Source organism: Euprymna scolopes, chromosome 29 (genome assembly GCF_053919585.1).
Source record: "Euprymna scolopes isolate OS-2025 chromosome 29, ASM5391958v1, whole genome shotgun sequence".
NCBI lineage: Eukaryota > Metazoa > Mollusca > Cephalopoda > Sepiida > Sepiolidae > Euprymna > Euprymna scolopes.
In genome coordinates, this window is record NC_136510.1 from 47,950,793 (window position 1) to 48,022,881 (window position 72,089).

Below are 72,089 nucleotides of genomic sequence, written 5' to 3' on the forward strand. Positions count from 1 at the left end.
TTATCTTTACACTACTGTCGTTTTATGCATTAGTCAGTCATCAACAAATACTTAAATATATCGTTGCACGTTTTTATGCATTACATAGCTAGTTTGAAGTTGTATTCAAAAGTATGAAATTATTCAGGTGTTTGGCATTTCCATGAAACTACAGTAAAGTTAAAATAATGTACATTTATTATTTTTATTACAAACTCCATCGCAAAGGATAGTTAGTCACTTGTGGGTAAAGGATTTGTTATCTAGATTCTGCTACAAATTTAATGCGTGACTATATATATATATATATATATATATATATATATATATATATATATATATATATATATATATATATATATATACTAGCAGGGAAACCCGACAATGGCTGAGGATTTAATGATAATAACGAATGTTTCACACTCACATATTTTTATTGACATAAAGTCGGCGAAATCGCTCATTTTTCAAGCAAATCAATTGATTGCTAGCTCTAATTAGGGGACCAATCACGGTGCATTTGGAGGAAGTTTCACGTGCCTCTCGCAGTGATTTAGTCCACAATACATTGTGATCTACATTACCCTATAGAGAGAGTACTGTTGATTTTATAAAATTATTTTATATATAAGAGTTTGCATTAAAGATCAAAATGTAAAAGTACGGTATCATGGTTCAGTTGTGCTCTAAGCAGAAATATTTATTTCGAACGGGTCCCTGTCATATCAAAGTACATACTGTTGATTTTATATGTCGGGCCTTTCGGCTTGTGTTGTAAACTTCTCAAATGCACTTGCGATGTTAGGCTGTGTAAGGTGTTAACTTTAGTCAAAATCGTCTGTTCTTTTTCATCGGATTATCTATTATCGATTCTTATCGAAGACATTCCAATACATAACTTAGAATAAAATCTAAGAACACTGCCAGGCACAGAAAGGACCTTTGTGTGAAATTTCATGAAAAACTAACCCAACCGTTTTCGTGTCCACAGAGAACGAACACACCCACACACAAAGTTTCTTTTATATAATAATAGAATATATATATATATATATATATATATATATATATATATATATATATATATATATTTAAATCACCGAAACAGTGTTCCATGGTAAGCAACTGATGATCTCTTAAAAAATAAATTATTAGGACTATAGTAAATTCGAGAGCGAGTTGATGCAATGATTGTGGGTGATTAAATGACTTACTGACTGGATGGTTTTCTAATGAATGTTAAACAATATTTTTTATTTTTTTGTATAGTTAAAACTATACAAAAAAATAAAAAAATATTTAAAGGTTAAAAACTTCAAAGACTATATATATATATATATATATATATATATATATATATATATATATATATATATATATATATATACTCCACTTTACTTCAGTCTAAAATCTCAGAATCTAGGGAGTCTCTTTTCTGGGGCTAATACTTAACCTCTATACGAAACACATAGATACTCGAATATTCCATTAAAGTTCTCCTTACATCTCAAACACTCAGTTAATAAAGAAGTTGAAGATGTAACCCCCAATTGACCATTTAAATATGGTACATCTTTCTTGTAATATCTTGGTCTTACTGAAGTCTAGGACAAGGATTCATATAGTCTGATGAAGTATCCAGCTTTATGCTGTTCCTTGACGTAACACTATTTGGAGAAGGTGAACCATTTCTCGTAAAACTGGTGTGGTTTAGCTATAATGAGATCTTCTTTTGACCGTGTATTGTTATTACAATATATATATGCAATTCTGATTAAAAAAAATTTGATCACTTGAGAATCTTTAAAAAGAAACCTTTTTTAAATATAGATTTTAAACTCCTCCCACTTAAGGTTACCAACTTAAAAGGTTATGGAAAAAAAGTTACATTTCAAACATTTAATTCAGAAATTTACATTTTTATAAAATTAGCAGAATTATAAGACCAGGGGTAAAAATTCTACGTAATTGTACGAAAAGTTAATGAAAGCATTCAGCAACTAAATTTAATAAGAAATTCTACCTCCACTGGCTTTGATGACTTCAAAAATTATTTGGGGTATGCTAGAAATAAGCGTTTCCATTAAAGTCGAGCTTCAGAAGATGGCTTCACGAAGTTCATTTTTTATTGAATACTGTTTACCATTTCGATAAACATCTCTTGTAATCCATCCCCAAACATTTTCAATTGGGTTCAAGTCTGGTGAGCATGCAGGATGTCCCAAGAGATGTACTCCATTTTCTTGCAAAAAGGTCAAGGTCTGTCGTGTAGAGTGAATCGCAGTGTTATCCTGTTTAAATAATTATCCATTCCCACACAAACGATAGACCTCCGTCATCAACGGTGCTTTTTATAGCATGCTAACATAACCAGCCGCTGCCTGATGACCCTGCATCATGTGGAGCTCCATCGTCCCTCTGTAAGAAAAGGCACGCCATACCATTAGGTGCCCTTCACCACTATGACGTGTGGAGAAAATTCTAGGGGGCATGTTTTTGTTATGTTAATATCGTTGGAGGCCATCAGGCTAATCTACATTGATTTTTTTTCTCATTAGAAAATAGGACTTTTCCACTTCTCAATGTCCTATGTTTGTACGACCAAACCTTAAGCAACCCACCTTGTGACGTGGAAGTAGGCGAACAATTTGTTTACACTTTTTATTTACTATGCCTTTTTGTCCTAAGTGTCCACTGGTGGTTATTGGACTGCAATCAGCATCTGTGGCTGCTTTAATTTGACTAGAAGAAAGTCCCCTGTCTTTCACAACAACCCATCCTTATTCTGCTATTCAGTACAGAAGAAATTGTTGGGGGGTCTACTAGAGGGTTTTGCTTTTCCATAATTCTCAGTGTTCTTTAGAAAGTTGCAAATCACAGTTTTACTACGATTTACCTTAGCTGCGATCACCCACTGTGACAAACCTTGCTTATGGAAATCCAGACTTTAAGCACGCTCAACTTCGACAACTTTGCTTGGTTTATGCATGATGACACCTTTACGTAGTGATTGCTAATCTGTAACTAAACTAAAAAAACAATTTATACCCCTGCTCTTACAATTTTGATCCAGTGTAAAATGTCTCATTTTATAAAAAATATAAATGTCTGAATTGAATGTTTGGAATGTAACTCCGCCCCTTACCTTTTAGGTTGTAGTATTGGTAACCTTAAGAGGGAGAGGTAAAATATCTATCTTCAAAAATCTATCTTTAAAAATTATTTCTTTTTAAAGATTTTCAATTCGTCTTAAATTTTTGATCATCGGTATATATACAAGAATAAAAAAGCATTGGAAATGCAAAAGGATATAGGGATGGTATGCCAAAAAGTATACAAACAAGATAGCTATGAATGGCTAGGCACATGGAAATAGAATTGCATCCAAAGTATAGCCCTATAGCTTTTCTCCAATCTTCATTCCGTGCCATCATTACAGTTGTAAAAAGCTATAGGGCTATACTTTGGATGCAATTCTATTTCCATGTGCCTAGCCATTCATAGCTATCTTGTTTGTATACTTTTTGGCATACCATCCCTATATCCTTTTGCATTTCCAATGCTTTTTTATTCTTGTTAATTAGTATTTTTACTTACAGTCTTATTTTTAAACTTACATTCATGATAGTATTGTCTTTTTTAGGAGGCGGCTCATTGCCGCCTCCATTAGTAGCAGGTCGCTTCCTGCTGGGTTTTAGGTCTTTGGGTTTTGGGCCTTAGGAGTTGCCTCTTGGTCCTCCATCGGTTCTATATTACATAGAGAGCGCTACCGCCTCTCTGATAAAACAGTTAGAGTATTATAAAGTTCTAAAATGTTCATACCTTCACTATTAAATTTTTCTTGACTTTCTTGCAGTTTCTTTTGCGGTTAATTTAACTTATTTCCTTTGGCGTTTGGTGAGTTCTTAGAAGAACTGGCCTGATCTACTTTTCTTAGCGAGCGAAGAGATTCAGCTGCATTTAACAATGGTTGCTATAGTGTATTTTTGCGCATGCGTGAGAATTTCAAGTTTCCTCCTTATTTTTCAATAGTTTGACAGTAGTCATGTGTCTTTCTGCCAAGAGCGACAGACGTCAGTGTTAGCCGTGATCGTCTATAGGTTAGGACCCCACGTTGTGGCCGTGCTAACTTAGGTTCGAATCCTGGTCACAGCATTGACATTTTGTTCATATTTTACAGTCCAAAATCTGAAGAATTATTTGTTTTTATAACATTGTTTTTTGACGTCGTACTTGCTGATAGGTTACTCTTATAACAATTTTGATCAACTGAGATAAAGATTTCGTGGTTTCATTAACGCTGGTGGGTTACTGTTTAAAGAAAAAACCTTAACGTTCACCTCAAATATTCAGCGTCAAAGAAATATAGGCCACTGGCAAACTGGAACGTCTGTGAGCATCCGGTGTATTATTTGGAGCTGTCCCTTTTGAGAGAAGTTCCGTGTTCGAAGTGGTCTGTCTACATTGGGTATATAGTGTTTAAAACTTGTTATTACACGTAATCTTATTTAATTATGGAGTTAGCTAAAAAGCGATGGGTCACTGCACTTCTCCGTGTAAAGAGCAGTCGATTGATGCTTGAACTGTTGTCAGAGACCGTTCGTACACCGAGATACATCGTCTCAAAAGAAAGAAGAAAGAAGAAGAAAGAAGAAAGAAGAAAGAAGAACAATTGGCCATTTTTGTACCCTTTTTTTTTTTTTTGCTCTCTTTTGACATTTTAACCGACGTTCTGACACTCGCTGGATTCGTAAGACACTTCTCTGTAAGAATATGGGCTTTTTGAAACTTATAAGTTGATTTTAGTTGAGATTTCGATAGTTTTGTTTTGTAGGCGTATATAGGCGTGTACGGGCCATCCCTATATAGAGAGTGCTACCGCCTCTCTGATATATATATATATATATATATATATATATATATATATATATATATATATATATATATATATATATATATATATATGGACTCTCAGTATAAAATAATTTATTTTTCTATGGGAATAGAAAAGCAAATGGATCCAGACAAGCCGTAAAGCCACTTGATGTAAGAGGTTAAAAATTACTTCATCAAAGTCAAAAACTAGGTAGTGAAAAGTGGTAGGTCAAACTAGGTAATGAAACGTGGTAAGTCAGTAGATTTCCACCCAGAAAACAGCAATTCTTTCTCCTTTATATAAAACTTGAGGACTAGAGGATAAAATAAGGAAAGTGAAGTTTACGAAGGTCCTAAAAGTAAACCCGAAAGTCTACTCCAGAATGTCCAGTATTTACTTCAGCAATTCTGAACGCGTGAGTAGAGTTTACTACTACTACTACTACTACTACTAGTAGTAGTAGTAGTAGTAGTAGTAGTAGTAGTAGTAGTAGTAGTAGTAGTATAAGCATATACTTATAGAGCATGTTACCTAGAAAGGTTTATATTTCATTCCTAATGGAAATCATCAGGCGAATTTTTCTCCCGGAAGTGAAACACAAATGATCTGTGTATCTTACTTCCATAAGTATATTTTTGCACTATATATGTGTGTGTATGTGTATGTATGTGTATGTGTGCATCTGTGTGTGTGAGAGAGAGAGAGAGAGAGAGAGAGAGAGGAAGAGAGCTAAAACCCTAAAGGATAACAAAAACAAACGCGTACCGAATGGCCGGATTCATTCTATGAATCCGTTATGCATGACTTAACTGGCCTAACTTCCAAATCTAGGAGGGCGAAAGGGGAATATATATATATATATATATATATATATATATATATATATGAGGGAAAAATAGGCAGGTGGGTAGGTAGGCAGATAGATAGCTAGGTAGGTAGAGGTGTTGTCCCCAAATCAGCCAGGCATACAAATAACTATGCCATATTTTAGGATAGGTATTTTTGGTTGGGAAGGGGGTTATGGGCAAAAGTGAATAATTGCTATGTTAGCCTTTATGACAACCAAATATGCCCAACGGTTAAAAAAAAGAGGGAGATTTAAACAGCGTGTGCACCGCGGGGACAAAATATAAAGTGGAATATAGTTGTAATATTTTTCGTCCGATGGGTCGTTAATCCCTTAGTTTTATATATATATATATATATATATATATATATATATATATATATATATATATATATATATATATATATATATGGCAATTATATCATATACAGGACGTTTATAAGCAATAAATATAGCATTAGTTTAAATTTCATTACCTATTCTTTCTTTGGATAGTGTACAGTACGATCTTTGTGACCCCACCTACCATATTAAATTGGAAAGTCTACATAATATCAATAATATACCCATGCTATTGACACTGTTGCCTAGAACACGTATTTCATAATTCATGATAATAATTTAATGTTACTACGCACCTGAATATTTTTTGACGCTCATCTGCGCCAGCAACCTTTTTTTTAAATGTATTACTGTTATAGCTCAAAATTCGATGTAGGCATTTCTTTTCTTTCTGGAGTTTTTGCACGTAACGTATTTAAAGTTTTTTTAATGAATGAATGGTGCGACTTTAGGTGGGCGTATCCACTTGCAATAACATTATATGCGCATGTTAGTCAACGTTGTTACCAGAATATATATTCCAAAATTCATAATGATTTTGAATGTTATCCAGTGCAATGATATATATGTAAACATATACAAATGCCTAACTTTTATATATATGTGTGTGTGTGTGTGTGTGTGTGTGTGTGTGTGTGTGTGTGTGTGAAGAATAAAATAAAATACGTATTGAAGCCCAAACTACAACGCGAAATTTAATTTTAAAAAAAACGAGCGTTTTTTTTTAAATAAACGAGCGTTTATTTTATAAAAAAATTCGCGTTGCAGTTTTGGCTTCAATTGTATTCAATACGAATTTTATTTTATTCTTCAAATTTCACTCAACGTTTCTAACGGATATATATATATATATATATATATATATATATATATATATATATATATATATATATATATATATTAGCAGGCCGCCCTGCTTTACCCGGTCGTAAAATACGCATAATAATTATATTTTACTTAATGCTGAATTTATATTTATTAAAAACAGAAACACCGTAGGTATTAAACGTAATGTAAAATTCCTTTAAGAAAAATGAAGCAAAAAAGCAGAAAGAAATTGAAAACGTGTGCATGTGAGTATTACGTTTTTTTTTTCTAAACATTTCAATTTTTGTAAGTAATAAAAAAAATAGTCGCGCTGAGATCGAATAAATCCAATATACAAAGTAGTTAATCTTGCAACTGATATCATATATGAATAAAGAGTATATTGTGTAAAGTTTCATTTACCTGACATAGACTGTTTGTTACCTTACCGCTAGTGCGAGAAATGTGCCTAAATTTCGAATTTATTCATCTAACAGACGAAATTGTTTTTCCATTTACCCTATTTTAACATGTAATTATATCATAAACTTTGTATTTTTCTTAGCTATAATATATATATATATATATATATATATATATATATATATATATATATATAACGTGTATGTATTGAGCTTTCTAGTATATGAAATGTTATTTTCTTCTTAGCGTAAAGTATTATCTTCGTAAATAAATAGAATAGCGCTTTCTTCGTAATCAGTGCATAATTACGTGGAGAATTCCTTGATACCAACGACTGACAGTTACGTTTTATTTTGTTAATGCGCATGTATCATCTCAGTAAGTAGTAAGCTCAATCGGTTGTGACGTCTCTCTCTCTCTCTCTCTCTCGCCATACTCTTCTAATATACGATCTACGAAATGATTTCTACATGTAAATATATGATCTACTCATTAATTATCGAAAACTTCCGTAATAATGTTGATTTTCTTAAAAATAACAGAATAAATACATATCTAAAATATTTATTTAAATATATTGGGAGGAAGTTAAGGTTAGAATTAGTGTTAGTGTTAGAGTTAGGATTAGGGTTAAACTTTGGAGCTAGAGTTTGGTTTAGGGTTAAAAGTAGGGTTTAATGTCAGGTTTGGGGTTAAAAGTAGGGTTTAATGTCAGGTTTGGGGTTAGGTTTTAAATCTTTATATTAAAACATGATTAAATCCTATTTTAATTAATTAATTTTTTTTTAAATGTAATTAATTAAGCTTCACTTATGAATGTAATTAATTAAGCTCCACTTTTGAATGTAATTAATGAGGCTTCATTTTTGAATGCCATTAATTAAGCTTCACTTTTGAGTGTAATTAATTAAGCTTAACTTTTGAACATTTTTGAAAATCATTATTTTGGTACTTGATGGTTAACTCACATATTGGCATCGAAAAAGATCACATACGGATGAGAAACCATTCGGTATATTACACAAGGTCGGAAAGTGATATGTCTTTAACTGGCATTCAAAAGGTGGTGAATTTTTGGCCCACAAAAAATAACACCTAGGCAGCCCCGTCTGAATTCTCTGGTTTAACCGTCACAGACATTTGGCAATAAACTAAAGATATAAAGCAATGCCTGGGAAGAGGACCTCTATTACCAGAGCCATACATCAGCCCCGAGAGAAGAATTTGAAAGACTATATATAGATGTGGTGAAGTTGATATTTCTTTCGTGCTATCATAAAGTCAGTAATACGAAGGGCGTGCAATAAGTAATGCCCCTGACCCACTTCCCGTTGTCTGATCTAGCTGCAATTTTGCATGTGAAATGATTTATATATCTACGGGTTATGTAGCAAATTACAGCTCTGAACTAATTGTTGTTTCTGTTTTACAGGCGTTTGTACTGAGTCAGGTGTAAAATGGAGTCTGTTGAATGTCGAGCAGTGATCCGGTTTTTGTATTTGAAAGGACGCTCACCACAGGAGACTTTTGATGAAATGAAAGAAACTTATGGTGATAATGCCCCATCATATGACCTAGTGAAACGCTGGCATCGTGAATTCAAACATGGCCGGAAGTCTGTGGAAACAGCCCCCAGACCTGGTCGCCCCCCCCCCTTCTGCCATTGATGAGGCATTTGTCCGTCAAGTTGAGGATGCCAGCGGTCTCCAGAGTTGCATCAAACGATGGGAGAAATGCATAACTCTGGTTGGTTCTTATGTAGAGAAAGACTAATAACTATGCCAAGTTTCGTTGCTCTACTACTATGAGAAGTGGGTCAGGGGCATTACTTATTGCACGCCCCTCGTAATCTAGTGCTGCTTTTAGTGGTTAAAGTTTTTAACAACGAATTCAATCTTGGCTTTTATATACTTTTTCGTTTTATCTCCTCAATCTCATTTGCAGAGGATTACACATTTGTGACGCTTTCGCTTGAGCGGAGACTCCATTGCCTCATCTGTCTAGCTAGCTCCGGAAGATTCAACTTCTAGGCCAAGCGATGTGGGATTAGAGCCGTCAGCTCCGGTTGATGTAATCAACTATACGTCGACTAATAGATATCAGGATGAATGGATGTGCGTGTTGGCCAATTGATAGATTCGTCGGAAAAACTAGCGAAAGAGGAAAACATTAATTGTTTTGATTAAAAGTTAGTTTTCAAGTTTTCTCATAAAATAAAAAAAATTGCTATTATTCTCGATTGTTGACGAGAAGTGTCAGACCAGATATTGACCTCACCTTGCTCCGGCTAAGAAGCGGGACATGAGAATAAATTTTGTCCTTGGAGGTGCGGTTGATGTGCAGCCAGTCTGGTATAGACGGTTGACCAATCATCTTCCATCGAGAGTCAGTATGGCTAGCGTTGATTAATAGGTGGAGGAAGGGAGTGTCTCCGACCTGACCACCACTCTTAGTATAAAGAGAGCTGCACATCGTGTTTTTTTGTTAGAAGTTAAGAAAAGTTGAGAGTTAAGCTAGGTTAAAGCTTCTGAGCTAAGTGGAGTTACAGAGTAGCGGGCCAGGTAAAGCTTTCTAGCGTAAAGCATATCAGTTCATCAAAGAACTGCTATAATTAACTCGTGATCAGCAAAGATATTTCCCAAATAAAGGAAACTATCAATTAATCCGAGAAAGACTTGGGTGCGTTTAATGGGCCTAATAGATAGAATTTAGACGCAGCCTCATCATTTCATTGATAACGCTCGGGAGGCGAACAACCCACTCACTATCTCTCAACCTTTAGTAATCGCTATGATACATGGATAGGATTCACAGACCAGCCGTAGTTTATTGAAATACAGCGCGTTTGCGTATTCATTTTAGTTTTTTATTTATTTTTCCATTGTTATTCTATCACCGACCTGAACTGTGTGCTGTTAACATTGTTTTCAGATCTATATTTCGGAAAACAGACAAAAGCTCGTGTCATTGACTGTTGTCGCCTCTATTTCACCGGAAGCGAGGAGATACAACTTTCGTTTGTTCTTTTTTTCTCTTGTACTCTCGCTAAGAACAATGACACATAAACCTGTTGAGCGAAAATCGTTTATTGATAACGGTAAAATTGCCAGTGCAGAAAGACGGATCACTCGGAGTTGTCTGGGTATGTACAACAATCCTATTGCATTTCACATCGTAGAGTCTCAAAATCACCTGGACTTTTGTAACCGACGTGTTATAACTTTGTAACATAAACGTAGTTGACTTTCCGTTTGTTTTGCACAGCTCCGTTACTCGTGTAAGTAGCACATCAGAAATTAAGAAATGAGGCGGTTTCGTTCGTGTTATACGTTGTTAATAATTAATAACGCACCCCCCATACTGTTACATTACATGCCCTACGAGGAGGGTCTAAATGTCTAAGACGGGCTTCAAAATAAAATATGCGAACGTTCAAGCACATACTTCCTGTCTCCCGCATTCAACTGCAGCAATCCTCCTTGATTTAGAAGGAAATTCTCCCTGGGATTAAAGCTGAATATGCAATACGTCGACAAACATTTGTTAGTTCATAAGCAATTTATTCAACAGCAGCACATAACTTGCGCCCGTAAGGAAAGGGAGAGAAGGAAGGAATGAGACGCTTACGAATAGTGTTCACTCTATCGACGTCGTAACGTGCTGAACTCGATTTGGAGGGCAGCGCTCTCAAAAACACGTCTTCGCTCGTTTGAGTCTCGCAAGCTAAGAGAACATGAGACATTTCGTCGGAAGTCATATGATTTGTCGTTGTCACTCTTTGACTCTTTTTGTGTCTACAGTTTTCAATTTAACTTTAACACGGATACTAATATGAAATAGTACAAGGATTCCAAAAATATGTTTTATCATGTCGTAGACCCAAAGCTAAAACAAATGATATCACTCCTTACATGTAACTCCAGATTCTTTCTTCATGGAGTCATATACTGTCACATCTATTCTAACTGTTAATTGAAACTTTTTCTTTACAATGTTACAAAATGCAATTTCCTTTCCTGCTTTATTCTAATTCGCCTACGTCCACATATTGTTACAACTAGTAGCACGAATATAAACAAAAACGTAAGCTCTATAATTCACTTGTTGTTGGGGAAATGTAATAGCGTAAGCGTTGTGCCATTCAACCTTTAAGTAGTCTGGCGATCAGGTTTCGAATCAGGGTGAAAATACTCGTAGATGCAACTACATTGAAGACCTTGAAATGTGGCGAAACAGTTTCATGTAGATGACTATATGTAAACCCATTTAAAACGCAAATTTCTCTGTCTCAAAACAATTGTCATGTTCTTCTCTCGTATCTCTCTCTTTCGCTCTCTCTCTCTCTCTCTCTCACACACACACACACACACACAAACACGCGCGCGCATACACACACGCACACATACAAACACAAATACTTACACCCTTTCTGGTGGCTTTTAATATCTCCCTATTTCTTTGTCTTGGCCTCTCTTCTCGCTTCCTTTTCCTCATTTTCTCAATATATACAATAAAACTGCTTTAATTTGAACTTCCTCTAAAGTTGGACTTCCTCTCATTTGGACTTCTTCTAAACCTGAACTTTCTCTAAACTTGAACTGTCTCGTCATTGAAATTGTATTGGCATATTTGATGCGGAGTTGCAGTAAAACTGTTTACATGGTTTAGTCAGATATTGCGCAGAAATGTTAATATTGGTACTATGTAATTAATATAGATTAGCTATTGATAATTAATTTACGCTAACTGAAATGTTTTCAGATTTCTATATTTAAAATAGTGTAAAACAACCCATCACAATGGGTCTAGAAAAAATTCTACCGACCAACCACACTGTTCTTAAATCACTTAATGCAAATGATGTTGAAATGTGGGTGCAGTAAGATGAGAAAACTACTGATCAATATCCTGAAGGCAGCAATGGTGATGAAAATAGCGACAGCTCCCATTCTCTTGACCCTAATGTAAATAACCAAGAACTCTCTGATGAAGAAATATCATGGGATGATGCAGAAAATTTATAGAAAAAATTCCTTACTTTAGTGACAACTATGTCTTGCAAGCAATATCAGTCCGAGGAGATATAATCATAAAGAAGCTACAGAACCAAGAAATTGTAGATTTCCGTGATCGCTTACGGAATACAATGGCAGTTCCCGAGAGCTCAATCGATGAAAATGGAAACTGCAATGAGACTCATTCAAGGAATAACTAAAAAAAACTGCATTTTACATAAATGTATGATTTCTGTGGATGATAACTTAGGTAATAAATACCTAACAAATAACAGTAGATTTAATTTATTTTCAATGTTTTTGTTCCTGGTAATAATATTTAACTATTCTTACTTGCAATATATCGTAAAATCAACTTAATATATACCTGAAGTATCATATAGCAATGAATTCCATTTACTATTTCTTAATTCTTAGAAAATTAAAGTTAACTGCAGCACATTTTTTTATCACGAAACTTGAACAGCATCCTCTAATTTGAACGAAGCGGATGTTATAATTATAGGAGTTATACTGTATATATATATATATATATATATATATATATATATATATATATATATATAGTAATTTATAAAATATATATGGCGATTAAGCTACACTGAATATTCTGCGTTTCATCGTAGTAGAAAGTAGTATAGTAGTTGGGCTATAGTTGGATGAAACGTAGAATATGCAGTGTAGCTTAATCGCCATATATATTTTATAAATTACTAACTAGCTCTACCTACGTATTGAGCACTTTTGAAGTAAATACTTAAAGTTTACGCATAAATCTATACTTTCATATATTAAATTTATGCGAATAAATGAAGTAGTTATATATATATATATATATATATATATATATATATATATATATGTATGTATGTATATATATATAGTTCTCTTGTTATCTTCTATAACACTCTCTTTGGTGGAAGTGCACTATAATAGCGAAATTCGAAAAACGAAAATATCGATTTAAGAAAAAACAATAGTATCTACTGGCTTTGTGTGTAAATTTCAACGAAAAGCAATATCTTCTTAATTGGCATGACAATTTCAACGAAAAGCAATATCTTCTTAATTGGCATGACAATTACTTTATTAAATATTACTGCATTATTTAAAAAGCACGAGTTTTTTTTTATCTTTATCGTTAAAAAACTCCTCGCTATATTTCTTTGAGAACACGTGACATAATAACCACTACATGGCAATCATTCGCCTGTGCATTGAGTATTTTTGCCAAATCTGGGCTGGTGCATCTACTACTAATCTCTCCCTCTTGGATAGGGTGCAAAAACAATCTTTAATCTAATAGGTCCTACTTTGTCAACTAAGCTCCAACCCCTGTTCTGTCGTCGCAATGTTGCATCTCTGTGCCTGTTTTACAAGTATTTTAATGGAATGTATTCTGATGAACTAGTTGCACTTGTGGAACCTCCACGTATATATCCCCGACAAACCAGCTTAGTAACAAAATCACACCCCTTCACTGTTGAGGTCCCTAAATTCCAGATAGTTTTCAACTATAATAGTTTCTTCTCTCGAACAGCTAGACTTTGGAATTCCCTTTCTGACTGTACTAGTATGCATAAGTTTAAATGTAACATAAACTAACATCTTGTTAATCTTTCCTAAGCAAGGTCTCCAAATAGTAGGAACTTACGTCTAATGCGATATGCTTTGTTAGAGGTGAACGTGAGCAAAAAAAAGAAAGATAAGAAGAAACAAGGGAAGTAACTCAGCTATGCTAAAATCAAGGCAAGTAAGTCATATTTATGATTGTTAACGCAAAAGTTATTTTAAAATTGGCAATAGTTACACGCTATTTATCTTCCCTTGGAACTATCAGACGTTTTTTTTTTTCAAACATTTTATTTTTTGCTATTTTTCGTCAAAAAATGTTTTCTTTTTTTCTACTTTATTGTTTTTCGTAATTTTTTTATATATTCATTACTGTAGCATGACAGTTAAATAAAGATCATTAGTTTGCCTTGAAATTCAATATTAAAAATTTTGCTACATTAGTGTAGTTGCACACTCTCTTTATTTCAGTTATTTTCTCTTAGTCTCCACCTTCTCTCTCTCTCTCTCTCTTATACGCATAAGGTTTTGTTGCAAATAAAGGGTTGCTCCAAGATGTTGCATTTCACTTTCACTATTATACTGAACTGTAATTTATTTTTCAAATATAAATATAAAAAAGAAAATATTTTTAAAATTATATAAAGTTTTAAAAAACGATCATTATATCTCCTACTTTGAATTAGTCCTAATATTTAGATTTTAAAAGACTATTCCTGCGACGCCTGGAAGCATGTTTGTGAGTTTATGTTAAAACAATTTGCGGGGTATATTGATCTATGACTGGTATAGGTTAAGGTCGATCGCCTGAGGCGTTTGATCGATCAAAACGGACCGGAGATGAACGATTCGTCCGTCGAAATGACAAAGACTAACAGATCATCCTGGTGATGATGGTTAAATGGCGGGATTTATTTGCTTCCCCTCTGAGAAAATTAGGCGCAAGGCCGCTTTTTAATGTGGAGAGATTGGGAAAAGGGGGACCAGCTCCCCGGGGAGTAGGGGAGCTGCATAGTGACAATTGGTATGAAGGGTTTCCCCTACATTGACCAATAACTGATTACTACAAGAGCAATGGTCTTATATGTGGGGTTGCCCCCACATATGGTCTTTGATTACAGCATCTGCCGGAACAGATACTACACTTTGATTTTAGCCCGAAGACCTACGGCCGAGGAAGTGGATGATGGTTAAATGGCTCGAAGAGTTTGTTTAAAGAGAAACTGGTTTGCACAGAGCCAGCCTCACTCATTCGTCCCAACCAGCATGGGCCAGCGACAGGATAGGGTCGAGACAGATGTGAGATGCAGAAGTTGCCGAAAATTTCGATGTCATCCTAGATACAGCGCCCGTCGTTCCAAAATAGTCACCCATTTCGAATTGGCCCGGCTCAACTTTAGCGATATAACGAGAAACGGTATTTCAATGCGATTATTCCGTATTTACGGCTGGTATGAACGCTAGAGCGAAGACTCGAAGATTCTGTATCGGTTAGTATACAATTTCATATTCGTAAAATGCTGTTAACGTCCGACGAAAAAAAAGAGGTGATGACCCAATGAGGTAAACTCGAAAAGATAGGAACGATGAAGTACGACGTTTATAATCCATAGCCCAGATCCATTCTCTTGTGCGTTTAGCGACGTGTGGTCTTGTGCTGTCATGCGAAAGTAACACACCTTGCCAGTTAACGACAATATCTTTTAGAATCGAGAGTTTTATTACATGATAGACGACACCCTTAATAACCCACCAAAAAAAACACACACACTATTATCTTCCCAGGGTGTAGTCCAGTTTTTGTTTTTTTTTATCTATTTTTTTTTTTTTTTAGGGGACGAGAGTACCTGCGAGGTTGTGAAATGGTTCAGTCGTAAATCACTCGCTTTGCGTGTGATATATTTTGCGTTCAAATCCTGCTATCTTCACTTAACCTAGTGTTGGTTGTACTTTTTATTTTTGGTTACTCCCTGTAACCGTGAATGCGTGAAGCATTTCATTATTTTACTACAGATTAACCGCTTATCAAGGAAGAAAATTGTTAATAAGATGGGTAGAATAATGAAGAGTTGAATGAAGTTGAATGTTTTCAGAGACCCATTTTAGAGTTATTGTTTAGGGGGAAAGATAAAAAAAAACGATTTATGGGGACCTTTTTAGGGAAACACTTTTAGGTAATACTCAAATGTAAGGGAGCGAGAGAAATGCTATATTGTAGTATACTGGGGTTCTGAATAACATGGAAATGCTGAATATATGATATGTATCAATTTATTTACGTGTATATATATTTGCGCGTCGACATATTTGATCGTCTTCATATGAATGAGTGTATTGATTGTCTAGTGATTGTCTAAACAGGACATATAACAATTTTACAAAGGGCTACATCGGCCATTGGACAAATATACCTGGTCCATCTTTTGTCTTGATTTGATGGATAATCAGAAAAGCTGCAAATTAAGATTCGTATAACCCGAAGCCTTGGTGGTATTTATAGCAGCTTTATTGCGGATGCCCCCCCCCCCCTCATTGAAAAGCTTCAACATTGATCTAGATTTTTAATATAAACATTTTCATCTACTCGGAACCATTACGGTCCATGGACCGTCTTTCTCCCTCTGACTGCTGACTGGGTTTGTTAACTCTGACTCCCACTCTTGATTAATTCATGCGTGGTTTTAAGATATTTCGTTATGTCATTTTGTTTATGTTCTAACATTATTTTTTCACTTCCTTTCTATTAAAACATTTTAACATAAATAATTTTATCTGTAAATATTTATTTCGCTTTGATAAAAAAAAATTTCTGACATTTTATTTTGACAAATATTAATAATCGACCATTATAATACTTTCCGGTGTTTTCCGGTAAACTAACAACATAACAATATGACTCATACAAAATAAATATCTTTATCTCCATCTACTATTATATAAAAGGAACTGTGTGTGTGTGTGTGTGTGTGTGTGTGTGTGTGTGTGTGTGTGTGTGTGTGTGTGTGTGTGTGTGTGTGTGTGTGTGTGTGACGTTCTCCATGGACTAAAAAACGACTCGGTCAAATTTTATGAAATTTCATATGAAAGATATGTCCCTGGCAGTGTATTTAGATAGATTTTGTATAGGAATGTCTTCGATAAGTATCGATGATCGATAATCGAAATGAAAGACGGAACAGGCGATTTTGATCAAACTTAACACCTTACACAGCCTAATATCACAAATGCAATTGAGAAGTTTTATTATCACACAAGCCAAAAGGCGTGACATATAAAATAACCAGCAGATTCTTTGTTATGACATGAACGCATTCGAAGTGAAGTTTCTGTTTAGAGCACAATTGAATCATGATACTTGACTCTTGCGTTTTAAACTTTAATTCAAGCCATTATATATAAAAAAATAATTTTATAAAAACAGTAGGCTCTCTACAGTGCAATGTTAACTACAATGTATTTTGGACTAAATTAGTACGAGATGCATGTGAAACTTTCTCAAGTTGCACCGGGATTGGCACCCAACTAGAGCAGGCAATCAATCGATTTGATTGAAAAAAAAATTGGACGATTTTACCGATTGCATTCATTAGCTGAGATATCGTGGAAGTTCGAAATGATCTTAAAAGTTTTAATCAAAACGTCCTCAGCATATTACGAAAATTTTAGATTGAATTTAAAGTTATTAATAAAAGTCAATGTTCATTTGTTTTCATAGTAGAAAGTTGAGTGAAAACTGTTAGGACGTTTCTGAATTTTTTTAGATGAGGATTGGTTATTCGTATTGTTTAGATTCATCGGACTACCGTTCTCATCTTGAGTATGATGTTCATAACGTTTCGGTCGATCTAACCTCTGACCTTCTTCGGGTGTATCTTGTCGAACTCTGGAATGTTTCTGTCGAACTCGGGAATCTGGACGGAATTTCGAGCGGATCTCTTTATTTACTTCATGGCGGTAGCGTGCTCCCTACTAGCTTAGATAAATACTTTTGCAGTTTAATAAAAGAGCTACAATAATATCATAGCGTCTCCATTTACGCCGAATATCTACAGAATGCCAGCATCAATATATTGCATATGAATACTCCCCTGTGGAATTTCCAAAGGTCCCAATAGTGAACGTATGATTTTGATAACTAAAAGGTTGGTGATTAGACGGGGATAGTTTAAAGTAGTGGTGGAAAACAAACATCGGTTATTTGAGGATATCCGTGCTTATAAAAGTCTGAAATACGTAAATAAAAGCTTGTCTAGAGCTTTCTCTCGAACAAAAGAGTCCATCCTGTCGATAGGAGCACCAACAAGTCGTTGGGTATCGCCCATTATCGCTTTCACTAAACATTTTTTAAAAACGATTCTTTTTTGTTACGTATGTCAACAGCTCATTCAGGAAATGTTTTCTCGTTGGTGTGATTTGCCGTTAATGTTAAACAGATGTGAACTTGATTGGTTTGGGTGAGAGAGTGTCTCGCCATGTGGAAATCATTGGCCAAGTTTTTTACCTTTTATCGTGATCCTGTATGATCGGTGTGTTTCAGTTACTATGTTATTTCTTGAACTTGGCATCAGGTTTGTCTGTGATGAAGTCCTGTCAAACAAAAAGAATTAGCATCTTACAGGTAAAATAATCAGCTCAGAACTAAGTATACTAAGGACACTAAGAATAGATCAAATCTCTATGCGTACCTCTAGACAAATTTTCTCAATATTATCAACGGCACATCACTAAAAATCTAAAACAATATACAGTTAAATTAGGTAAAACCATAGAATAAGCACGCAAACATGAATATTAATCCCATCTATTAAAATCAACTCTAAGAACTGATGAAAAATTATTGACTTCAGGTTTATTCAATATTTTGGTTGTATTTCAACGGTGTTTAAAAGAATAACGACACACTAATAAACGAAAATATAACAGTTTATTTTTATTGTCAATAATGGTTATGGATGTTTGATTGTTAAAAGGGGAATGCGCCCACGGGAATTAGATGGGTTTATTTTTCTTGGGCTCAGATAGTCAACCAACGACGGTATCCTTTTCAGTAGTTATTATTAAGACTGTGACAACAGCGTATTCTTTTCATTGTTTTGACTCTTGAGTATATATCTGTTAATATCTTATATGCTTTTATATAAACGGATGTGGTTCTCGCTTGATTAAGTGTGTCTAACTGAGTCGGATATACACCCAAGAGTCAAAAGAATGAAAAGGATACTCTGTTGTTACAGCCTAGTTATTATATGAGATTTGTGACCATCTGAAGCACCCCTTTTGAGGTTCTATTGGTACTGTAGCAACACCGTAAGGGAGTTTTATTTGGCCACTGTCGTTTCACTGGATTAACCTGATTTTGATTACATCTGTGTAATCTTTCGCTGAAAATGACTTTTCAAACATTATAATTTTTAATTTGTTTTGTTTTTTTTGACAATCATTCAAGTTTGTTGCTTGTTCATACAGGTGTTTGTGTCATGTTTATAATTTTTATTCAAATCACTTTTGAGAATTAATTTATTATTCTTGTAAGTGCGTGATTTTGTCAAAATAATTTCTTCGGTAGACACGGCTAGGTGTTAAACATTATGTCAGATTCATAATTTTTATTCAAATGATCTTTTGTTACATTTGATAATTATTTCATTGTTTCTTGCATTTTTCGCCATGTGTACGCTATTGTCAATATGATATCTCGGTACACACGACCTCGATCTCCAACATTTTCAAAGTGCCTGACGAAATAGTTTTTTTTTATATTAGTTTTTACATAGCTTCAATAGAATCTATTACGAGAAATATGTACTATTTTTAATCTATTCGTTCCCCGAATTTGAAAACATTTCCATATTTGGAGCTACCAATTGGATGAAGATCGATTCAAATCCAATAATCAATCCAAAGATCAATTGCGCAGTGTAAAACGTAAGGGTAGCCTTTTTTATTATCATTTCTGATGACCTAAAGGAAAAAAACAACCGTTGACATTTAATTTATAGTGGGTGATACGTTTCTGGCGTTATTTCATGCGGCGATGTTTGTCTTATTTGCTATTTATTTTATCGCTCCCCTTCACTGCTTGAAATGGTTTTATCCAAAGATTTGAAAAGGACAAATGTTTTACTCAAGTCATATATAATCAAATTTATTTGACAACAAATATAAAGTTCAACAAGCCAAGTGAAGAGACAGATAAAAGTTATTACATCCGCATATAGTCTGACTGTTTTTCATAGGTTGCTTTAATCTGAGATATGGTAGTCACCATCATCACACAATCATTACATCATCATTACATCATTACAGCATCATAGAGCATCATTACATCATCATACAGCATAAATACAGGCAGAGAATGTTACCTTCTTTCGATAGCGTTACACTTTTACACACGTAAACCCAACACGTTTTAGTAGCATACGTTGCAAAGAACATAGGTAATAATTCGACTCCTTTTTTTTTTCTTTTTTTTGTAATAACGATTTTTATTTCCTCATTTTCCCGCCACCTGTGACTTCTCGTTACGGCCGTGGTGTCACCTACGTCTCTAACGTGATTGCCTTCTCTAACGTTCTCTCTCTCCTTCTATTTTATAGTCTTTTTCTCTTAAAGTGACGTCATATCTTTGCATACGTGCGTCCGCGCTTTGTTACATTTCTATAAGGTAAAAAAAATCTAACATTTGTGTAATGAGACGGATGTGCATTTATTTACATGCAAATAAAAACACATTATAAAGTGTAGTAGTAGAAACGGAAACAGCAGCAGAAGAAGCAGTAGTAGTAGTAGTAGTAGTAGTAGTAGTAATCTCTTTGTGCTTCAGTTCGGTATGATAACGTTAAGCTTAAACCATCCTTGTGATAATATTATCTGTCGCCAACTATACTTCCCAGCAAGACCGATACTCATTTGTACACCAGGATGCAGGCTCATTTACAGCACTTAGTATTTCTAAATGATCACATATGTATGACTGGGTTTAATATCGCTCAATGCGCGATGGGCGAACCCCTATTTCTTTTTCGGTTGAGTTGTTGTGCATGTAATTTTAAGTTGAAACCCCAATTCACATAGATATGCAATAGAAAGTATAAATATACGGGATAACTACGTTCACACGCTGGTTTCCGTTAGATTACTGAAGTTAAACAACGGTGAGCTTGGTCAGTACTAGATGGGTGACCATTTGGGAATACCAGGCGATGTATGAAAGAGGGCTTCAACATTTCCTTGCAAGAACTGAAAAAGCTTAACGTCCTCATTTCCTCTTACTTACTGGATATATATAATATAAAGTTGAACGTTTGTGTGTGTGTGTGTGTGTGTGTGTGTGTGTGTGTGTGTGTGTGTGTGTATGTGTGGTCACGAATAGGCTTCTATATGGTAGACATTTTTTTAAAAAAAACTGATTACATATAATGATAGAAGATGTATCGAGGATCAGGAATTGGTATGTTTGATCAGGTAGAACGGTTGTTCATAAAAATTGTGGGGTCTGCGTTCGCGCCTGTATGGAAATAAAAATTTAAAAAAAAAACGTTTACAAGGGTTTTTTATATAGATGTACATAAGAATACTTTGCTAAGTATGTTTCAACTTAAATAGGGATGGTATAATAAAATTGTGGGGTCTGCGTTCGCGCCTGTACTCCATGAAAATGTTGCACAAACTTTAACACTTTTCAAATCTATCTGCGTAAGTATACTTTGATAATTATGTTTCAGTTTGAAGAAATATGGTATAATGAAAGTATTGGGTGTTCGTTCGCGCCTGACCTCCATAAAATGTAAATATGTCACAAAGTGTAACAAGGGTTTTTAAAAGGGGTGAAGGTCCACAATAACATCTTATCTTTAATCTTAATTCACGTTAGCTTTTATTTATTTTTTTTTTAGTTGAATCATATTGTGTCGAATAAATTCACCTTATAAATTCACGTTCTTATTAAAGTGAAAGCAAAAAAAAATCGGAACTTTAGACAATTCTCGACACAAATTTTTGCATAACTCTGTTATTTTACTTCTCCACTTGCATGTGGCACTCTTTCGGAAATAGATAAATAGATAAATAATAAAAAATAAGAACGTTACTTGTTATCGTGTCAAAAGAAAGAAAACATCCTGCTCACATGATTACGTGTCTTTGTAAAAACATTTACATAACCTTTTTATTTTAATTTATGAATCTGTTTAAGCTTTTTTGTCAGTGTACTAGAAAGAAATTCAGTTGATTACAACCTTTCTGCGTGTTATTTACATTACAATAGTACAACCCTGAATCTGATGGCGCAATACTACACCGTTCAATACTGTAAAACTGAAACGAAGCTGTTTTGCTTGAGAAGGGCGCCATTTTCTTCTTAATCATATTTATATCGATTCTTTGCTTTAAAAAACTAACGTAATTATTTAAATTAGTTTTTAATAACCCATTTTGCTGTTTCGGATTATTTTACTAAAGTAAGTAAAGCTTCATTATTTTTCAAAACTGTTTTTGTTTCTTTGTTTTTCGATATTTCGTTGGTATTATTTAGTAAGAGTGTTTAGCAGAAAAGCCAACGAACGACTACCCGAAAAAATAAATATACAAGAAATGAATGTTACCATAGTCCATAAAAGTTCAGTTCATGTTTGTGTTTGTTTTGAAATAGTTTTTAATGCTCTTTACTTGAAATAATTTCAGCGAACCGAAATTAAAACGAAATTTGAGGCGATAACTACTTAAATGAATTTTTATATAAACTACACATGCCATAATCGAATATTCCTCAAGCACAAATAACGGAAAACATTAAAATATATTTATAAATATTCCTTACGTTGACGGAACTCTCTTAAATTGTTAACACAGAATGGCTGTTTTTGAACTCAGTCAACGACGGGTACTTCTGCTAGTGTGTGTATATATATATATATATATATATATATATATATATATATATATATATATATATATATATATATGGGACTGGGGATCATTTGTAAATTTTATAATCCCTTGGAACTTCCTCCTTAGATGTTAGCCGGCTTAACTGCGTATAGTGAATGCTTCTCCGTTTTGTTTTTGTTTTTATAAGCATTTAGCATGGTAATTTCCATTTGAAATGAAACCAGAATGTTACAAACTTAAATAGCAAATCGATATTTCATAACCAACATATTATATTTATGAATGATAGTTAAGGCGGAAATTCAGACACTTTAAAAGGTTCAAGATTTTGAATTTACATCCTCCTCATTTAAAATATCCTTCTCTGTTATTTTGTCTATATATAACCATTTTTATTATCTGTTCCTCTTTTGTGAGCTGTACGATTGCAATCATCACTACCGCGACACACGTGTAAGACAATTATGGACAAAAATAGGTATTCGCTTATATTACTAGCAAAATAATTCAAAATAAAAAATTATGCTTGTGGATTGATTCTATTCTTGGATCATTGGAATGTAAATTACTAATATATATGCTCTTAATCCGGAAAGATATATTCATTGAGCTTATTATTTGTAACAATTTAAATTTTAATTAAATACATACTTAAAATATGTTATTCTTTAATTCTTCAATCTGATACAAATAATTTTAAATGTATTTGTCTCATCTTTACAATGGCTCTGTTTGATCTGAATGTTCAATCATTGAGCTGATGTGAATACATGCAGTATGTCGAGTATAGAATGTTGTAAATTTTACTTAACTTCCTTTACATTTGTAGTTTGATTGTTCTGTTGATAAGTTATATTCTACTCCAGTATATACGTTTGAATAATTATATATATATATATATATATATATATATATATATATATATATATATACAGGCGGCAAAAAAAATGTCCGCACTTGTAATTTTTTCAAAAACTGAAAGTTTAAGCAAAATTTAACGTAAATGTTTAAACAAACTATACCTCATTTGATTGGTCTTTTATTCTTCTATAATTTTAACTGTTAATATTTGGTTTAAATTGAAATATTCTAGTGTTCACGTCAATTTAAGAAAATAACTTCAAATCGAAGGCAAGAAGCAAGTCCGCATAATAGAAAATTCTTATTTAAATGTAACTTTAGGACATTAATGCAACACAAATGCAACAGGAACACAATAAACTAGTTAAAATTAAGTAGCATAGCCTTTCTGCAATTTGACAGCCTGCAATCTTTTGGGAATTCCTTGAATTAGACTGCAGCAATGCTCCGGGGAAATGGTATCCAATTTTTCTTTAATTTTTGTCCAAAATTCTTCCAAATTTGAAATTTTATCATTGCATAGCTGTTGCTTGATGTAATGCCATACGTTTTCGATAGGAGTGAGGTCTGGAGATTGTGCAGGCCAGTCCTAACACGGAATATCATGCTCTTCCATAAACTTCTTGACATTTCCAGTTGTGTGAATGGGAACATTATCCTGCATGAAGATGGGATTATCATCCAAATTCCCGCCAAAGTAGGGTATAAAATGCTCAGTCAACATATCAAAGTTGGGCGAACATCCTTGCACCTTTTGACTCGTATAAACCAGCATGTTCCATCGAAGATCAGACAAGGGAGGATGGGGTTTGGTGGTCTCCCTCCTTCTGCAGCCTTGGACTCTGCTATTGGCCAGCATTTGGTTGACAACCCGTGCTGTGCCAATAGATATAAAATAGATTGGTTCGAGGTGCTACATAGAGCGGACTCCAAAAACCATTTAAAGATTTTGGAGGCCGTCTCTATCGCGGTGCGTCAACCTTCTTTGTGACGGCAAAAAGAAACATCAAACGCATTGTTTCTCTTTGGGGAACTTTGAATTTTTTCTCCCGCTTTTTTTTTTCTTCTCCCTCGCTGTGCCAATATTTTTAATCGTTTTTAAACACGTAAATAAATTTAATTGTCCCCGTACGTTGGCACATTAATAAGTTCCCCAATAGAACTCTTTATTTTCGTTACAATATTATTTAGATTGCTATCGATTTACTCCTGACGAGATGATAGCCGAAAGAGCTCTCGAGAAACTTCCGCCTAGTATTTTATTTAAAACTATATATATATATATATATATATATATATATATATATATATAGTTGTTTGTTTTTGTTATATATATATATATGTATATAAAGTTTTCCAGACTAAAATGCAGATTTCTTTTTAAATAATCATATTTATTTATTAAAAATCAAGAAGTCTTCATCAGAAAAATCCGGGCATTTTCTTATATATATATATATATATATATATATATATATATATATATATATATACCTCTTTGGTAAAGATTTCTTGATTTTTAATAAATAAATATGTTTATTTAAAATGAAATCTGCATTTTAGTTTTGTAAACTTTATTTATATATTTATATATATATATATATTGAGAGTGAGAGAGAGAGAGAGAGATGGAGGGAGAGTTATCGATATTGGAAATATTTGTGTTTAAAAATTGTAATTTATACTGAAATAAAAATCAACAAATGATATTGTCCATCTAAAGTTGCAGGGCTTCTCAAAATCTTAATGCATTTCTTTTTTTAATTATATTAAACAATTCAAAATAGCTATACACACTGCACCCTTGGTACAAGCTTCGCGCAAATCTTCTGCATCTTCAGTTACTCGCGAATTGTGTGTACAGTTCCTATACTGACATCAAATTGTGTACCCATTGTCTCTATAGATACACAACGGCCCTTATCTATAACATTCTTTATTTGGTCAATCAACTCTGATATTCTTACTTCCTCCCAAACCTCTCATATCCATCACAGACTCCCTGTCTTCCTTGAATCTCTTATATCACTGATACTTGATTCATGCAAGATAGTTCAAAAGCATTTTGAAGCATTCCATACATTTCTGTGTAATTTTTTTCAAGTTTAAAACAGAATTTTATTGCATATCGTTCTTCTAAAGTGTTCTCACGTCCAGATTGCATTTTTGAAATTCACCAGCTGTGATAATCAGGCTTTAGTAGGGTGTATTCCAATTCATGCTGTAGCTGTTCATTTGAGCCTGAAATCATGACAATGGGTCAGTCATTCCATAAGATGTATAGCAATAACATACTGAATTTTCAAGTGTCTACGACAATCGGAAATGTCTGTACAAAAACTTATATCAGGCACTTCGTAATACAGACATTTGTGTGCAGAGAAGGAAAATCTCTACTACTTAATAAAGTTAATTTGAATATAAAGGCGACGTACCCGCGCTGGTATTATCGCTATAAAAGTAAAAGATTAACTATCTATATATATATAAAGTAGTAGCGTTCATGTGTGTGTGTTTTCTGTGTGTACAACTCTAAATGATCAAAAAAATATAAAGGCCATTTCCTCACAACTTCCCCTGAGCTATGTTCCGTTGTATCTCCTCTGGGATCCTCGGACCACTCTGTTGTAGCAGTTAAGATAAAAATGAAATGTAATAAGTCTTCAGACGTACCTCTCCGCCGTACTGTATATCGATATTCTATGGCTGGCTGGGATAGCTTCCGTACATTCATATCTGACCTACCTCTGAATTCCATGTTTAAAAAGGATGTGTCCTCTATCGTACAAAATTTGGCCGAATGGTTAATTGTAGGCATAGGCCGATTCATACCATCCAAAAAATTCCAACAAAAACCTAACAGCCAGCCATGGTTCTCCCCAGAATGTGCTGCTGCTATCGCGCACAGAAATCACTTTTTCCATAGTTACCAACGTAATAGATGTACTGAGACTAAAGCTATCTTCAGGACTGCCAGCAACCACTGTAAAAGAGTAATAAAAAATGCAAAATAGCTATATGCTCAGTGCGTTAAATCCAAAGTAGCTGAGTAGCCGCTTGGTTCCCACCAGTTCTGGCAAATAGCAAACAGGATCTTGAACAACTATCATCAATGGACCTGAGGTCATCTCGTCAGTATCGGACAAGGCCAGACTATTTGCCAAGAACTTTGCAGCTAATTCTACCCTATGCGATAAAGGCCATCAACTCCCCGTATTTCCTCCTATAACAGACAACACGCTATGCAACATACAAATATCTGTGCGTGAAGTCGCCAAGCTAATCAAGAACATTGATTCCAGTAAAGCAACTGGCATTGACGGCATTCCAGTTTTAGTGCTGAAAAAGCTTCAACCAGAACTTGCCCCCATACTTACGAAACTGTTTAAGCGTTGCCTTAAGGAGAAGTGCTTTCCAACACCCTCATCAGTATGCCCTGTATTTAAGAATTCAGGTGAAAAGTCATCTCCCTCCCAGTACAGACCAATAAGTCTCCTGTGTGTCACGAGTAAGTTGTTGGAATCCATATTAAATAACGAAGTAGTCAACCACCTCAACAGAAACAACCTTCTTAGTGACATGCAATATAGTTTCCGCTCTGCAAGATCTACAGCAGATGTGTTTACGGTTATATCTCATAGGATTAGCGAATCTCTTGACAAAGGCTTCCTTTCCGGGGCAATTGCTCTTGACATATCGAAGGCTTTCGATAAGGTATGGCATAAGGCCCTACGTCACAAGATCTCCAGCTACGGTTTCACTAGAAATGTTTACTCAATCATTAAATCATTTCTCTCTGATATGTTCATAAGAGTAGTGGTTGATGGGCAGAAATCAAAGGCCCACAGTATTAATGCTGGAGTCCCTCAGGGGTCCATCCTGGGCCCAACTCTCTTCCTGATCTACATCAATGATCTCCAAAAACACATACTTAAATCATTCGTTGACTTCTATGCTGATGACACGACCATCTATAACAACACATCAAAGGCCGTAAATGAAAAGTTATCTCTGATTCTCTCTTCTCTGATCATGAACGCGTGGTACCGTGGAGGAAGAGGTGGCTGGTCACTTTTAATGCATCCAAAACCAAGCTTCTATCTTTACATGATCAACGCTCTCATCCCCATCTGGCATCAATTGAAATGGATGGCTCCTGTCTTGGGGAGGTTCCATGTTTTGACAAGCTTCTGGGTTTGACCTTTACTCCTGATCTTAAATGGAACAAGTACATCAAGTCTATTGCCAAGGATGCTGGAAAGATGATGGGATCCTTCTACCGCTCCAGAAGATATCTCACTACTGATGCAATTCTCTATCTGTATAAAAGCCAAGTACGTCCAAGGATGGAGTACTGCTGCCACATCTGGACAGGAGCTGCTAAAAACAGCCTATCCTGCCTTGACAGAGTACGAAATAGACTTCGTGGTTTAGTGGGGGGTGCCCTTTTCTCTTCCCTGCAGCCTTTCTCCCACGGAAAAGACGTTGCGAGCCTGTCTTTGTTTTATCGTTATTTCCATGGCAGGTGCTCGTCTGAGCTCCAATCTCTCGTCTCCCCTCTCCAATCTTTCACGATAAACACTCATCTGGCTGAAACTACTGTCAATAATTTTCCCCACTCTTTATCTGTACCTAAATCAAAACGTAGATTTCATGAGCAGAGCTTCTTTCTCGGAAGTGCACGACTGTGGAACTCTCTTCTGTTTGCCTGTTTCCCACCTGACTACAACTTGGATGTCTTCGAGCCCAACATAAACAAATTCCTAACAAACCGCCCCCTTAAGTAAGACATTCTATCAAATCCCCCAATACTAATGATTACTACAATACTATCTTATTGATTGCTGTACACGCAATAACCCTTATCTCTGAGTGGCCTCCGGGCCTTGGTAAGTGGTGACCCCCATGTAATAAAAAAAAATATGTGCGTACACCTCTCCAGGTCAAGAAATATTAACGCCCAGTTTAGCGATCGAGCTGGAGGGGATGGGGAAAACATGACAAATACAATTTTTTGTGGTGGGGGCGGGAATTACATTTGAAACATAAAACAACGATATATTTAATCAATTTTTATGAGACCATTCTGTACTGTCACCTAACAATTTTATTAACAGAACGAACCCCAATATATGACAAATTCAGTTTTTTTGGGGAGTGGGGGGGGGAGATTACATTAGAAATATAAAATGACGAGAAATTTCATTTAATTGTTTCTGGAATTCATTTTTGATAGATCTTTCTTTTTTTTTTGCGACCGCACGGGCATTCGCTGCTATTTTTATTGAAACAAAAATTGTAACGATTTATTTTTTATTATTTTTTTTTGGGGGGGGGAGTTTCCTTTGCAGTGCTCGATATCCGGAGAATAGTTTCTTCTGTTTGTAGCTCTTCTGCCGAAATATCTGGTGAAGAGGGTGTCACATACTTATTTTGGGGGGTGATTACATTTACATGTTTTCAACCGTTGTTTTATTTTTGTTGTGGGGGTATCCACGTTGGCCGTGATGAAAATGATTAGTATACAGGTGTGTTTCAAACGGAGCCATGTCAACACAGGCAACGCTGGGTACCCATGCTAGTATATATATATATATATATATATATATATATATATATATATATATATATATATATATATATATATATATATTACTTTCTTTCTATTTCGTTTCGTTTGATGTGATTTGTTTTCCAATTTTTTTTTTTTTTAACTTTCCAGTTCTGAGAATTTTCTTTCTTTCTTATTTCCTTTATCTTTTCACTTCGCCGATTGAGATTTTTTTCTATTTGAATATGTATATTAGTGCGAACACTAGCGAAGTATAATTTTTCTTTCTGTAATTTTTGACGGGGGCGACTGTACGACTTGTCATTTCAGATACTGGTCTAAAATAAACTGTTTACAATAATCGATTATATTTAATTCTTTTATTATAGGCCGTTAAGCATCGTGTTTCGGCGTCAAATCAATCAACCAAGCTTAATATGCCATAAAGCTTTTGTCCAATCAAATGTCGACACGTAAAATAAACAAAAAGAAAACTACCGTAAAATCGAGATGTTTCATAGTTTTGAAAGAAACTTTTATCCGCTCTACATGATATTAAATAATAAAAAAAAAACACGAATCATGCAATATCGCTACACTCGACTCAATGATGATGTCACACTCGCCCGTAATGTCTTTCGGCACACTTTAATTATAATGACTTGGCGAATTATTACATTTCTATCCTTTAAATATATATATATATATATATATATATATATATATATATATATACATATACATATACATACATACATATACATACATATATATATATATATATATATATATATATATATATATATATAGTGAGAGAGAAAGAGAGATAGGGGAGGAAGCTACAAATATGAAAATATGTTGGAATCCCATTGATAAAAACAAATGCCGAAGTAATTATTTGAATGGTAAGGTTATGTTTTCACATAACGGTGCGTGACAGGATGCCATATTCTATTTGTCTGCTGATGCACACAATTAGCCGCCGATGTTTATAATAAAAAGATACTAGATTTTGAAATTCCCTTCTCTGTTTCCTGCTTTCATCATTGTACTAACCCGAACAAGTTTAAATGTAATGTGAACAGACATATCGCTTCTTAACTCCCCACAGCCCCAGGATACGTTTTTCCTTTGAAATCTCGCCAGCTAAGAAACAAAAATATTACTTCAGGAAGTCATGCAGCTTCGTTAACCTTTATTCTTGTGGTACTTCTGACCATTAAATTTTCATTCAAACTTTTCTATTAAGAACACAGCATTTATTATGTAACATCAATATTCACCAGGCTCAAGCGTAGCTTTAATATACCACTATCTTTAGCAGCAAGCCCACAATCGATGATCTAGCCAATGCTTATACTATTAAGTAAGCTTAATCCAATCTTGTACAATGCTGAAAATATATTAACTTGTCCCACTACTGCCACCACAAAGAATTTTCCATTCGTCTGCAGAAAAAAGTGCAGAAAATTCTTTTCGATACTTCGTACGTCCTCAACAATCAGTCAACAGAGTGAACATTTGTAGCGCCACAACCCTGCTCTGTCGGACTGAAGTATTGTCAGGTTAGTCTCAGAAGATCCATCCTCCCAGGCTTTACCTTTTCTGTTTGACAATGGGTTTGTATATCGCCAATCATTTGAGACACCCTTACCAGAAAAATGCCGACGGGAATACTAAGGAATTTTTGATGGTCCAGGTTGCTGCACTGCTCTTTCTATTTCCGCTTTTCGAGCTTGTGCTACGTTTTCCTATTGTGAAGGAAGAATAATACCGTGAATGTAATAGAAGCTGGATGATTATTCAGAAATACCAGGCGGTGTACCTTTTTTCACTCGGGAGAAGTTACCATTTACCAAGGCCCAAATGCCACTCGAAGATGAAAGTGTCAGGTGGTCGGTGATACAACATTGTGTTGAACGGTGTCTGTGGAACTTGGGTTATGTTTGTTTATTTAATAGGACGGCTCGACAAGAAGTGGTTGATCTTAGACTTGATTTATAACCCTGTGGTATTGTGTTACATAGACAGGAACTTCTAGGAAACAAACTTTGCTCATGGAAGTTATGTTTAGTTTCAGGCACAGATAATAAGGGAATGTTGTTAGTTGTTGTACCTAGACACTGTGGGGAGGGGGGAGGTAATACGTTCCTAGTATTAACTGTAAATATAAAGTCATTTGAGGCGATTGAGTATTACTTGTAAATTTAATATTCCTCTGAAACTTTCTCCTTTGGAGAAAACTGGCTCAACCCACCCAATGTAAATGCCATCTTGGGTACTAGCTACCTAAAACCAAACGGAATTTCCACGAGCAGAGTTTGTTTTACAAAGAACTTCCTGTCTCTTAAACATGTCGTCATAAGTTAGCTTCCGTGACTGCTACATTGTTGTCTTTAATAAACACTTGTCATAAATCCTTATCCTCGAGTGGCTCTGAACCTTGATAAGTGCTGAGCCATCAGTACAAAAAACTCAACATCATCTTATAAAAATGCAATTAATACTTTCTAACATCTGACGAAATTTCTGAAATGATTAATATTCATATTATTTACGTATTTTGGACTTTGCAATTGTATCTTGAATGTGACCCACACTGAGGATTAAACCTTCAACCCCCAAAAGAGTGCACGTAGTGGATAAAGTATTTGGTAACATTCAGTTATAAGTTACACTCTTCTAGACGTTGGAAGTTCAATCCTCAGTGCAGTCGACACCTAATATACAATTGCAAATTGTTTATGACTTCTAGCCAATCATGGTTGACGGGACAAGAACATGCGTTCCCGTGGATAAAATAAAGGGTCCCGTTTGAAATTCCTTTATATCTGTGATCATATGCCCCAAATAAAAACAATAACCTGTCAATCATGAAATTATTAAACGACTTCTACACGTGAATTTATTAAACGTACCGTATGGAAAACACGACCCTCTTTCTCCAACAGGTAACCGCATTGGCGATCTACCTTATTCTGTCACGTTATAGGCTTTTCCCGACGCTATAATAGGAAGACACAATATGGTGAATCCACGCGGGTTGATCGCCACCATTTTCCTTGCGAGGCCAGATAGCTTTTTCGTCCGATGATATGTATTGATCAGTTTATATACAGGTCTATTCAAGCGGAGAGAATGTATTTGAGAGAGAGAGAGAGAGAGAGAGAGAGAAACAGGGGCGCGAGAGATGAAATATATGTAGATACGACCATATCAATCTACCCTTTGCCTGCCTTTCCCATTGTTGAGGATGAAAGTTACAAACATCCTTCCTCATCTTACCGTCTAAGGCTGAGGACCCGGTTCCGTCGGAAATTACGTGGTTCAGTGTCCAACCCCTTGAACTCCGACCTCTAAACATTTCTCTTAACACGACTACTCTATGTGACATTATTTCTTTTCGGCAATTTAAGACTACAGCAATGAACACAGACTAATTAAAGGCACATACACAAATGCATAGTTCAATCGGTCAATTTTCAAAATGAGTGGCATAAAACATATCTCTTTTTCGGTCAATATCTAAAATGCGTTCAATCTTTTTTTTTTTTTGTCTAATTCAAAAGATATCTCGACTCATATTTAAAGTAGTAAATAAGGAATCTGCTTGTGTTTTTGTAGTTATTCTAAAGAATGAAAACATTCATAGAAGAAAAAAGTTCAACTCATAATAATACATTTACTACCGAAATAGTCCATTCTGTCGTTTACATCATATATTATTATTCAGGATTAATAATCAGACGTTTGTAGTATTAAAGTGAACATACTTAAGTCAATGCTAATATTTAACTACTATTCTGATATACAAATAACTTTTTAAATAAATAGGTCAATATTTATTTTTCAAATACATAATTATTTATCTGAAATCAAACACATATATTTCTTATCGATTTCATATACGGATATATTATCGATTTCATATACGGTTACATACATTTTTAGGTTATGGACAGAAAAATGACTCCACTTTAAAAATCATCCCAGCCGGAATAAATATTTTTAAGAAACTGAAGCGACGTACAGTACAATGCTGCAAAGAACACGGTCTAAGACAAATTGGCAAAGCATAAGTAGTTCTCCGTTTGTAATATTAAATGTTATCACTGATTAATAAGGAATATGATATGTGTATTGATTTAATTATTAGGGTGGGGGAGCTATAAACACAACAGTAAGTGTTTTTTTTATTTATGGTTTTGGAGACTTTACATATCGCCAATTCCTTCTACCTTATTTCTTCTCCAAATCTTTTTTCATTCCATATAATAATTTTTCTAATAGTTTTAAGGAGTTGTTTAGATCTTCCAATATTAAATGAAACACGTGTAGAACGTGTTATAAAAAAAAAACATATATATTTGAATTAACTGCATCCTTTAGTTTGAGATTGATAACTAATAATATATATATATATATATATATATATATATATATATATATATATATACGCGTGCGTGTGTGTGTGCAACGAATTTAGGCTTAATATCGGTGATTGTGAGCAGAGACGAAAGCTTGATTTGTCGATGTAAGCCAAACCACCCATATCATATATATATATATATATATATATATATCATGTCACCAGTCTTTCACGGCTATACAGCTGCTTTATTCTGGGTTTGTTTTGTTTTGTCGTTGGTGGTGGTGTTGTTGTTGTGTTTGTTGTTATTTTGTTTGTTTGTTTATTTTTCCGTCTATCTTTTTATACCCGAACAAAGGCTTCTAACCTTTTCGTGAACTCCCAGAGTCCAATTGAAACAAAGGCTCGAAACAATCCTATCTTTTTTTTTTTCGACTAAAAGAGGCCATCAACAATTTGCCTCCAATCTCCGATCCCCCCCATCTCCTTTTTATAGCTTATCTTTCTTCTTGTTGATTTTTTTCACCGTCTTCATTTTTATCCACGATTTTTACTTGCTTCATCATCTCCTTCCTTTTTTTTTTCTTTTTTTTTTCATTATTCTCATTGTTTTTCTTTTTCTATTTTTCTTTTTCATCTTTTTTGTTTTCAGTCGCTTTGCTTTATTTTCTTCTTTTGCTTTTATTTCTTATTTCTCTTCTAATTTCTATTTCTTTTTTTCACTTTTTTTTCTATACTTACTTGCTCTTCTATTTGTTTTACAGCTTTCTTTTCTTCTCCGTTTTCTTCCTTCTTTCTCTTTTTCTTCTGTTAATTATTCTTTCTTTCCATTTTCTTCTTCAAATTTGTATTTTTCGTTTTGTTTTTCCTTCTTTCCTTCTTTGCTTCGTTTTCTTTTTTTGTCTCCTCGTTTCTTTTTTTTTCACAACTTTCCTCTAATTTTTTCTCTTCTCATTTTCGATTTCAACTTCTTTTTAAACTATTATTTGTTAAGCTTTTGTTTTCGCCTTTCTTCTTAGTCTTTTTTTTTGTTTTGTTTCCTCTGATATTCTTTTCTTCCTCTTTCCTCCATAATGTACATTTTCTTCCTCTTTTTCCCCCTTTTTCCCTTCTTTCGCTACTCTTTTATCTTTCTCTTTCTACTCCCTTTTTTACTTCTATTTGCTATGCTATATTCGTTTTCTACTTTCTTTTTCGCCATTTTCTTTTTGTCATCAAAACTCCAATTCGCTTGATAAATTTCACTGGCAACAAAAAAATAGAACAAAACGTATCTCCTTTTTTATTGAGGATGTTTATCTTGTTGTTTTGTTTGTCTTTTCCTCAGGTGACATATATCACCTCAAAATTCCCTTTATTCGTTCAGCCGAATCTGATCGGTTCTTATAAATACACACACACAACCCCTCACACACACACACATATATATATGTGAAAATAAAACACACGTATATATATATGCGTGTGTGTGTGTGCGTGTTATATTTACTATGTGTATGATATGTATATTAGAAGAATTCAATCGAATCTGATCGGTTCTTTTTTTTACAAGGTAGTCACCACTTATCAAGGCCCGGAAGCCACTCGAATATAAGGGTTATTGCGTGTACAGTAATCAATGGGATAGTATCGTAGAAATTGTTAGTATTGGAGATCTGATAAAGTGTCTTACTTAAAGGGGCGGTTCATCAGGAATTTGTTTATGTTGGACTTGAAGACATCCAGGTTGTAGTCAGGTGGGAAACAGGCAAACGGAAGAGAGTTCCACGGGCGTGCACTTCTAAGAAATAAGCTTTTTTCATGGAATCTATGTTTTGATTTAGGTACAGATAAAGAGTGGGGAAATTTTTGACAGTGGTTTCAGCTAGACGGGTGTTTTATCGTGATTGGCGAGGGGTGGGAGAGATTGGAGCTCAGACGAGCACTTGCCATGGAAGTAACGATAAAACAAAAACAGGCTCGGTTCTTATGAAAACACACACACAAACCCAAACACACACACATATATATATGTAAATATAACATACACACACATAGTCCATAAACAAAGCAGCTGTGCACCATTTTATATCTACACCACTAAATTAAAATCTTTATTCCCATTTAAATCAAAATCCATGGCATGATTTGGATCCTATCACGTGCTTCGAATTTGAGATTAAAGTTTAAGGGGTCTTAATAAGTAACAGTGAATATGTCTTAATTTATGTCTAATGACTGTGAATCAAATCCAAATTCTTAAATAGAAGTGCTTGTGGCCAGTCTATGCTTTCTGCAATCTTTTAAAAATCTTTAGCGTTAGCGAAATTTAAAACAAATATATATATTTATTAATTAACGCTTAATAATTTTGAATATTAAGACAAATCGACCCACGACGTTTCTGAATTTTGGAGACGAGGATTGGTTATAAGTATTATTATTCATCGGACTACAAGATGATAACAGTAGTCCGATGAATAATAATACAAATCGACTCATATTTACGCAAAGAATTTCAACATTATTGTATCAAAATTGCTTAAAACTAAATGCAATTAATCTAGCCTAGATTTTAATCGCGCCAAGTAGCAGTTCCCATAATCTAATAATAATAGATTCATTAGTTTAGAATTGAATCATGTATATACAAATGTACAAACAAACCTGACTTTGTAAAGAAACATATATATATACATATATATATGCATATATGTATATATACGTATATATAGATAGATATACATATATATACACATATATATACATATATACATATACGTATATATATATGTGTGTGTGTTGTGTGTGTGTGGGGGGGTGCATGTATTGGAATACATACCGCAATACCAAATTCCGCGTTAATTATTTAGTTGATATATATATATATGTGTGTGTGTGTGTGTGTGTGTGTGTGTGTGTGTGTGTGTGTGTGTGTGTGTGTGTGTGTGGTTTGTTTATCATGCAAACATTATTGGTTACATATGTACATACATGTTTCAGTGGAATCCTAATGCAAGGAGACCGCCTCATGAGACCAAAAAAAGGAGCGATATTGAAAAGAGTCAAGATTACATTCGTTTTTATAGAATATTCGGGTGTGATTTCTTCTTTAGGAGTAAGTGAGGTGTATACTTTGTGAATGTGGGCAGTAGGGATTTGGGAGGAAGGTTTGGTGAAGAAAGAGAGTAGGAATGGTGGGTTGAGGGAAGTGGGGAAGTACGATTTCACGTGGCCAAGTTGTAGCAGGGGAGTATTGGTATTATTATGTACCATTTGCATGTATATATCCTGGAAAACCTATGTTAATAACGAAGCATATAAACCTATAAAATATATTTATACTCTAGTATTAAGGAAAAGGTAAACAACCTAAATGAAAGAATGAAAACTATTGAAATTAAGTTTATATATAGATATGAAACCCTTTGCCGCTGTAATTATTTTAGACACTGCTGTAGAGTAGAAAATATAACTCCCAGTATGCAACCTTTATTTAAGTTATGTTAATTTAAATGTATAAACATCTATCTTATAAAGAAACAAATAAATAAATAAAGAAGGAATTTGAAAACGAGAAGACAATGAACGGATAACAAAATCAAGGAATAAAATAAATAAATAAATAAATAGACATAACTTAACTATAAAATAATGTAGTCACCAACAGAAAAGGAAAATAAACATAAAAACCAAAGATAGGGAAGTTAACAGTGATGAGAACATAATATTTCTTCAGATCAAAGCGAAAACTTAGGTCAAAATACAACCGCCAAGTTAAAATATTACCAATACCCCCAATGCTACAGCTTGACAACATGAGATTGTACTTCCTCTCTCTTCCATCAACCCACCACTCTACTCCCTTTCTTTCACCACAACTCCCCCAAAACCCCTACAACTTACATTCACAAAATATACAGAAACCACACTGGAATATCCTATAAAAAATGAAAGTAATATTGACTCTTTTTTCAATATCGCTCCCTTTTTTCTTTTCTTTTTTTTTTGGATCTGATGAGGTGGTCTCCTTAGGATTTCACTTAAACACGTATGTACATATGAAACAATAATGTTTGTATAATAAACAGATTATATGTACCAGCTCTGTTTTCCATTGAGCACTCTTTAATAATCACGCGGGTTTCATTTTATTTACCTCTATGAAACCAATTTATACAACCATTATACTTACAAATATATATCGTCGGCATGCATTCGTGTCCGAATATCATAGTTCCCAAGTCCAATATAGATAAGAGTCAGAAGAGAAAGCTTTATGAGTTTCGTAAGAATTTTAGCATTTATCGGGATGGTGAGTCCTTTTGTGGCTGGAAAAAAACAATTTGGGCTCTCAATAGTCGGGAGCATTGGTTACATTGAATTGTGGGTGGGGGTGCAGTTGGTTGGCTGTAAAAGCTCTTTATTGCCGTTTGGTTTTCTGTTTCCTCTGAATTGGCTTATACCCACTTTGACTCTGTCCTCTATTTATGTTTGTTGTTAGATGAGGCTTCAAAAGTGTATGGATCTATATTGGTCTCACCTAGAAATTTCTTAGGTTTGTCTTTGAATCTAAGTAGCGGGCGGCCTCGGGGTCGATTTCCTGCATTTAGTTGACTGAAGAGCACTTGTTTCGGCAATATAGTGTCCTACATGCGAGCCAAGTGGCCAGACAATCTTAATCGGTGTTTCATGATTGATGCTGGTGATGTTAGCGTTAGTTATGTCGGACATATAATCGTCCCACTTTATCCGCAGTTTTTCTGCTGGACTCTTCGAGGTTTTTAAGGTTTTTACTGTAGATGGTGCAGGTATTGCACGCATATAATAGGGTGAAGACAACTATGCCGTTCTACTTTTGTCTGGATGGTTAAATCTTTTTTTTTTGAAGACCCTGGTGGACAGTCTTCCAAAAGGGTGTGGTCTGCCTGTAGTCGGTTTTCGATTTCTTTCGAGCAGGTATGGAAAGTTCTCGACGCATTTTACGATGGTGCCATCCATGATGATGTTGAAGTCTTCCACAACTTCCACTGACTGTGGTTGGGCCAGTATTTTGGTCTTAGTCTTGTTAACTCTTAGGTCAAAGCACAAGTACGCGGCGTGAAAATTATACAAGACTGCTGAAGTTCATCTGTGGATTGTCCCACGGCGGCGTTGTCGTCTGCATATTGCACTTCCGTCACTTTATGGTGTTGGTCATTCGTTTGGGGCCAGTTTGAAAATTCCTCCATCAAACCAGAAATTGATATCTATCCCGGGGTTGTTTTGGGAGACTTCAAATATCAGGGCCGCGAGATAGATGGAGAACAGTGTCAGTACCAGCACACAGAGCTGTTTAAGCCCGCAAGTGATCGAGAATGGTTCTAACACGTTGATTTGGTGAATCACTTTAGCTGACCTCGTCATGCAGGACTTTGATCATGACTACAAATGGTTCAGGGACACCAAACCTATCTAGGACTGGCCACATTGCTGTTCTTAGAACATTGCCATGCGCTTTCGTATCGTAGAATGTTAGGACTATGAGTTTTTGTTGTTCTTTTGATTTTTCCTGCAGTTGGCGGGCACAGAAAATCATGTCAAAGGTTCCTCTGCTTGGGCGGAAACCACACTGCGATTCAGGCAGGATATCTTCGGTTATTTCCTGTAGTCGGTTTAAAAATATACAGGTCAGAATCTTCCCTGCTACTGATAGTAGCGAAATCCTTCTATAATTCCCACATTCTCTTTTATCTCCCTTTTTGAAGACGGTAACAGGAGAGCATCTTTCCAGTCACTGGGACCTGTTTTTCCTCAATGCTTTTTATATGAAAGAGTGGAGGCGTGTCTTCATAGGGAGACCCCCCCCCCTTGTGTGAGAAGTTCTGTAGGAGTGTTGTTGGGTCCGGCAGCTTTCCAATTGCGCATTTGTTTTAGTGCTACACTAAACTCTCTGAAAGTTGACGGAAGAGACATCCATAGGTTGGGTAGATGCTGCGGCATGTTCCTGAGAAAGTCATGATGGGCTGAGGAGTCTCTATTGAGTAGTATCTGTTCTGTATTTCGGTTTTTTTCTGTCAGGATGGTGTTGCTGACATCCTGCAGCAGAGCGTTTTGGTCCTAAGATTTTCTTAGTACCGGCAATATATATGTGTGTGTGTGTGTGTGTGTGTGTGTGTGTGTGTGTGTGTGTGTGTGTGTGTGTGTGTGTGTGTGTGTGTGTGTGTGTGTGGATGATTGGAGTGCATGGGTAATAAATAGTTAAGCTAGTCTTAGGTCTATGTAATCTACAGTCTCTGCCTCCTAACTACTTGCATGCTACCTTCTCGTGGTCCCCCTGGTGCTTTACAGAATGCATGCAAGTGACCGAGCGGCTGACAATATAATAAGATTCATTTCCCCTGCTGCCTTGTAAGGTTTGCCTCTTTAGGCAAAGGCTAGAAGAAGGACACTCAGACACAAAACCATGCCAGTCGGTTTGGCTCTAAGGCAAGACTGGTTTCAAGGTCATCGACAGACCAATACGACTCCGCACTAGAATCTTGTATGTTACACATGGGTGCCGTGGGAAAAAAAGCATAGGTCCATAGTGTGGTGCTATATATATATATATATGTGTGTGTGTGTGTGTGTGTGTGTGTGTGTGTGTGTGTGTGTGTGTGTGTGTGTGTGTGTGTGTGTGTGTGTGTGTGTGTGTGTGTGTGTGTGTGTGTGTGTGTGTGTGTGTGTGCGTGTGTGTGTGTGTGTGCGTGTATGTAAAGTTTTCAAAACCAAGACAAGATAAAAGAATTTGAGCATTCTGCTGTGTATGTAGATTACAATGTGGATTTATTAAACAAACTCGGGCCCTGACCACAGTATATAACTTTATACTAGGGACGACACTCGGATACCATAAATTCATATCCTTTCATTGGTTCTACACTTATTTCTTTATCTATTTATAAGATGTAATTAATTTTTTAAATATATTTTTTTATGTGCTAAATAACAATATTATTTCGAATTAGATCCAATATTTGCTAATGACTTTTCCTCTGAGGAGATTAGCCTACATCGAAAATACATGAGTTAAGGAAAAAACTGAACTGCATTCTTTATTCAATCAATAAATTTCTGTTCTGAAAATTGATGTTTCTCTGAATGAAATTTAAACAATATATATATATATATATATATATATATATATATATATATATATATATATTAGTGATGAGACGATTACAATATTTTTCTCAATTCCGATATATTATCGATTTCAATTCCGATTCTCTATAAATCTATTAATATTTAACTATAGAGTTGTCATTTCCCCTGACTTCTGTAAAAAAAAAAAAATGCATGTTAAATATGCAAATATTTTCCTAAATATAAATTTACACTTGTGGAGGACAATCTATAGATTTTAGCTTTATTATTTATTATATATATATATATATATATATATATATATATATATATATATATATATATATATTATTTTATCATTTATTACCAGAAATGGAAGATTTTTCTTTAAACAAAATAAAATTATATATATATATATATATATATATATATATATAGTAAGTTATAAAATATATATGGCGATTAAGCTACACTGAATATTCCGCGTTTCATCCACTCTAGGACTCTTCAGGCTTATGCGCGAATTTTGTGGTTGTCTGTCGTTTTTATTTACGCACCTTCTATTGAGATTTTAGTTAGCCAATCAGCTTTCTAGTATCCATCGCGCCCTTCCTATCAGCCAATGGCTAGTCCGTCATCTCTATATAGGCCGATATCCGTATTATCAAATATACTTGTGAGGGTATATAGAATGAATAATCCCACAAGAATCCCTGGCACCCGTCGCCAAATCAAACGAATTTGTCATTTTAGTTTTTATCCATTGGTTATTGTTATTTATTAGAACTGATTTTCTACATTTTTTTAATGATGTTGATTTCTTCCGAGGATATATCAGTGTATGCCTCACCAAATTCTAGGGCAATGTTAAAAAGTTCTTCGAATATCGAGGGATAGAAATATATGATGTCGAACTGTATAAACGTACATTTATCTTTGTTTTCTATATTTTTAAACCAGGTGATTGCTTCGGCAGTATTTGCCCACTGGTTTAATTCTAGGTCTTGTTTGATTTGTTTGTTTACTCTAGAAAGTATTGTTTTGCTAATTCTATCTATTTCCGGTTTAGTTGGATTTATCAAGCGGGTTCTGGGATTATTATTAAAGTCGCATTTGTGATCTTTAAGCAGAATGCATGCCTCTCTAGGTTTCAATTTGCCAACTTTATCGCTCATTTTTAATTTATCGGTAATTTGTTTACTTTTAGTATTTATTATATCTATGTAGTCGCATTCGTTTGTATCTAGTTTTTGGTAGTTTTTGTAATCTTTTCTGTGATTAGTTTGTTATATTCTTGTTTATCTATTTTATAAAAGTTTCTAGTTTATCTGCTTTTACAAAGATTTTATTAGAGTTGTTTATGGTTCTAACGATTTTGTGTAGTTTCCGTTGGAAATTGTTAGGTTGATTGAGGAATTCTAAGTTTTTAATTACGTTTAAAAGGTCATTTTCAAAGTTTATCAAAAGGTCTACTGTTTTCGGATTTTTAAGGGTTTTAAAACAATAGGATTCTTTTTTGTTTACGTTTTCATTTTTAAGGAAGAAATTTTCTCGGCATCGCATTCGGCGTATTAGTTCATCTGTTTTTTTTTTAATTCATTTAATAATATAGCTATTCTTGCTATGTATGAGGATGTTTTTTAGCGATGTTTCGAAATTAACTCTTTCCATATCTATTTTTAAATGTGGTGAAATAAATTCTTTTGAGAGTGATCAACTGTTTCAGGGGCTACTTAAAAGATAACGCTACTCCAATATACGTAAACCCTAAGTCCAATCACCCACCATCAATTATAAAACACATTACTGAGTCTACTTACGATCGAGTTAGGAATAACTCAAGCGATGAAAATGCATTTAACAGGTCAACAAATATCTATGAAACAGCCCTAAAAAATAGTGGATACAAAAATATCGATATCAAATATAAGCAACAAAGCACCAATAACTATAATAAAATTAAAATTAGAAGAAAAAGTATAATTTGGTATACGGCCCCATACAATCAAATGTTAAAAACAAAACTTGGCAAGAAATTTCTAGATCTCATTGAAAAACACTTTCCCGCAACCAATCCCTTACACAAAATTTTCAATAAAATACCTTAAAATTATCCTACAGCTGTTGCGAAAATTTAGAGATGATAATTAAAGCAAATAATAACAAAATATTAAATAATAAAATGTAAACAACAACAAACTAAACAATAAGAAAGTAGACACCATAACAAAAATAAAACTAACAGTAACAGAAATAATAATAATAATAATAATAATAATAATAATAATAATAATAAACCAACCCCAGACAAGAACAACCATACTAGAAATAAAAATACTAATAACGAACAAGATAAATGAAACTGTAGACACCGCACACTTTGCTCACTTCAAAATAAATGCCTAACCAAAAGCGTAGTTTACAAGGCCACATTATTTGCGAAAGAAAACCCGAATAACAAGAAATATTACGTAGGTATGACATCCTTAGATTTCAAAAGTCGATATTATAACCACAAAAGTACATTCAACAATAAAAAAAACACCGTATGAAAACAACGCTAGCAAATAAATACTGGGAACTCAAGGAAAGCGGACATTCGCCAGTAGTCGAAAGGAAAATAAGACAAGCTACCACGTGTAGGGACCTATACGACCCATGTAGATTATGCCTTCATGAAAAATTTGCTATCCTGTACTTTAAAGAACCCCAACATCTAAACTGTAGAAGAGAAATAGTGAACAACTGTGTTCACAAGATAAAATTTACTCTAGGATAGCGATACAAAATAGTTTGAAAACTAAAAAAAAACAGAAAATAAACAAATAAATAAATTAAATAAACATGAATATATATAAACGATCACATATATAAACTAACATAAAAAAACATAACCTAGATTTAAAACAGGTCAAGAAACTAAATATCCAGGCTAAATAGAGCACACACAAAGGAACAGATCAACCAGAGGTCAAATAGGCCTTTGTCTGATAAGTGCATGTTCATTGGCTGATAGGAAAGGCGCGGTGGATACTAGAAAGCTGATTGGCTAACTAAAATCTCAATAGAATGTGCGTATATAAAAACGACAGACAACCACAAAATTCGCGCATAAGCCTGAAGAGTCCTAGAGTGGATGAAACCCGGAATATTCAGTGTAGCTTAATCGCCATATATATTTTATAACTTACTAACTAGCTCTACCTACGTATTGAGCACTTTTGAAGCAAATACTTAAAGTTTACGCATAAATTTATACTTTCGTATATTAATTTTATGTGAGTAAATGAAGTAGTTATATATATATATATATATATATATATATATATATATATATATATATATATATATATATATATATATCACAGCTAAATAAACGCGGATTGATTGCCCAGAAAAAAAATCCGTCGTATTGTAACTGAAAAATGAATACGGGTAAACAAACACTGCTGAAAAGAAAAATCTCACCCAATCATCCAAGTATGTAAGAATGGGTTCGACAAATCTGGGACAATGAAAAACGCCCCTGCTTAAAAATAAAAGAAATAAATAACAGACAGACAGACAAGTGACACCTGCTACGTTATTCAATGATTAGGTCTGTCGACTGATCTCGTACATAAGAGACGACGAGTGGGCTACACAAGAGTGTAACCTTTTAGAAAAATTGAACGTCTTACTGTTTCAACCAATTTGACCTTTTTATGCGTTAAACTCTACGGACGTTATCTAAAATATTATAGAAAACGTGTGACTTCGAAAACGTGTCATATTTACAAATCTTAATCAATTGTATACTAGCTTGATGATTCTCCACTAGCATTTAAGATAAATATTTCTGTGTAACTTACTTGTCTTAATTATATTTAATACAGTTAGGCTAACTACAACTAACCGACTCGTATGACATAATGATAAAAGTGCTCGTTAATTGGTTGGAAGAAGGAGATTCGAATTTCTATCGACTCTTAACATATGACTTGACCAAACATTGAACACTAGTTTCCCTTTTGGTAAACATTCAGTAGAATTGAACAATGGTCAAGAGTAGTGCAGTAATTTTGGGAAAATGGTGGCGTTCTCCCCTACATCTTGGCTTTATAGCTAATGAAAAGGAGACCTTTAGATCTCAATTAAATTAGGTCGATCATTTTTTTTATTTCTACTGACTTCTATTTACGCATTGAACTCTGTTGAAGTATATATATATATATATATATATATATATATATATATATATATACACACACACAGAGGATAGATAGATAGATAGATAGATAGATAGTATTATTTATTATAATTCATGTGTGTATACATGAAATAATATGAAACATCACACCGTGTTTCAGTTGTCTAAGTAGTTGTGGAGACAAAGATGCCAGATAGAAGTGATTTTAATTCCAGGTTCGAATTCTGCAATTGTTGATATAATTATATCTAGCTACTCTGATGAACTCTTAATACCATAAGAGCAGACTTCTTGGCCTTCGGGCTAAGCTGTTCTGATACATACATCGCGCGAGGCAGTGCTGTTCTGGCGACACATTCTCGTGCGCGGAACACCTGACGAGCTTTTTGGGTAGCGTTCACCAAGTCACCAAGGGAGTGATCACATTGCTGAAGAAAGGTGACTGGCATGGAGAGGAAGAGTTAGACGACTACAGACCCATAACTCTGCTAAACAGAGTTGAAGATTTTGCCAAGGACCTGTCGAATCGGCTGCAGGTTGTTATTGGCGAGTTGGTTGAACCGGAAAAGAACTACGCTGTGAAGGGGAGATCGATTCAAAATAACTTGCACCTGATCCGCACGATCCTAGAGGGGGAATAGATGACGACACGGAAGCCGCGCTGATCAATTTAGATCAGTCCAAGGCGTTCGACAGGGTCGACCATCGTTTCTTGGCATCTGATTTTAAGGCCGCCGATTTTAAACCGGACTATTGTAGGTGGGTCTCCGTGATGTATTGACAGCCCACGACTGTCGTGCAAGTCAACGGAAAGCACTCAAAACCCTTTGTTATCTCTCGGTCAGTTCGTTAGGGTTGTCCGCTGTCGCCCCTACTTTACGTCCTGGCCTAGCTGAGACGTGTGGAGGCAAATTCGGTCCTGCGCGGAATAGCTCTGCCTGGCGGCTCAGCTGCCAAGGTATCCACGTTCGCCGATGATGTCACGGTCTTTGTGTCGAGCTTCATAGACATCGAGATCGTGTCGGAGGTGCTCGCACAGTACGAAAGAATCACGGGGGCCAAGATAACCCGCAGTAAGTCGGTCGCACTGCGGTTGGGCGCCTGGAGTGGAAACGCAAACCTCCCGGCGCCCTTCAGCTGGACGGATGGCCCGGATTGGATCCTCGGCGTGTGGTTGGGGTGGGTCTCCAGCTTAATAAGGTGGAGGCTGCGGTCAGCTCGTGGCTTCCTAGGAAACTTTCCTTAAAGAGTAGAGCCGATTCGTGCGCCACATACGCCACCCTCTAATCCTTTACCGACTGGCCGTACTTCCTCGGCTTGCACAACACCTAAAAGCTCTTGTTGGACTCTTGACTCGCTCATTTGGGACAGAGGAAGACACTGGGTGAGCATACAGGTCTGCATTCAACATCCGTGTGATGGAGGTTTGGGAACGCCGGACTGTAAGTGTTATCGAAATGCCGAGAGGCTGGCCTTCCTGAGCCACTACCTTCAAGAAGATCAACCGAAGCACCCCGCAATTACTGCTGCCTTTCCCGACCTCATTCTCGGCCCTCTATTGAAAGTCGTCACAAGCCACGGGGAAATTAAGCCTTCCTGAAAGAGTGCCGAGCTGTGCTAAAATGACTACCAAGACCTTGTGACTGTTACCCATAGGGAACTTCACAGGGATCTAGTGAGGGGGGAGGCGACAACCGGCTATGCGCGCGTTTGGGTTGGCAGCAGAGTGATATCCTCTCCGCGTGGAGTTGGGCGCCAGGTTCGAGTCATCTGAACAATTCGGAGTTCTCTCTGACCTGGCGATTGGCCCGAAATGCATTTCCACTTAACAACATACAATGCAATTCTGTTTTTTTAGAGACTCCTGCTTGTCCCCGTTGCGGAGCAACGGCTGTAGAAACGACGATCACGCTTTCTTCGATTGCCGCGAACTCCGCCAGTACTGGTCGTATGTCAGCGAGGTGACGGCTCGCAACGATCCCGCGCATCATCGCCCGATAACCGTATTCAATGCTGCTGACAACGCGAGGCTACTGTGGGACAGGGAAAGACAAATGGTCTACATCGTAATCCTGGCCGTAGCGATAATGGTGATTTGGACGTTGAGACTGCAAGATAGCCGGGGATGCTACCTTTTTCTGATCATGACCTGATCGTTTTCTTTAAACACCAACTACGGGTAAAGATCAAATTTGACAGAAGGCTGCATCGCGTGGCTTTTGAAAGAAGATGGATACATGTAGCAATGTGTGTACGAAAATGAGCCAAATTTGAATACGTGTTCCCCGCCTAGGTGTGGAACGCGCAGTTCCGTCAAGCATAAACAATTTTCAGCCTCTTAGCCAGCCGAGTGAATGCTTCATTTCTCCCCAACTAGGAAGCCTCCAAGATCCCCACTCCCTCCTATCTGCAATTTTTCTTTTCACCCCTCACTCTAAATATCACCCATCTTGGAGATAAAGAAATCAACCACTAACGCCCCATTCCTCACCAACAAAATTTTCTTTTCTCCATTTCGTCCCATCTATAGAGCATCCCCACTTAGAGACTGGCCTGCAGGAGCTCAGGTTCCTTTACAAACTGAAGTAAAATAGGTGGTCTATCAACTAGACGGGGTTGGGAGGGGTCCTACTAACCACTTTTGTATTTTTTCTTCACAGCTCTCGACAAAAATGAATTATTGTATCATCATTATTGTTATCTTTTTTGTTATTACACGTAAATAAAAAATGTTTTAAAAAATTGGATTCTAAGTAGGACGTCCCGCAGTATGAAAGGATGAATGCGGTATTATAGTGAAAGAAGATACTAGCTAAGAGGAATTTTTTGTTTAGTTCTGGAGTGACAAGGATGACCAATGACCCCATCCCCCTTTTTTATTAGTTTGATACAAACAATCATTTGAGTACGATGGTTTGTGACTGTTAGAAACTTAAGCTGCAAAAGAATGCTGTATTCGTTTTATTTTTTAAGAAATTGGTATGGAAGCTCTTGATGATGATGATGATGATGATGATGATGATGATGATGATGATGATGATGATGATGACGACGACGACGACGACGACGACGACGACAACTTTGAAATTTGAGTAACCATAAGTTTTCCTGGTATACCATTACTCTCCATGCCCTTTCACTATATTCCTGGGAAGTTCTATCTCTACTAGATCTTTCTATCCTTCATGACTCTTCATGGCTATCTTTTGGTACCAACAGGCACAAATGCTACCAATACTTGAGTTTCCTTGTTTTAGGGTAAAGGACATATTATTTGGTTCTTCTTATCTGCTATCTGTTAAAACTTGTAAAATTCGCATTAGAACCTATGACGTAACGGATATACATGCTAAGGATATCAATTCTAAATTGTAGTTCTATGGAGGTTGAATCTTCAATCTTCAGTGCGCGCCATTCTAATGATACAATTACGAATTATTTGGCCTTAGTAAATGGTGACACATAAATATAATAAAATAGAAAATACGAAAATAATAATAAATTGACCAAGTTTACTTTTGTCTTCTAGTAACTATAATTATATGATGTTCTATATTTATTTCTATATCTACATCTCTCTATCTCTCTATCTCTCTCCTCTCTCTCTCTTTCTCTCTTTCTTTCTCTATCTCTTTATATATATATATGTATTCCTATCTATCAAATATATCAATCTACCGACACATTCATATCATGCATGTATATTTATTTATATTTTACTATATGTATTTACTTAATACTTGCTTTATCCGGAATTTGCAGATACCGGCCACCCTCTCCCCTTTAAATTCTTTTTCTTTACTCTTTATTTATTTATTTATTCGTCTATTTACTTATATGCATATGTGCGTGTCTGTGGGGGGTGTTTTTTGTGTGTATGTATATATGCATATACATATGTATGTGTATGTATATATGTATTCATATGTATGTATATATGCATATACATGTGTATGCATTTATTTTTCTTCTCATTTCGTTTGGTGCCTTTTAATAACTCCTGCTGATAATTAAATTCTTAAGTAATAACTTGTACATTTCAGTTGACCCCGTTTTGGCTTTAAATTTTGACGCCTTTCATCGTCATCTTGTCTGGGTCCTTTTGACATTGGCTTTTCTATTTTAAAATTATTTCAATCACGATTTGTTCTTCTTCTTCATTCATTTTTCTTAATTTAGCCTTGCCTCGACAGTCGAGTTTTAAATTTCTTCCTTTTTTTACGCATATCTTTCTTTCAATAATATTATTGTAATTCATTCCCTTTTCCTTGTACTTATTTGTGAATTATTATACGGATTACTGCCTTTTGGATTATTTTGGACCATCTTCCAATTACGCGATTCCCTTGGATTTTACCTATGCGAATGGAAATTTAACCAACTTTTTTGGATTCTGCATTTTTGGATTTTATCGTCATTGGATACATTACCCTTCACCAGACTATCCATTCACATGAAATCAATTTTTTCTTCACCCTATTCCCGCTGCTTCACTTTTTGTTATCAAGTAAGATTTATGACTTAATACTTTTGCAAGCAAAATCCGATCCCGATAATGATAGATGTATCGAGACACAGGAATGCGTATGTTTGATCTGGCGGAACAGTGGTTCATTAAAATTATGGGGTCTGCGTTCGCGCCTTGTCCATAAAGTATGGAAATAAAACAATTAAAATAAAAAAAAACGTTTACAAGTGTTTCTGATATAGATGTACATAATAATACTTTGATAAGTATGTTTCTGTTTGAAGAAATATGGTATAATAGAATTATGGGGTGTTCGTTCGCACCTGACATCCATAGAATGGAAATATGTCACAAAGTTTAGCAAGGTTTTTTAATATAGATCCGATCCAGAAATATTTTGATAAGTGTTTCAGTGTGAACAAGTATGGTATAATAAATTATGGGGTTTATCTATTTTATTTTTACTTTCATCATATTTTGCTTTGGTTTTGATACCCCCAAATTCAACCCAAATTTACAACCCGTCATTTTCATAACATATCATACTTTCATAAATCAGAGTCCATTTTCTGTAGGCTGTTTTTGAATCCAGTCAACGACGGGTACTTTTGCTAATATATATATATATATATATATATATATCCAAGCACGTCTGATTAGACCAGACAGAGTTATTCTTTTTTCCGATTTTTGTGGATATCTTTTCCATTCGCCGAGCGGTCTTTTTTATTTCAGCTGGCATGTTATATAAAATGGCGCTCAAAAGTTATTGTTCAGCCATATTCTTCTCAAGCGCTTTCTATCGGTGCGTTCGATTATCATCAGGAGCAATTGTTGTCGTTTTCTTTTTCTTTTCCTTTGAGGCTTGTTGTATTTATAGTTTTTGTATTATTATTGTTGGTTATAAAGATGGGCCAAATTATCTTTATTTTTTATTTCAATTTTCATATTTTATAGTTTATTTATTTAGTTTCTTGTTAGTTATTTAATACTGTTACTATATTTGGTGTTAAATGAGATTCGGTTAAAAAGGAGCTGTAGTTTTTTTTATAAGTATGACTTTTGAGCGCCATTTTATACACATGCCAGCTGAAATTAAAAAAAAGGCCGCTCGGCGAATGGAAAAGATATTAAGAAATATCGAAAAACAGAATAAATCTGTCGTGTTCAATCAGACGTGCTTGAATAATGATTTGCTGCCAAAATATATAAATATAGATATGTATCGAATATCGGATCGATACTATGAGACATGAACACGATCGCCATCTTAACCGATGAGAGGTGTACAATAGATGATATGAGATTTGAACCCCGTGCAGCCAGTTCGATAGGGCTCGACGGTATCAATTAGGTCACTCATGCGCCACCGTATTGACAATGAATGAGGGCAGATTTTGCAGAGCGAATCGTAAGTATTGCATGTGTATAATTATGGAAATCGCGGTTGTGGAGGCGCCAGACAATACAATTGTGACCGACAAGAAGTCGTATTCTTCAGACAAACGCATTTATTCTGATAGTGAATTACACATAATTGATCGAAATTAAACACAATGCTCATATCAAACAAACAAAGGAAAAGCATGACGCGTTGGCAAAATTAATTGTATTCTCTTGTAATATAGCTGCCCTCGGGTCGTGAATAACAAGCAGCAAAGTAGGTTTTATGAGAGAAAATGTGCTATTATTTTACTACTAGTTAGAGCACACGTCCCAGGACTAGTTTATAATTCTCCATTCTATTTGTAACACAAATTCGTATATAAATCTATGCGTGTGTGTTTCTCTGTGTGTGTGCGCGCGCTTATCTAAAAGCCTTCGAATATCCAACCTTCAATAATTCAGTTCAGGCGTTCAAAAGGTAAGATGTAACAACATGCTTATATGAGGGTAAATTATTTTCCCCTTAAAATATTAGCAATCCGAACAAAAGGAATCCGGCATATTTGAAGTATAGCAGGATGTCCAGCTTACCAATTAAATCTCGCTTTCTGAAGACAAAAACAATTCCTTTGTAAACTTCCAAGAATAATATCCGTAGAAAATCAATAAACAAAACTTTACCATCTTCGTTAATATATATATATATATATATATATATATATATATATAAACATCTTCGTCAATATATATATATATATATATCAGAGATAGATAGATAGATAGATAGATAGATAGATAGATAGATAGATAGATAGATAGATAGATCCAGACCAATGTTCGAACGTTCCGTTCAAGTGTAAAACAATATTCGCGAAAACCGTGAAAGTTTTTGAGTCGTCTTCAGATGAGTGGTGAATTAAAAAAAAATCCGTTTAGTGAACATCATGAAGTCTCCAGAAACACTTCCAAGATTAAACTCAGAACTCCAAATTCCAACGTAGACTCCTGATCTGAGATGGAACACGTACATCAAATCCGTTGCCAAGGCTGCTGGAAAATGGTTGGATTGTTCTACCGCATCAGTAGATATCTCACTACGTCCAAGGATGGAGTACTGTTGCCACATCTGGGCAAGAGCTACTAGAACCAACTTATTCTGCCTTGACAGAGTTCAAAATAGACTTCGTAACATAGTAGGGGAGGTCCTTTTCTCTTCCCTTCAACTTCTTTCTTGAAGAGACGTTGCGAGCCTGTCTCTGATTTATCGTTATTTTCATGTCTGAGCTTTGATCTACGCCCCCCCCCCCCATTTGCCTGGCTTTCATGAAAAACACTCGTCTATCTGAAACCACTATCAATAATTTCCCCTGCTTTTTATCTGTGCATAAACTTAAACGTAGATTCCATGAACAAAACTTCTTTTAAACTCGCGCGTGTGGAACTCTGTTACGCTTTTCTGCTTTCCAACTGACTACAATATGGCCGTTTTCAAGTCCAACGTGAACAAGCTCTTCATAAGCCGTCTCTTTAAGTAATCCAATTTATCAAATTTCCACCACTAACGATTACTACGATATTTTCCGATTGACTACCGTACACTCATTAACCCTTATCCTCGAGTGGCTTCCGGGCCTTGATAAGGTGTGGCTCCTTTGTAAAAACAAAAACAAGTATAATTAATTAGCATTGTCTGCTACACATAATTTGAGTCAATAAAACAATTTCTTTTTTTATTGAATTTACAATTGTAACATTCTTACTGATAAAATAATTCTTAGATAAATATTATCTAAACGAATGTATTGATTTAAAATTACACCGTTTTAGTTGATGGGACGAAAACTTTGATTTTTGTACAATTCATTTTAAAATAGGTAACGTTGAAATATTTTATCTTAACGACATCAGATTAATTAGCGCTCACTATTTATAATCGGACGGTTTCAATTTCTTAATGCATGCAAAAATTGATAACGTACGTACGAATATAAAATCGCCTTAGCATATTCTATTATATAAATCTCACCTGTCTGTTGTGTGTATGTGAGTATGTATGTATGTCTCGCTAAAAATTTCGGCACACGCGACTAACACTGACGAAATTGGCATCGTTTAAAAGCTCAGTCTCTCGGTCGACAAATATCAAAGAAATGGCCAAGATATTAATTCTTTCACGGTCAACTCGGCCGTTTTTTACAAGGAGGGGGGTCACTGTTTCGTCGACATTTTTGCAGTCATCATGCGCCTTCCAATGATTAAGCTTAATTTGAACGGCGGCGACGTCGTATGTTACAGTGGACGTGGCTACTAAACCTTTTTCCGCTTAGCGTTACAGGTTCGAACCTGCTTACTACATTTTTTTTTTGCGCTCGCACGGGTACTCGCTGCTATTTACATTTTTTAGAGAGTTGTTTAATTTTTTTTTTAATATTTTATAGGGCTACGTTGCTCAATACCCTTACCATAAAACCTCCCCACACCCGGGCAACGCCAGGTACCCCCGCTAGTATCATATAAATCCCATAAATGTTGTCTATTCTCGCATATATTCGCAATTATTTTTACGTGCTGGTATTTGAAACGTTTGCAAACCAATAAAAGTAAAGAACGCTGATTGGATAACTATTTGAATAAACGATTACAGAAAATAAAAATTTTAGCGGAAGTCTCAATTTTATAGATTATTCGCGAAAGTATTTTACACCCACCTAGTGTTGTAGTTGTTGTTTTATACTTGTATTTGGAAATAAAATATGCTTATTGAAAGGCAATACACTTATTAAAATAAAACTTATTTCATTTTATCGATAGGTATTACGTTTATAGGGAGGAGTTTACGATAAATAAAACCAACATGGTTCTCTTTTTACCTCCTTTTTGTTGCTTCTCTTTGTTCCTTCTTCGTTCAAAATCAAATCAAATTTATTGACAAAAAATAATAGCAAAAGGAAACAAGCTATATAAATGGACAGTTAGAAGATATGTACATACATGTGTATGCAAACTGTAAATAAACACCATAAGAAAGTTCTGTCCAAAGCGACATCAATGCTGAATACTATAAACGTCATTAGCCTAGTAGCATAAACACTGACATAGAATGCTGCTGATCAGCCAATGAGATCAAAGTAACCATGATACATCATCTGTTGCTCAAGTAGTCATAAAAAGGCAGCGATTGCCGTGCATCCAAAGCTTCCTTGAACAAACAAATAAACAAACAAACAAACAAACTAAATAATTCCAACGAAGAACCCTTACCGGTTTAGGTCGCTGCAACATGTGACAGACTGCCAAAATTGTCTATTGTAGACTCACCACAGTTTTTGGCAGTCTGTCACATGTTGCAGCGACCTAAACCGGTAAGGGTCCTTCGTTGGAATTATTTAGTTTGTTTGTTTGTTTGTTTTTGTAATTTTGTTTCATTCTAAACAAGACATTTTGCGGCGGAGGCGTAAAGACTATTGTGATTATTGGGGCATGCATATATCCATGGTTATTGAACGTGCAAAGTGAGGAGCTGTTTGCTTGCGATACTTATTAGCCTCATATATATAATAGTCGACATGGGATAATTCTATTTATATACTAAATTAGTATGAGAGAAACACTATTGTAATGGGCATGTAGATTTGGTTTGTGGAGGGGGTATTGTTATTTTATGACGATTAAGTTGGAGGTTTTAAATGTGTATCTTTTATCGTGTAGGTTATAGCTCGTTCATCTTGTAGGTAATTTTTATTTATTTGATTTCTATAGAATAATTTAATAATACTATTGTTGGTTTTGTTTCTCGTTACTTTGTGGATATTTGAAAGGTAGAGTTTTATGTGTTTGTCAACTATTTTATTGTGGGAAGTTATTATTAATGAGTTTGTGTTAGATAGTGCTTTTTAAAATATTGTTGCTTAATTAGCTATTTTATAATTTGGGGAACATTCACTCTGCAAATTAAGAAGGCAAAAGATATTGTCCTTTGACGTATTATATATTGAAATATTAATTTTATATTTAGCTTTAGTGTGTACATCGAAAATGGTATTTTGTTGTGGATACTGAGTTCAACTGTGAATTTTAGTATAGAGTTTTGTTTCGTTTGTTTTTGTTTTCTGTTTTTTTTTTTTTAAGGTTGTGTTCCAGCTTATTAATTGTGTCGTGTGTTTGTGCAGTTAAGAATATGCTGAAGTGAAGATAGTGTTTTTTCTTATGCAGTTTCTAAATACAGTGCATTCTATTTGTAACAGCTAAAATTTATAAAACTTAAAACCTAGAAGAATGACGCCATCGATTTAAGTATGTATTTTTGAAGGGTTCGTAAAGAGGTACTTTTGGGGTTTAAATTAGTCAATCCTTTTTCAAAAGTAGTAGGTTAAATAGCTGATGAAAGAGTGGACGGATAGTTGTAAACATTTTTACTTGTGATCTTCATGGCTTTATGAACGGAACGTTAGTAAAATGGTTATTGTTATTACATAATGGATGGTCATATCTCGGATAGCGATTAGTGTTAACTTTAACAAAAGTCGAACTAAGTAATCGAAGCGACACGAAGTGAGAAATAAATCAATTACCACAAAAAATAACAGGAAGACGTGACCTGAAAATTAGGTATGAGGTAATAGATCAAAGTAGAGTAAAAACAAAGAGATGAGCCGACATGATGAATGACAGGGAAACGAAGGTTAAAGATGAATTGCCTATGCGACTTTGCGCGAGGCAGATTGTCAATAATGATGTAATAACTGAAAGGTAAACTTTAATAATCGCCAAGAGCGAAACGCCTCCTAAGATACTTGGTCCTTGTGTCCACCCATTTATCCTCATTAAGATACTTAATTAGTTTTTAAAAATAATAGTATCGCTCTCATACTACTATTCATTGGAATAATCAATTTTTACTGTTTTATTGGCCTGTGGTCACTCGTCTTGTGTTTCTCTCTCTCCCTCTCTCTCTCTCTCTCTCTCTCTCTCACTCACTCACTCTCTCTTTCTGCTTGTGTTTTCTCTTTTCCTTTAGGGTATGATGTGGGTGTGTGTTTTCTTTTATTGGTTTGAAGAATGTGCGTACTGTTTTATAGTATTATGAAGTTATTTGCTTCCCTAGGAAGGTGACTGTGATCCAAAGTCGTTACTAATGTGTATGTGTGAGGAAGGGGAGGACCAGCTCTTCTGAAATAAGGATAGGGGCGCTTTCATTCTATTTTGATATTTACTTTTTGGATTCTTAGATTTTAGTATTGTGATTTTTCGTTTCAGTCTTAGACTGTTCGGGTATTCTTTAGATTATGTTTGTTTAGATAGAGGGGATGTATTTAAAAATATGTAACCATTCCAATGAATAGTAAACACTTACACGTTTCGACCTCTTGGAAACATTTCAAATGAACTACAAAAATGCTATTTTTAGATCTCCAACACATTTTGAAAATAATTTCTGAAGAGGGCGCTTCACAGAACGTCTGAAACGCGTTAAAAACGATTTCAATGATTTAAAAACATTATTACAATGATCTAAACATAATTCTCAATGAAAAACCAAGACACGGAATAATAAAATAATGTTAAAAAATACACATTGTTGGTGACTCCCCCCTTATTTAAATATACATCTTTCTTTCATTGGAATTTCTTAACCCATTTTATATATATATATATATATATATATATACAGGGTGACCCCCCCAAAAAAAGCTAAATGAAGGCAATCTAGAAAATATGCTGTTGAACGGAGATAAAATGCCAAAGACTCTAGTGCTTTGATGTGATTTTTTTAATATAATAAACTAGTCATGACCTAAGTTTCATTTAATTCGGACAAAACACATAGAAACGGGGCCTAATTATAGTTGGGGCCCGTTTATTGGGGGGTCATCCTGTATATATATATATATATATATATATATATATATATATATATATATATATATATAATACGTCAGTGTCTACTATAACAAACTACATATAAGAATGATGAAATTGTCGCCCTAGCAACGACAACATGGTTCCGTTTATGTTTGATGAAAACCGATTTTCTTTTCTTGTTGTAGACCATCTACTAGTTGGATAGTTATGTAGAAATCCCAAGAGCGGTATGAGCTCTCTACAGTATCTGAAAATTAGGCAATATTCAACGAGCAGGATCGGGATGCGGCGCTGTACAACTCATGCTTTACCAATCCAAGTTATGGCAACAGGACTATTGCCATCACCCTCAAAATGCAAATCTGAACGGTCCAACGATGGTTTTGGTCTTTGGTGTGGTTTCAAGTGAGGGCCACGTTATGTCGGCTTGAAAGTCAACACCAAAGGTACCTGGATGTGCTGAAGAGGTGATCCCTTGATGCAATCAGTTGCCCGCTAACAGGCCCTGGGTGTGGCAGCAGGACTCGGCGCCGGCCCACAAGTCCAAACAGACCCAGGCTTGGCTTCAGATGGAGTCCTACGAATTTGGACCCCTCTTCCACCGACCTGAACTCATTAGACTACTTCGTTTAGTCATACGTTGAGAACATCAATGAAATATCCTTCTATAATGCTAAAGCAAGCCTGATCACCACCATCCGCCGAATATTCGCCAAGTTCCCGTCGGCACCTGTGGAAAAGACATGCTCCTAGTTCCGGACCCGTATCGAGGGGGTGATTGAGGCTGAATGCGGTTACGTTGAATAGATGTCAGCTCTACTATATAATCAAGTTACCTAATTCGATTTTTTCAATAAAACTTTTTAAATAAAGCTGTAGTGTTGTTTTCTTTAGGGCGACAAATTTATCGTTCCACTCTGTATTTATTTTTTTAAAAATTCATCATGCGTAGATTATCATAATGATTAGATCACTCTGACAGACGTTAAAACATATAAAATAAATGTTTAAATTTCAACGACATTTCCCGCAGTTAACAGTGGCCGAATGGGTTTAGTCCTTGCTGATGAAGTCAGAGATGGCCTCGTTGCAGGGTTCGAATTTCTGGACCGGCGTTAATCGTGACACCATGCAGTGATGATTCCCGAAAGGATGAAACACCAGTGTACGTAAGTATTTAATAATTTTTATTTTATATATATATATATATATATATATATATATATATATATAAAATAAAAATTATTAAATACTTACGTACACTGGTGTTTCATCATCAAATACTTACGTACACTGGTGTTTCATTATATATATATACATATATATATATATATATATATATATATATATATATATATATATATATATAATGAACGAACTAAAATTGAATTGTGAACATAGAGGACAACAGGCTACATTTCTGGATTTAGATATAAAAATTGAGGATGGGATTTTTCTTTATAAAATATTTGATAAAAGAAACGCATTCCCCTTTAAAATAGTACGTATGCCCCATAAGGATAGCACCTGCCCTGTTTTTGTGTTTTATGGAACCATTATGTCAGAGTTTTTGAGAATAGCTCGCGTTACTTTAAAATTAACAGATTTTATACCACCAGTTTCTAGCTTAGTAATAAGGATGATAAAACAAGGTGGGGATAAAAATAAAATATTTAAACAGTTAAATAAAGCATTTGTTCGTTATCCTGATGCTTTTGAATCGTTTAAGATAAACCAGACTATATTAATAAAGGAAATCCAAAACTATATTAGCAATGTATAAAATGTATTTATAATTACTTAATAAATTTATATATATAAAAAAAAATGTATATATGTAAAAATAAAATATTTTTAACCTTTATATATCTAATTTTAAATAAATAAGAATGTAAATATACAAACTACTAATTATAGTGGGGGTGATAAGTAGTTAAATGGATTAATCTAAATCTTATAAATACAAGACTGATAAATTAAAAAATGTATCTATTTTAAATGTGGAAATTGATGAATCGCACAGGTAAGAAATTCATTTTTATACTATGAAAAGGTTAGTAATTGCAATTAAGAATAGGAAATTGGATCAAATGTTTGTAACATGTCTTCTTCCTAAGATTAAGGGTGGTGGTGTTTGATCAACACTGCTGGGGAGCCATGATGTAATATACTGTTTTGTTTTTAAATCCCTGAAACAGTGTTTCATGGTAAACAACTGATGATCCCTTGAAAAATAAAAAAAAATGGTATTATAGTAAATTCGAGAGAGTTGATGCAGTGATTGCAGGTGATTAAATGACTTACTGACTAGATGTTTTTTTTTAACGAATGATAAAAAGTAATTTTTTGTATAGTTTTAAAGGTTAAAAACTTCAAAGACTATATATATATATATATATATATATATATATATATATATATATATATACTGGTGTTTCATCATCAAATACTTACGTACACTGGTGTTTCATTATATATATATATATATATATATATATATATATATATATACTGGTGTTTCATCATCAAATACTTACGTACACTGGTGTTTCATTATATATATATATATATATATATATATATATATATATATATATATATATATATATATATATCACAATCACGTTGACACACTGGTTCTCTCTAGATCACCGAAGTTGAGCCTTGTCAGTACCAGATGAGTGACCATTTGGGAAGGTTAGCCGCTATATGTACTGCGCCGAATCATAGAAATTTCCAGGTTGGTATCTGGGGTGCATAATTCACTCGGAGAAATACATTCCAGTCTTCGTTAAGACATGCATCTAGGAGAAATAAATTAAAACCCTGCGGTATACTGTATAGTCATCTGCACCGACGAAGGTTAGCAGTAATCCCAAAAAAGTGTGGTTGGTTCTACACTATAAACAAATCATCTGTGCGGATTTCCGAGCAACTTAGTTGTTGTGGCGGAACCTCATACGTCGAAATTGACGGGAGAGTTCATTATATATATATATATATATATATATATATATATATATATATATATATATGGATTAAATGTCACTTAGTCTAGTAGCCTAATATTAGCTAATGAAGGCACACTGTTTATATTTGTATGGATTAGCTGCTGTCGATCTGTGCATCATCTAGTATATTAAAAAGAGTTTCCAAAATGATGATCAGCAAAAACGAATTCCGATCAAAAACAAACGTTTTTTTTTTAATGTTTCCGGTTATAGGTATAACTAGCAGGTGTACTCGTTTGACGATGGGCTTCAAATACACGTTTGGAAAGTTTAATAAATAAATAAAAACTGAGACCTTTAAAATATTTCAATTTTTTTAGTTACAGATCTTACTGAAATAGTCCATATTCACTTCCCCCCTCACGGGGAGTAAGGATAGATACAAGGTCAATTTTTAATGTAGAGAAATCCAACTTTCAAATAGAGGTACTCTGGATTAAGACAAAAATTAAAATTGTTTTGGTCAACAAGAATTTCTCTGACAGAAAAGATAAAGTGTAGTAGTCGAACAGATACTGAACTTTGTTCTTAGCCCAAAGGTCCCCCCTAAAAAACATTAATGACATCCTTATGTCGCTATCCAACAATAGTCCTTGACCCTTGAGATCTGATCACATTCTTCAAGCACCAACCGAAGGTCAAAATGAGATGCGATAGTAAACGATTACATTTCGTGGTTTTTGAAAGAAGGTGGATACAAGTAGCGAGCTTATATGTACGAATAAGAGTCAAGTATGTTTACATGTTCCCTGCCTCAGTATGGTCCTATCCGACGACAGCCCTTCAGGTAACTTTCAGAACTTTTCGTTAATCGAGTGAATGCCCCCCCCCCAACTGCAAATAGAAAACTTCCAATATGCTCATTCTCGATTTTTAAGTTTGATTTTTAATTTTTTCGTCTTCGGTCTCAAATTGCCTTTATCTCAGAACGGTATTACCCACTCTCTAAACTACATCTCACTTTTTCTTTTCTCTCCCGCTTAAACCTCCTCCACGTATAGATTGTTCTGCTTGAAACAAACCGAAAACCAGTGGGCAATTTATTATCTAGAAAGAATTCGAAGGGTTTTTTTAACGAATTTTTTTGTTTTCTGTATAAACATATATTTATAAACAATACAATTTCAAATCATATGGGCATATCTTAAGTAGGACGATCTCCTAGTGTGAATGTGGTATTCTGGTGACTGAAATGATTCTAGTCAATAGGATAGACATTTGTTAGTAATCATAACCAACGACACCCATTTTCCCCACATTTTTTAATAGCCTTGTGCCTAATTTGTCTTTAAATTTAAAATTTTGGATATTGCTGCAAATAAATTGTGTAGTGACAGAGTAAAAATAGTAACTTCGAATTTGTTGTTGCAAAAATTAGAACAACTGATACACTCTGACTCTAACCTCCACTGTTTTGTTGTTTAGTTTAATACTACGCTCACAGTGTAAGATATAACCCTAACCCTCCCGTCTCCTCCTCGTCCAGTCGGACTGTGTTAATTGCAGGTTTACTGATTTGCGGGCGCAGACTATTCGTTGTCCCTCATAATGAGCAAGGCGATTGTCGTGGTTATCAGTACGCCGAGGTACGTTTCTTGTCGCCATTCTGAACAAAAACAGGACAGAAAAGAAAATATATGTAGTGAAATCACTTCATAGCGTACGTAACCAGTAACCAGTACAAGCCACTAGAGCAGGTCACACCCCACTCTATATCGTCGACATTGCTGAGAGTCACGTGACAAGTCTCCAACTAAAGAAAGACGACCTGTTGCTACCGCAACAAAAATAACAATACAACAGATAGATCGGCTTTATTTACTATGCTGACTTACTGTACAGTGTTTATACGCCAGGATCTAGTGTTTTGTAAACAGACATTCAATGGGCGATCAGAGTAAAAACAAATTTCGCGTAAAGGTTCACAGTAATAGGTCTAACTAGCAGCTATACACGTTCCAGGACGGGTTCAGAGACACGCTCGGAAACTGTAATATTACAAAAAAAACGAGATCCTGACCCCCAAAAAGTAATTTCAGATTTCACAATTATAAACCTTACTCGCTAGAATACACATGCACAGACGAATTAATGTAAATGAGATACTCTCGGAAACTTTACTAAGTAAACAAAAATATTTACGACATGATGGTGATCTGCCTTATTTCGGAAATAGATGAACTTTTCCGGATATTATGAATAGAGTTACGACTAAGTGTCGAGGCAATCATGGCGGCAGTCTTTGGTGGCAGTCATAGTCACAGTATCAGATGCAAACTTTGTATCACATACTATTGTGTCATTTTGTAAATACGCCCAGTGTTTCTTTATTATTATAGGTCCTGCAGGATCACAAGAAACATATAAAAACCAAAGGATGACGCTACAGTAATGTTACACTCATGGTATCGTTAGTAAAATGTATAATACGTGGTGCAATTTTACTATATTTACTTTTATAGCTTGTCTACCAAGTTTTAATTATGAATGTCCAACAGTCTTTTTTTATGCTTCAAAATTTGCTCTTTTCTTGAGAGGACTTACATGAAATCTGTCTGTGAAATGTTTATAAAATGTTTTATTTATATACTTAGTGAAATATAGTAACATATCTAAGAATCTCACATTCTCTACAATTCATATGGTAGGCATATATATATATATATATATATATATATATATATATATTGAGTAAAACGATTCATAATTGTGAATTAAAAATCAGTTTAAAAAGGAAAACAAACAAAATCCATTCGATTGTACGATCGTTTCAGAAACGATGTTAATTTTATTTAAATTGACAATAAATATTGACAATAATTTGACAAAAGTTTTGTCCTTTAAAAACAAAATCTCCTTATCAGCAAAAATAGGGGGGGGTTCAAGACACCAAAATAAAACTAGTATTTTAGTCGTGTGTAAGGCAGAAATTCATGGAAATATTTAAAAATAAAATAAAATTAAAATAAAATAAAATGTTTGTTTTCCTTTTGAAACGGATTTATTATTAAAAATTATGAATCGTTTTACTCAATATTAATATAGCTCTAGGATATCTCTGCTTATTGAACTTATATATCTACAGTACAATGAGCACTGTTTTCTTTTAATAGTATCAATACATTTACTAGTACATTAAAATAAACTCTGTTCTTTAGACTCCATATATACAGGGTGATCAAAAAAAAAACTAAAGCTAAATGGAGGCCATCTAGAACATATGCTGTAGAACAGAGAAAAAAAAAGGTCAAATACCCTAGTGTTTTGATGTGATGTTTTGTAATATAATAAACTAGTTACGACCAAAGTTACACTAAGAAACGCGGCCTAATTAGAGTTGGGGCCCGTTTTTTGGGGTCACCATGTATATATAATTAAATAGTTAATAAATACTGTTAATTTCATCATGAGGCGATTGAACTTTTGTTTTCACTTTTGTAAATTTATATATTATTTTTAAATGAAGTACTTTTTGCTGGAGTACTGTAATTTGAACAAACTTTTACAATACGTCTATTAAATCCAATGTCAGATGCTACAGAATATGGTTAAATATCAACAGCAATCATTCTTCCTATGAGATAATGGATCTCTTGTCACCTGTGATCATGAATATCCCAAATTCTTTTCTTGGTTAATATTGACTCTATAGTAGGTTTGTGTTTTGTTAGAGGCTCATAATTGCTTCCACTTGTTCATCGAATGGACGTCCCTGAACAGTCATTAATTCATTATATTTCATTTTCTTATCTGCAACTATTGCTTCTTCTAGATGAACATTTTATTTTAAGATGGTTCAACATTAATCGTAAAAGATTTTGCAGTTTTGTCACGCCTTGATATGATTGTTTAACATAACTTGCAGAAAGATAGATTCTCAATATTGGGATTTGCATCAAAATACTTCCAGCAGAAACTAGTTGCCACAATGATTGATGATTCTTGTCAATATTTAATTACTTTTGTACGTATTTAAATTACTTATGTCTATTATATAATTAGTAATTCATCTCAATAAAAATATGCATTATCTAAACGAAAAATATATATATATATGCAATGGTAGCACGTGTTTAAAAAGAACAAAGGATGATTCAGGAAGAATGCTTTATTTTCGGTTCGCACGCTGTCGTAATATACCGTAAAATTCCTGAAAGATGGAGTAATAATTTTATTTGGCAATGATTAAAAGTACAAAATAATAATGTTACGTCGATAGGAAGTGAAAGAAAGAAATTTTCCATATTGGCATAAAATTCAGCTCAATCGCAAAAGGTGACATGTTAGCAGCACGCCACGCCTGTTATTTGAAAAGACTTAAGTTTTAGACATTTTCTAGATTGAAAATCATCTGTGGATTTTGAGACACATTGAAATAAGGATTCTAGAGATGTGAGTTAGTAGCATTCTACCTTGATTTTAATCTTCTTAAATAGACATTTAAAAAAAAACGTGTAAAGCTGTTCTGTTATTTAAATTAAATTACTCCGTCCTGTTTCGAGTATTTTTGTGGTATATATATAAATATATATATATATATATATATATATATATATAATAGAATTTTTATTTTCATTCAAGTAAATACAACTATATCTTGCTACGATACGCAAACCTTTTCGATCATTATTGATCTCATCAGACAAGAAAAAGTTCTGAAAATTTAAAAAAAAAATGTTGAAAAACTTTATATAATTTTAGATGAGAAAATATTTTGCCATGCCTAACGTCTAATGTTTAACGTCTAATGTCTAACGCGTATCTTTTCTGTGGAAATCTACTTTCTTTCCTTATAATATATGCCAATTTGTATTTAAGAAGCTTAATGTAATTACAGAGCAATATAGTGAATAAATGACAAAAGTCTATATTCCAAAGTTCATGATGTTGACCATCTTATAATTTATTCCTTTAATTCAGTTGACATTTATACAGAATTGTAAATAATGGACTTTGGAATATAGACTTTTTTTCATTCAAACACCTCACACACACACACACACACACACACACACACACACACACACATATATATATATATATATATATATATATATATATATATATATATATATAAGGCACTTGTCTGTGTGGTTGAATGTAAGTTCGTTCCTTATGGACTTCGAAACGACTGGCGCAGTTTTTTAATTTCACACAAATTTACTTCCTGAGTCTGGGAGTGGTCTTAGATAGGTTTTATATTGGAATGCCTCTGATAAGTATCGAAAATAGAGAATCGTAAAATCTTTGATTAAATTATGGAAGATCCGTTTCTGATCAAAGCTAACACCCTTATACAGCCTAATATTGCAAGTGAGTTAACTCACTGTACGAGCAGAAGGGGCCGACGTATATAATCTACATTAGCTTTTTTGTTAAGACAAAAGCATTCGAAATGAATGTCTCTGTTTAGTGCAGAATTAAACCATGGAACTTAGTGTTCGCATTTTACACTTTAATTTAAGCCATGATCTAGAAACAATTTGGTAAAATACAAAGTACGTTCTCTACAGTGCAATGTAGATTAGTAAAGCGTTGTTCCAGTGCACCGCGGTTTGATTGATTTGATTGAAAAATTAGCGATTTCAACGATTTCGATGACAATAAAAGTATTAGAAAGGTAGAATATTCGTTGATCCTAATTTAACCCTGGGTGACGTCGAGTTTTCCTGCTAGTATATATATATATATATATATATATATATATATATATATATATATATATATACTTCAAAGTACCTACTTTCCCAAAAGGTTTCATTAAATAGTGATAGTTAATGTTTACAAAATTTGGTAAAGCACTTGTATACAGCAAAGGCATCTAAACTTGGAGCCGCTAACATAAAAGATTTTCCAGTCGTTTGTTGAAAGGACCTTGCCAGTCGATCGCACCAATTTTGAAAATATTTACGCCTTTTTATTATGAAATAGCAAAATAAAAACCTGTTATTCCTGTAACGGGATTTGTGTTCCGTCGCAACTTCAACATGAATACAAAAAAACGGGGCCAGGGTCTCACGGTTTGAAAGGTTGTTTTTTTTTTTTTTTTTTTTTTTTTTTTTTTAGTTTTTACTGTGCTTCGATCCGCTCGCAGATACCCTCATATATATATATATGTATGTGTGTGTGTGTGTGTGTGTGTGTGTGTGTGTGTGTGTGTGTGTGTAAAAGTATATATATATATATATATATTTCTTTTAAATTTGGGTTTTTGTATTGATATTCATATTAAAAACCCTTTTTTGTATTGGTATTCATTTGCTTTCCCACGAAAGCAAAATGTGACACAAGGTCGTTTTTAATGTGGGTGAAAACCAGACCCCCCCCCCCAAAAAAAAAGCAAAAGGGACAGTCTGGTAGGCACCAAAAATAATAATGATCTCAGTATAGAGGGTTTCCCCTCCATTGACCGAGACCAATTTTTTTTTTTTTTTACACAGAGATCACCACTTATCAAGGCCTGGAAGCCACTCAGGGATAAGGGTTATTGCACGTTAGTGTGGAGATTTGATGAAGTGTTTACTTAAGGGGGCGGTTCATTAGGAATTTGTTAAAATTAGACTTGAAGACATCCAAGTTGTAGTCCGGAGGGAAGCAGGCAGACAGAACAGAGTTCCACAGGCGTGCAGTTCTAAGAAAGTAGCTTTGTTCATGGAATCCGCGTTTTGATTTAGGCACAGATATAGAGTGGGGGAAATTTTTCACAGTGGATTCAGCTAGACGGGTGTTTTTCGTGAAAGATTGGCGAGGGGGGGCACAGATTGCAGTTTAGACGAGCACCTGCCATGGAAATAACGATAAAACAAGGATAGGCTCGCAACGTCTCTTCTGTGGGAGAGAGGTTGCAGGGTAGAGAAAAGGGCATCCCCCACCAAGCCACGAAGTCTATTTTGTACTCTGTCAAGGCAGGATATGCTGTTTTTAGCAGCTCCTGCCCAGATATGGCAGCAGTATTCCATCCTTGGACGTACTTGGCTTTTATATAGATAGAGAATTACATCAGTAGTGAGATATCTTCTGGAGCGGTAGAAGGATCCCACCATCTTTCCAGCGACCTTCGCAACAGACTTGATGTACGTGTTCCATTTCAGATCAGGGGTAATGGTCAAACCCAGAAGCTTGTCAAAACACGGAGCCTCACCCAGACAAGAGCCATCCATCACAATTGATGCCAGATGAGGATCAGAGCGTTGATGATGTAAGGATAGGAGTTTGGTTTTGGATGCATTACCTTACCTTAAGTGTAGCATAAGAACAGATACCACACCTTGATCCCGGCTCGAAAGCCAAGAAACTTTTTTCTATTTATTTATAAAGAAAATACAACTTTTTTATGTATGTGTTTTAAAAGAAAATACAAATTTATTATATATATATATATATATATATATATATATATATATATATATATATATTATTATTATTATTATTATTATTATTATTATTCAATTATTTTTTAGGCTAGAAACACTACAATAAGTAAGATCTTTTTCTTTATGTTTTTGCAAGATAATCTACGAATATAATACATGAATGTTGGAATATATATTTTAGGCAACAGGCACACTTTTTTTAGTAAAGTTTAACATTGTAGGTGATTTGAAGTAATTAAGGTTTAATAACATATGGCCTTGCACAAAATAAACTAATTAAGTGATAATTATGAATTTAGGAATATATATTTTAGGCAACACGGTAAGTAACATGGACGCATAATTTTTTTATAAACTTTATTATTTAGAGTGTGCGTCAACTAAAACTCGCACCCTTTCCCCTAAAAGATATATTTTAAAAGTGCGTTATATGCAACATATTTAAGAAAAAGAAATTGCTGTACATTAAAATTTAAGTTTTATGAAGTAATAAATTTTGGAAACGATCTTTGCGCGTGCGTGAGCGTCAATAATGTGTAGGTGTTTTCTAAGATCCTAAACCATTGAACTTATCATTATGACTTATGGAATATATAGTCTAGACAACAAGGTGAACAACGTTGGCACACTAGAATAATCACCAATAAAATAGTAATATGTTCCCACTATGAAATGCATGATGAAACGATAAAATAAAAGGAAAGACGACATGATTCTATTTCCGTTGAGTGAAAACCTGTTTTTGTTTGTTTGTTTGTTTGTTTGTTTGTTTTGTTTTGTTTTTTGCAGGTCATCTACTAGTTGGCCAGTTGTGTACAAATCCCAAGCGGTAGGAGCCTTCTATCATGTCGCAATGTGACATAATGTTCAACGAGCGAGATCGAAGATGCTCCGCTGTATAACTCATGCTCCCTACCGATCCGAGTTATGACTACAGGACCATTGCACGCACCCTCGAAATAGAAATCCGATTGTTCAACGCTTGAGGGCACAGCTCAACGAAGTTTTCAGTTATGGTCTTTGGTGTGGTTTCAAGTGAGGGTTACATCATGCCACCTTACATCTTCGAAATTGGCTTGAAAGTGTACCTGGATGTGCTGAAGATTGTGATGCAATCAGGTGACCGCTGGCAGACTCTGGGTGTAGCAGTAAGACTAGGCGCCGGCCCATAAGTCCAAAGAGACCCAGACTTGGCTTCAGAAGGAATGCTACAAAATGCACCCTTCTCTCACTGGTCCCTCTTCCCCCGACCAAAACTCGCTGGACTACTTCGTTTGGTTATACGTCGAGAATATTACCAACATGACCTCCCACAATACCAGAGCCACCTTGATCACCGCCATCCGCTGAGTATTCGCCGATCTTCCGCCAGCATCCTTCCAGTTCCGGATTCGTATCGAGGTGATGACTGAAGCTAAAGGCGGCTACATTGAATAGATATCAGCTCTACTACATAATCAAGTTACCTGAACTAATTTTTCAATAAAAGTTTTAAAAAATAAAGCTGTTTTGTTGTTTTCTGTAATTGAAAGTTTCTGTCTCTGTGTGTCTGTGTTAGTACATTTCTCTGCCAAACTACTCTGTCAATTTTCCGTCTACAGACTGAAGATTTGACATAAGGGGTATTGAGATTTGTGACAAAAATTTTTATCGGTTTTCGGCCAGAAATTTGGCTGCCAAGAGGTCAAAGTTCAATGATTTGACATTTGAAACTCTACAAAATTCCTCCGCCAATTTTGGGTTTAAACACTTGAAATTTTAGATGTAGGTTACTTGGGCATGGATCAAACTTTTTAATTTAATTTAAGCTCAAAACAATAAATGTTTAGGGGTCAAAATTAGGTCAGAGTTAAAAAAAAAATTACCTCTGCGTTCTCTACCAAATTACCTAGCCAATTTTTGGTCTAAGCATTTGAAATTTTACATAAAGGGTATTCAGACATAGGGCAAGCGGTTTTTCGCCGAAATTTTGGCTGCCAATGGTGTCAAAGTTCAAAAGATTTGATTTTTGTGGTCTCTAGTAAACTATTCAACGAATTTTGGGTCTAAACATTTGAAATGTTACATAAAGGGTATTCAGACATGCAGCAAGCTTTCTAATCAGTTTTGGGGCGAAAATTTTTCTGCTAAGAGGTCAAAGTTGAAAGAGTTGACCTTTGTAGACTCTACGAAATGTTAAGTCTAAACACTTGATTTTAAGATGTAGGTTATCTGGACATGAGTCAAACCTTTTAATATATATATATATATACATATGCACATAAAGTTATGAATAGTATATTGAGCGCGAGCATAGCCGGTCTGAACTGCTTGTATATATATATATATATATATATATATATATATATATATATATATATGTATGTATATATATATATGTATGTATATATATATGTATGTATATATATGTATGTATATATATATATATGTATGTATATATATATATATGTATGTATATATATATATGTATGTATATATATATATATATATATATATATATATCGGTATATAATATAATATTGTTTTTTTTTTTGTTTTTTGTTGTTTTTTGTTGTTTTTTTTTAATAAAATGTTTGTACACAAAAACTCACGTCCCGAAGGCAGACAATAATGACGAACTTCACGAATTAATTACAACTTAATATACATAGAATCAGACAAAAAATCCAAATAAACAGAACCGCGTTTCAAACGGCTGGAGATTTTTTTTTGTTGTTTTTTTTTTTTTTTTTTTTTTTTGCTGAGCACTTTGGTCAAACAACTCGTTTCTAGTTGACAAGTTGGAGGTAGCTAACTCAGTGGGTAGCGATGTGTCCTTCTTTCTATTCCTCCCCGTTTTTTTTAATCTATCGTCATCCATCCATACATACATACATACATACATACATACATACATACATACATACATACATACATACATACTTTAAAGAAACAAGTGAGATTTATATATTAGATGTTTGAATCAACATAGAGTGGGCGAATTAGAGAAATGCACGTAGATTAAGAGACAGAGCCATTGGTGATTTTTTTTTTCAAATAATTATAAAATACGGCGAATCAGAAGAATTAAAACAGAATTTTTCAGACATAACTCAATTCACAAAACTGATGAATATTTGAGCATGTATCTTGTGTTATTGTACTTTGTAGAAAAAAAAATTACCGAAATAAACATTAATCAACTCTCACCTAGTATGATAATAGCTTTAATTAATGTTGTATTTCATTCGTGTATGTTTTTTAAGTTTACGATTTTATTTTCTAAATTTTTTCATATTTATTTTAAACAATAGCGTGCACCGTTCTAGATGATTCTCCCCCCACTTTATTTTAAGCTTTAAATGTTATCGTGTGATATTGTAACGTTACATTGTATCAATAAGCAGGTTAAAATGTTAGTGGGAAGTGTTCTTCTTACCGCAACCGATTATCTGTTATCATTTACTTACTGGCGGTAAACAGCTCGTTTCTCATTGACACGTTGGAGGTAGTTAACTCAGTGGGTAGCGATGTGTCTTTGTTTCTATTCTTCCCCGTTTTTTGAAGCTATCGTCATCCTTCCTCTTTCCTTTAGTTCTATGATAAAGTAAAAAAAAAAAAAAAAGAACCAGCATCATTATCGCTCATTTGTGTCATGATCTTAAATGTTTTATAATTTAACAATAAGGGACGGGTTAGCTTTCCGTCGCCCGCTGCCTGGGTAGTTACCAAAATAGTTTCGAAAATTGGTTTCTAAATCAAATCAGTTCATCTACCAAATCTGAAAATTTCACATCAATTGGATTTGCATTCCCAAGAACCCGTGGATAGTGGATAAGGTACTTGATAAATTGAGTTGTAAGTTACACTCTTATAGAGGGTGACGGTTCAATCCTCAGTGCGGGCAATAGTTAAAATGCAATTGCGAATTACTGAGAACAACTACCCTGTCATGGATAACGAAACAGCAGCATGTTATCTCTGTGGATTAAAGAAACGGTTCTATAAAAATTCCGTGCATGTTCTTGAGTTCGACGGAGAGTTACTCCATTTTGACAGAATGTCAGAGGTTACATCGACTGAATGAGAACATGACTGATGAGAACAGTAGTCCAAAGAATCTATATGTTAATATAATAGCATGTGTGTTATTTTGTGTGTCGCACTTACATCTTTTTTCTTCTGAGTGACTGTCGTTTAATTTTTATGACCTTCCATTTTTGTAATAAATAATTTTACCAAGAATTTTTCATAAATTTTGGTTTGGGTTTCGATTATAACTGAAGAAACTCAAGTTATATATATATATATATATATATATATATATATATATATATATATATATATATATATATAAGTTTTGGTTTCGATTCAAGCTTATGGACCCAAGTGATATGGATATATTTTTCATTTTTGAAATTGCAACTTTATAATATATAAGAATCGATAGAAAATTGACTCTGCAATAACCTACGAAACCTGCATAAATTAAAATATCATATTTAAGCGTCCCTGCTAGCTTAGATAAATACTTTTACAGTTTTAACAAAAGAGCTACAATAATAACAGGGCGTCTATATTTACGCTGAATATCCACAGAATGCCAACATCAACATATTACATATGAAAGAGTCAGCTGTGGAATTTCCACAGGTCTCGCTAGTTCAAATAATGCGAATAATCAAAAGTCAGAAACAGAAAAATTTCGTATTTTAATTGCGACATATCACTTCAGACTTCCTATCGATGACGTCATATCCTGGTGTTGTATTGTTGTATCATAAAGGGGGCACCGTTGTATGATCGTCTAATGTTCTGTCTGTAATGTGATATATTCACATCTAATTGTTCATATGCTTTTGTGTGTGTGTGTCTGCGTGTGTGTGTGTGTGTATGTGTGTGTGTGTGTACATGTATTTTGGATATACCTTCTTCATGCGTCGTTGATCTTGTCCACCTGGAATTCATCTTGTTCTTGAAGGGGAGACTGGAAACATGTTTTTGGACGAATATGCATTCACTCCAAGACGATGAATGGTTTTTATATAGTTTTTTTATTCACCTTCTAGATATCGATCGCAGAAGAAGTGAATGTCTTTGCTTGCATAGGTCTTATTTTCACACACGTCAGTACCCCCCCCCCCCAGTGAAGGGGAGGTGGCGACCTGTTAAGCCGTCCGCTGTTCTCTACGTCCAAACCCAAA